At 34.4% G+C, this 72,089-nt stretch overlaps 5 protein-coding genes across 8 annotated transcripts; 3 read left to right on the forward strand and 2 right to left on the reverse strand.

The window, feature by feature from the left end:
• The first annotated feature begins 19,582 nt into the window (after window positions 1-19,582).
• LOC132036572 (malate dehydrogenase, glyoxysomal-like) lies at window positions 19,583-24,976 on the forward strand. Of its 2 annotated transcripts, none has more exons than XM_059426942.1 (9): window positions 19,583-19,825; window positions 20,379-20,588; window positions 22,518-22,832; window positions 23,644-23,733; window positions 23,825-23,908; window positions 24,127-24,162; window positions 24,270-24,359; window positions 24,478-24,572; window positions 24,677-24,976. In XM_059426942.1, exons 1-9 carry the CDS (start codon window positions 19,757-19,759, stop codon window positions 24,747-24,749), a joined length of 1,062 nt encoding a protein of 353 aa, XP_059282925.1. In that variant the 5' UTR covers window positions 19,583-19,756; the 3' UTR covers window positions 24,750-24,976. The 2 variants fall into 2 exon arrangements, with proteins under 2 accessions (XP_059282925.1, XP_059282916.1); XM_059426933.1 differs by having other exon boundaries at window positions 19,585-19,825; window positions 20,373-20,588.
• Window positions 24,848-26,014, reverse strand: LOC132036585 (probable aspartic proteinase GIP2). The gene has a single exon (XM_059426954.1). It carries the CDS (start codon window positions 25,748-25,750, stop codon window positions 25,295-25,297), a length of 456 nt encoding a protein of 151 aa, XP_059282937.1. The 5' UTR covers window positions 25,751-26,014; the 3' UTR covers window positions 24,848-25,294.
• A 12,121-nt stretch (window positions 26,015-38,135) lies between these two features.
• On the forward strand, window positions 38,136-40,924 carry LOC132048024 (uncharacterized protein At5g65660-like). Its single transcript, XM_059438974.1, has 2 exons — window positions 38,136-38,504; window positions 40,632-40,924. Exons 1-2 carry the CDS (start codon window positions 38,268-38,270, stop codon window positions 40,818-40,820), a joined length of 426 nt encoding a protein of 141 aa, XP_059294957.1. The 5' UTR covers window positions 38,136-38,267; the 3' UTR covers window positions 40,821-40,924.
• Window positions 40,925-45,225: 4,301 nt separating this feature from the next.
• Window positions 45,226-46,580, forward strand: LOC132048025 (uncharacterized protein At5g65660-like). 2 transcript variants are annotated; one of them, XM_059438976.1, is made up of 2 exons: window positions 45,226-45,641; window positions 46,335-46,580. In XM_059438976.1, exons 1-2 carry the CDS (start codon window positions 45,411-45,413, stop codon window positions 46,512-46,514), a joined length of 411 nt encoding a protein of 136 aa, XP_059294959.1. In that variant the 5' UTR covers window positions 45,226-45,410; the 3' UTR covers window positions 46,515-46,580. The 2 variants fall into 2 exon arrangements, with proteins under 2 accessions (XP_059294959.1, XP_059294958.1); XM_059438975.1 differs by having other exon boundaries at window positions 45,229-45,641; window positions 46,323-46,578.
• A 17,083-nt stretch (window positions 46,581-63,663) lies between these two features.
• Window positions 63,664-66,260, reverse strand: LOC132036594 (transcription factor bHLH93-like). Of its 2 annotated transcripts, none has more exons than XM_059426973.1 (4): window positions 65,395-66,260; window positions 64,759-64,932; window positions 64,452-64,641; window positions 63,664-63,944 (listed from the first exon to the last, which is right to left on the reverse strand). In XM_059426973.1, the coding sequence occupies exons 1-4, from the start codon at window positions 65,977-65,979 to the stop codon at window positions 63,913-63,915; spliced, it is 981 nt and encodes a 326-aa protein (XP_059282956.1). In that variant the 5' UTR covers window positions 65,980-66,260; the 3' UTR covers window positions 63,664-63,912. The 2 variants fall into 2 exon arrangements, with proteins under 2 accessions (XP_059282956.1, XP_059282948.1); XM_059426965.1 differs by having other exon boundaries at window positions 64,474-64,641; window positions 65,395-66,254.
• Window positions 66,261-72,089: the final 5,829 nt, after the last annotated feature.

Genomic DNA, 72,089 nt, shown 5'->3' on the forward strand with positions numbered 1-72,089 from the left:
ACATTCATATTCACATCTAGGTGAGCCACATGGCCTACTCATGATTTCTATGCATCAATGGTGCTAATCTCATCGGGCACCGACACATTTATATCATCATCAACAACTATGCCCATATCCATATACACAAGCCGACGAGGCTAACAAAATAATATACAATATGTAAGCCGACAAGGCTAAGAGACATCTAACCATACACAACTGTTTACGAGCCTTTAAAGAGAGTATGTAACATCATATAGACGGAACAGGACCCCGCCATGCCCATATGTATGTACACAAAAGAATAATACCAACAGCTGCAGCTCCGGATCAAATGGAGCTCCTCTATGCAGTCTCTGAACAAGCAATCTATGGGTCAAGTCTATCTCTCTGTCCACCTGTGGGCATGACGCAGCGTCTACAAACAAAAGGATGTCAGTACCAATAACGTACTAAGTATGTAAAGCATAATCAACATCATAGTAGAAGCATAAGAAATAACATAAGATAGGAGAGTCATGAGATAATAGAGCCATTTGTACCTCTAGTGGCAACCGTCCTGTTTTCTTACCCATTTTCTAATAGGAACCTTCCAGTTCTAATGCTTACTTATATATTAGTAGCATACCCGACCATGAAGGTTTGGTGTTTCACATAGCCGTCCATGACAAGGCTCGGTGTTATACATACCTGGCCCTACCAAGGCTCAATGTTATCCGTACCCAACTGCAGTGGTGTGCGCGCGATAGATATCATACCCGGCCATAAAAGCTCGGTGTTACATAATAGCCATACATACTTATACCCGTATACATAAGAGTCCATAAGTATCATCATCATCATTTTCGTTACATCTCTCCTTAGAGGATCAACTATCCTATAAAGGAGGTAATAGCATTGTAAAAATATGGAGAATCATGAGCTTTAGTATTTCTAGGGATGGAGTCGTTTGGAAGACATTTTCGAACCCATGAGATGGTATATAACAAAGGAATCATGCCTTAATGAAAGAAGGGTTAGCCTTACATACCTCATCATCTTCTTAACTACTTAAAGTTTACCGTCGAAGCTTGAGAAATCTACATTTAGAAGGATTCATACCATGGTTAAGCCTTAATGATACTCTTAAACCCAAACTAGAACAATTCATGATCCAACGAAAATTGGGCAGCATTTTTCCTATTTCATCAGCTTTCACTACATTACAAAATAACTCCCAAACATCCATAATAACATCGACAATATCATAATCAAGTAATCACATTCCATTAAGTCGTCAATATTCATTCTCATATTCAACTCATACTAGCAACTTCATACCAACTTTTGCACATTTTCATACAACGCTTCCTCATCACCATTATTACCTTTTATAACAAGAACATATCTACATCATACTAAGAATCATGACTCAAATTAGTTTACTACTCATAAACATCATGAAATCCATATTTAGAACTCATCCTCTACATTTCTCCTTTCACCCAAGTTTTATTACAACCAAGCATTCTTAATAACATGAAATAAGCATGAAAACTAACCTTTTTATCTCATAGGAACAAGCTTTAGAGCAAGATATCAACTTGTGCAAAACCCTAGCTACAATACCCAAGTAAATCTTGAAATCTATCAACCCTAGGGAGCCTTCTAACACATGAACACTTCAATTCTTGCTATTTGATCTTTGTAATCTCTTGGGTTTGAGTGTAATATGCTTAGAGAAGGGTTTTAGAGCTTTGGAGAGTTTGGAGGAAGTGGGAAATGAAAAAGAAAGTAAGGGTCGTCCATGTATATAAAAAGAAAAATCTGACCCGACCCGATTATATGGCCAATTATACGGGCCGTATAATTTATACGGTCCGTATAATTGGACTGTATAATCTCACCAGGGATCACTCTTCTCTGGAAGTAATCTACGGACCATAATACAGGCCGTATATCTTATACGGTCCATACAAATGACCGTACAACTGGAAATTCCCGAATTTTGTTCTCGTCGACTCGTTTGACTTCCAATCCTCACGGAACCTTCTTGGCACTTATATAACACTTAATTAACCATACAATAGGCCCTATAGCAGCCCCTCAAGATATTTATAGATAAATATTAGCTCAATTATAGCGAAAACCTTTCCGAACACGACTTACATTTCACTTCCTTCAACAAACTAAATTTCACATATTCATATGACTTCAAAATCTTATAGTATGCACCTTAAGCTATCTAATACTCTCCTTAATCTCGTAAGGACTTCATGTTCATCTTAATCTCACATTAGTCTACTCTCAAAGCAACAAATCCAAAAATTCCGAGGTGTAACATTCTCCCCCCCTAGGAACATTCGTCCTCGAATGTTAGGTTCTTGGGGATTCTATAAAAATTTCGCCAGAGTTTCCCCTATAATATGGCACTGCCATCCTGTCACAACAACCTAAAATACATCGCCTCACAGGGCTATAACAACTACATCAATAACCATGGCTATACACGACCAGGAAAGTATCAAGGAAAGCACTACATACCTGAGGACAATGGCCTCTCTGCCTGAGTCTTCTCTGGAGGTGGAAATAAATGCAGCTACCTGAACTTCATGTCTTCTTATGCTTCCCAAGTCATTTTCTCTCTATTATTATTCCTCCATAAAACTTTAATTGAAGCTACATCTTTGGTTCTGAGTCTCCGTACTTGCCTATCTAGAATGGCAATGGGAATTTCTTCGTAGGGTAATTGCTCAGTGACTTGGACATCATCTACTGATACAACTCTAGAAGAATCCCCAATGCACTTACGAAGCATCAATACATGAAAAACCAGATGGACTGACTCCAAATCCGAAGGTAGATCTAATTCATAGGCCACTTGACCTACCTTGCGTACAATCTCATAAGGTCCAATATACCGAGGACTAAGCTTGTCCTTTTTACCAAATCTCATGACACCCTTCATTGGCGACACCTTCAAGAATACCCAATCTTTCACTTAAAACTCTAAGTCTCTTCGACGATTATCTGTATAGGATTTCTGACGACTATGAGCTGTTAATAATCGATCCTGTATAAGCTTGACTTTCTCTATAGATTACTGGACCAAGTCTGGCCCTATCACTTTAGTCTCTCCTACTTCAAACCACCCAATTGGGGATCTACACTTTCGCCCATATAAAGCCTCATACGGTGCCATTTGAATGCTAGAACGATAACTATTGTTATAAGCAAATTCAATGAGTGGTAAGTGATCATCCCAACTACTTTCAAAATTCAATAGACATGCCCGTAGCATATCCTCAAGGGTCTGAATGGTACGTTCAGCTTGTCCATCGGTCTGTGGGTGAAATGTTGTACTAAGACTCACCTGAGTCCCCAAACCTTCTTGGAAAGTTTTCCAGAAATTGGTTGTAAATTGAGTCCCTCTATCAGAGATAATAGATATTGGAACACGGTGAAGTCGCACTATCTCTTTAACATAAAGCTTTGTATAATCTTCTGCTATATATGTAGTTCGGACCAGTAAGAAATGAGCTGACTTCGTGAGTCTATCTACAATCACCCATATAGAATCATACTTACGTCAAGAACGGTGTAAGCCTGCAATGAAATCTATGTTTATTACTTCCCATTTCCAAGTTGGAATTTCTATAGCTTGCAACAATCTGCCGGGCTTTTGGTGCTCGATTTTCACCTGCTGACAGTTAGGGCATTGAGCTACAAATTTCGCTATGTCCTTCTTCATTCCATTCCACTAATATATAGATTTAAGATCATGATACATTTTCGTTGCTCTGGGGTGAACGGAATAACGGGAACAATGAGCTTCTTTCAAAATCCGACATTGTACGTAACCTGCAATATCGGAACACACGACTGCGTCGACATCGGAGAACTCTATCTCCCGAAATCTCGAAGGATGACTTCTTCTTCTGAGGGAGTGCAGTTCTGTAATGAACTAGCATGGGATCCTCGTATTGACGCTCTTTCACTTCAACCACTAGTGATGAGACCGCTGAATTCTGAATGGTAGCTCTCATTTACCTGAGTCCACTACCCGAACTCCTAGGCTAGCTAACTACTGGAGCTCACGAGCTATCTCTCTTTTCTCTAGCTGAACATTGCATAAACTTCCTATGGATCTATGGCTAAGAGCATCAGCCATAATATTGCTTTCCCGGGATGATATAGGATGTTAACATTATAATCTTTCAACAACTCCAACCATCGCTTTTGCCGCAAATTCAATTCCTTCTGCTTGAAAATATACTGAAGGCTCTTATGATCCATGTAGATATCCACATGGACACCGTACAAATAATGTCTCCACATCTTCAATGCATGAATCACCGCAGCTAACTTAAGATCATGGGTCGGGTAATTTTTCTTATTTTTGCGCAACTGCCTTAAGGCGTAAGAAATCACCTTACCATGCTGCATCAATACACATCCTAATCCCATGCCCGAAGCATCACAATAGACAACATAACCTTCTAGTCCTTCTGATAGCGTCAGGACTGGGGCAGAAGTTAATCTGTTCTTTAGCTCTTGGAAACTACGTTCACAAGTATCCGTCCATTGAAATTTGACTAATTTCTGGGTCAACTTCGTGAGTGATACAGAGACAGAAGTCCATCCCTTAATCTATAGGATGCTAACTCCACCGATTCGGTGTCCGAAGCATGTATCAACCGAAGTGTCCTCAACATTCCATCAATAAAATTCTGAGGGTCCTCGTCGGCTTTGATCCAAAGAATTTTGGAGGGTTCAAGTTAATAAAATCACGGAAAAGCCTTGCACCAATCGCCAAATCGCATTTGTTCCTTTTCGCCGCCGAGTCCGGGCGGCAACCAATTGAGTAAGCAAATGAATGGCCTCTTTTACATCTTGTCCCGAAGCATCCGCGGGAGGAACCGGAGAGGCGTCTTGGAGTGGGGCAGGCTCCCTCACGCTCCTCAGAAATAGGCACTGAATGGGAGGACTGAGATTGAGCCGCATCAGGACTCACTTTCCTCTTCAACATTGGCGGTGGTCTTTCGGCCGTTTTCGCCTTGCTTGCCCTTTTGAGATACCCGTAGCCTTTCTCTTTACAGGCATCTCTGAAATACATAACACACGGTTAAGAAAAAAGAAGTTCTTACGTCATAGCTCTATCGCACGATCTTATGAAGAAAGAAGGTCATTCATTCCTAAAATGCCCGCAACCTCTTGTTTATAAGTGTGGCGCGTAACACACCCATAACCAAGACTCTACGGACACGGCTCGTAGACACGCTGGGACGAACGCTCGATACAACTTTTGTCACGACCCAACCGGAGGGCCGCGACGGGCACCCGGTGCTAACCCACCCGGGCACCTCTTAACGTACTTTCACATTTACATCTAGGTGAGCCACATAGCTAAATCATACTTTCCATCCATTATTCATACTAATTCCATTGGGCAACAATACATATATATCAATATCAATAATAATGCCCATATAGGTATACATAAGCCGACGAGGCTAACAAAATGATATCTAAAATATAGGCCGACAAGGCCAAACACATCTAACCACATACACATGTCTACGAGCTTCTAAGGAGAGTATGTCATATCATATAGGCGGGACAGGATCCCGCCATGCCCATAAATATGCACACAAAAGAATAGATACCAAAAGTTGTAACTCCGAATGAAATGGAGCTCCGCTATGTAGTCCCTGAGTAATAAAGCTATGGATCAAGTCTCGTCTCCCCGGCCACTGCGGGCATGACGCAGCGTCCACAAATAAAAGGACGTCAGTACGAAGAATGTACTGAGTATGTAAAGCATGATCAACATCATTATAGAAGCATAATAAGCAATATAAGAAATAGCATAAGATGGGAGGTAGTAGAACCATCGTCATAAATACTTACTTGCTTTTCATAGGAACTTTCCATTTCTAATGCGTGATTGTGTACATACATCCATATCCGTACTTATTTACATTTTGTATCCATTTTCGTATTCATAGCATATTCGTATTTATATTCATATTCATATCGTATACATATCCATATCATGTACCTAGCATACCCAGCCACATGAAGCATGTTCGGTGTTTCACATACCCGGCACTGGCAAGGCTTGAGTATACATACCCGGCCCTACCAAGGCTCGTGGTTATCCGTACCCAATGCCGGTGGTGCGCGCGCAATATATATATATATATATATATATATATATATATATATATACTACTATATTCTACCCGCCATATAAGCTCGGGGTTTCATAATAGTCATACATGACACACGTACATAAAAGCTCATAAAGCATCTTTAGAGATCATTACTATCGTCGTTTATTACATCTATCCCTAGAGGATTACTCATCATAGGAGGAATTTAGTACAATCGTAACATATCGAGAATCATGAGCTTAATAACTCTTAAAGATAGAATCATTTGGAGGACATCATAGGCTCATAGAAGAATAGATATTTGGCCAAAGAACCATGCCTTATGAAAGAAGGGTTAGCCTTACATACCTTTCCGTTCAACTATTCTATCACTTGCACGTTCTCCTTCAATGCTCACGTTTCTACCTTCATTAGAGTACATACTAACATTAGAAAATCGATAGCTTAGCATATTTGACTAAAGCTAGAGAAAATTGGGCAGCATCTCTTTTATTTATACGACTTCCGCCATATCATATATCAACTCCCAAACATCTATAATACCATTCACAACATCACAACAATAGTCTTTATTCACCTACATTATCCATATTCCTCAATTCACTTTGAGTCACCCATATCCATGGTCATAGCACACTATTACATTCACTCATATACAATGTTTATCCCATGTTCTCAATATCATTTATAACATGATTATAATCATAACATATCAAGAATCATTACTCAACCCAAACTATTACTCAAAAATGACACTATTCCCACATTCATGACCCATTTTCTATATTCTTCTACAATCCAAGTGTTTCAACCTCTCAATACCTTAAATAACATGGAAAGACCATAAAACTTACCTTAGATGGTGTAGGAATAAGCCTTGGGTGGAAATACTTCACTTGAGCCAAAACCCTAGTTTCACCTTCACTTGGATTCCTTGTCTTGGATGAACTTTAATGAGTTTCTTACACTTGATTCACTTGGTTTGATGAAGTTGATCACTAATATCTCTTGAGTTCTTATGGATGAAGAGTGGAGAGGGTTCTAGAGAGTTCTTAAAGTGTTGGGTGAAAAATAAAATGAAATAATGAACTTGGTCCCCTTTTTAATAACTTAAAAATCTGATCCGTCGGGAAAATATACGGACACTTATACGGTCCGTATAAAATTATACGATCCGTATAAACTTATACGGTCCGCATAAATTTATACGATCCGTATAAGTGACTGTGAAATCGCCCCTTCAACATCTCGCTTCTATGACCATTATACGGTCCGTATAATTTTATATGGTCCGTATAAGTGACCGTATAATCCCATCAATGAGGGACCTTCACTCCCATCAATGAGGGACCTTCACTGTGACAATTCTGTGAACCATTATACGGACCGTATAATCGGCCGTATAACCCGTCTTTTCTCTGATCTTGTTCTCGTCACTTCGTTTGATCTCCAATCCTTATGGAACCTTCTTGATACTTGTTTAACACCTCATTAACAATCTAAGGGACGTTATAACTCTTCTCCAAGACACTATTAAATCATCATTAACTTGTTACTCGTAAATCTCTTCCGATACTTAACGTATACCTTGCCTTCCTTGGCAGACTTTCTTCTCTTACCTCGAATGTCTTTGAAATCTCAATTAGGGTCATCAAATGCTATCTCTTACTTATTGAAATATCGAATAGTTCGTGTCCTTCGTTATTCTATTCACTGTGTATCAACGGGAAATTTTTCCGAGGTGTAACAGGCTTTCCCGAAAACTGGAAGCGAACCATTTTCATTCTACAATCAACATTGGCATAGCAAGAAGCCAACCAATCCATGCCCATGATAATATCAAAGTCCACCATTTCTAACTCATGTAAATCGGGCATAGTATGATGGTCACAAATCACAACTACACAATTTCTATATACGCGACTAGCTATTACCGATTCACCAACGGGTGTCGATAGCTCGAAAGGTTTGATTGACTTCGGTTTGACCCCAAATCGACCCGCAATATATGGATTAACGTAGGACAGTGTGGAGCCCGGATCTATCAATGCATATACATCAAGAGAAATACTGACAATATACCTGTGACGACATTAGGAGAAGACTCGAATCTGTCGCCTGACCAATGCATAAATACGATCTTTGAGGACCCATAGAACCTGTGGGAGCTCTTCCTCTACCTCCTACCATGGCTGATTGGCGCACCGTGAACCTTGCTCCCGAAGGCGTATCGATGATGAAGACACGTCGATCCGAAGGCCGGACCCCTGCTTCCACCAATCGAGGGGCGATCACGCATGATGTGGCACAGCCGACCATATGTATAGCAAACCTGCGAGCCTAAACCGACAACTGCCCTAGTGTAACTTCTCTGCCCAGAACATCGTGGCACGGGTGTCCTTGCACGACCCGAATCGCCTGCGAAATGAGAACACAAAGCCACCAAAACTCTGACTCGACCCGGAGTGAGTAGATCTATCAAATCTCTGGCCCGTAAATTGTGGAGGTGCACTATTCATCGAATGGCCTGAATGCCTAGAAAACAGCTGTCTTTGCCCTCCTCTGAACTCACTAATCGGACCCGAAGATCTAGCCCTCTCACGCTCACTTCTTTGTTGTTGTTCGCTTTCCTCCAAATTCTGGGCATGGGCTTGAATGCGTGAAATATCCATGTTGTCCTGAAGGGACGCAGTCAAGTATTTATCCATCAAATGTGGCCCTAAGCCACTCACAAATTGGTGCACTCAATCACCTATATCCGCTACCATAGCCGGAGCATACCTAGCCAAAGAATTGAAGCAGAGACTATACTCTAAAGCTCTCATGCTTCCTTGCCTAAGATTCAAGAACTTATCGGCTCTAGCCCGTCGAACCTCTGGAGGCAAGTAATGTCGGAGGAAGGCATCTATAAATTCTTGCCATACCGGGAGAGGTGCATTAACTCCCCTTGAAGCCATCCAAACTGTATACCAATGAACCGCGACATCTCGCAATTTATAGGATGCTAACTCTACTAATTCAATGTCTGAAGCATGCATTAACCAAAGTGTCCTCAATATCCCATCAATAAAGCTCTGCGTCCTCATCGCTTTGACCAAGAATTCCGGTGGGTTTAAGCAAATAAAATCACGGGCTCTTGCACTAAATGCCCCTATCACCTTCACCGTGCCTTGCCGGCGGGTACGAGCAGCAACCAACTGAGTGAGTAAATGAATGGCCTCTTTCATATCTTGGCCCGAAGCATCTGGTGACGGAACCTCATTCCGGGATTCATCCCTCTCTATAACTGGGGGCGGTATTCTTTCAGCCCGCTTTTCCATCACTGTCTTGCCCTTTTGGGCTGCCGTAGCTTTCCTCTTCACAGGCATTTCTGAAATACATAATACACGGTTAAGGAAAGAGAAATCCTTATATCATGGCTCTATCGCACGATCTATGAAGAAAGAAGGTCATTCATTCCTAAAAATGCCCGCAGCCTCCTGTTTATAAGTGTGGCGCGCAACACACCCATAAATAAGACTCTACTGGACACGGCTAGTAGACACACCCTAAGACAGAACTGCTCCGATACCACTTTTGTCACGACCCAACTGGAGGGCCATGAGGGGCACCCGATGCTAACCCAACCGGGCACCTCGTATCGTACATTCATATTCACATCTAGGTGAGCCACATGGCCTACTCATGATTTCTATACATCAATGGTACTAATCTCAGTAGGCAATGACACATTTATATCATTATTAACAACTATGCCCATATCCATATACACAAGCCGACGAGACTAACAAAATAATATACAAAATGTAAGCCGACAAGGCTAAGAGACATCTAACCATACACAACTGTCTACGAGCCTCTAAAGAGAGTATGTAACATCATATAGACAGGACAGGACCCCGCCATGCCCATATGTATGTACACAAAAGAATAATACCAACAGCTGCAGCTCCGGATCAAATGGAGCTCCTCTATGTTGTCTCTGAACAAGCAGTCTATGGGTTGAGTCGTTCTCTTGTCCACCGCGGGCATGACGCCGGCGATCCACAAACAAAAAGGACGTCGATTTAATAATGTGCGAGTATGTAAAGCATAATCAACATCATAGTAGAAGCGTAAGAAATAACGTAAGATAAGAGAGTCATGAGATAATAGAGCCATTTGTACCTCTAGTGGCAGCCGTCCTGTTTTCTTACCCATTTTCTAATAGGAACCTTCCAGTTCTAATGCTTACTTATATAATAGTACCATACCCGACCATGAAGGTTCGGTGTTTCACATACCCGACCATGACAAGGCTCAGAGTTATCCGTACCCAACTGCAGTGGTGTGCGTGCGATAGGTATCATACCCGGCCATAAAAGCTCGGTGTTACATAATAGTCATACATACTTATACCCGTATACATAAGAGTCCATAAGTATCATCATCATCATTTTTGTTACATCTTTCCTTAGAGGATCAACTATCATATAAAGGAGCTAATAGCATTGTAAAAAAAAAAAATCGAGAATCATGAGCTTTAGTATTTCTAGGGATGGAATCGTTTGGAAGACATTTTGGAACCCATCAGATGGTATATAGCAAAGGAATCATGTCTTAATGAAAGAAAGGTTAGCCTTACATACCTCGGCGTCTTCTTAACTACTTAACGTTCGCCGTCGAGAAGCTTCAGAAATCTACATTTAGAAGGATTCATACCATAGTTAAGCCTTAATGATACTCTTAAATCCAAACTAGAACAATTCATGATCCAACGAAAATTGGGCAGCATTTCCCCTATTTCATCGGCTTCAGTAGTTAGCTAGCCTAAGAGTTCGGCACTTATATAACACTTATATAACACTTCAAAATCTTATAGTATGCACCTTAAGCTATCTAATACTCTCCTTAATCTCGTAAGGACTTCATGTTCATCTTAAGCTCACGTTAGTCTACTCTCAAGGCAACAAATGCGGAAATTCCGGGTGTAACATTCTCCCCAGGAACATTCGTCCTCGAATGTTAGGTTCTTAGGGATTATAAAAATTTTGCCGAGTTTCCTATATAATATAACGCACCATCTGTCACAACAACCTAAAATACATCGCCTCACAGGGCTACAACAACAACATCAATAACCATGGGCACACACGACCAGGAAAGCATTACATACCCAAGGACAATGGCCTCTCTGCTTGAGTCTCCTCTGAAGGTGGAAATAAATGCGGCTACCTGAACTTCATGTATTCTTATGCTTCCCAAGTCATTTTCTCTCTATTATTATTCCTCCATAAAACTTTAACTGAAGCTATATCTTTGGTTCTGAGTCTCCGTACTTGCTTATCTAGAATGGCAATGGGAACTTCTTCGTAGGATAATTGCTCAATGACTTGGACATCATCTAAAGATTGGTGGAGCGAGCTTGATAGGCACCAATCCTCAGAAACTCCTTCCACTCCTGAATGATCTGCGACCCCACATTTACTAGTATGTCCGCAAGGATGTAAGCAACAACAAGAGCACGGGGGAAGGTCACATCATAGGTGTTCGAAAAAGGACGGATCCGGCGGGAGACAATATTTAACTATCTCTTCTCCTCTGCAGTAAAATGGTCACTATATATTGCCACCTTACCATAAACCCAATGAGCTTTCCCTATATCATCTTGCACCAGTTTAGAGTCCAGCCAAATGGAATCCTACTTAGCCGCCTTAACCGCTAAAGGCTCCTCTGGGTGATCATCTAGCCTATAAACCCGATTAATATCCCTCGACCCTACTTTTACCGGAGTACCTCTTATTATGATCTCCCGGTTAGGAGAATCCCAATCAACTGTGGACATAGCATAAAACTCCCTCACCTATGATTCATTGCAGTCACCCGGATCCCTGACCAAGCGAGTCCCCTTTGCCTTTATCAATCCATTCCAGAAGTCCGGAGCACGCGTTTCTACGTTGGTCATATCAAAGCCCCACTCCAACAGTATGGGAAGAGACCTCTGGCTTAGGTGTAAGCTTTTTCTTTGGCGAGTGGGAAGTTTTTCGTACGTGGGAACCTCTTCGTCCTATGGTACCTATTCTTGGTTTTGAGCCATCTTACCTGCAAAAGAGATTGAAAACACGTTAAATTTTGCATTACCCAAGTTCTGTACCAATTCTAGTGCGTTATAATGGAAACAACTCATCAAAACGACAAGCGTATCAGATTGCTTAGGTTACAGTTTTCTGGCGCTTGATGTAGCGAGCGTCGGCCCCCGCGGTCATTCGGACGGTACGCTGTAACGATGCCGCGGCGGCGATCGCTCGGTTCGTTGCGGCGTTCGTGTCCCGATATCCCTCGCACGACACACGTGCCCTTCACCGTCATCCACAGTAACGACTGCCCCGGCGGTACGAGCGCCAGCTGCAGCGCCAGCCAGCTGTGTGATCTCGTTATCTTTCTCAGAACTGAAATTTTTTTAGAAATCCAACCTCGATTTTTGACTCAAAAACTTGTTATTATGAATGGATCGGGCAGACATCAAGCATGCGTGATGTATACAACCTATGGGAAACAATTTTTAGCAACAAAACAACCCTAAATTAATGGAAGCAAAAACCCTTTTTCCCAACTAAAGATTCTTTACTATGTTCAAGTTTTCCAACCCAAATTTGTGCTCTAACTACGCAATATTCAATGTATGGGTTATGCTAATGCTAGAAAAGTGTGTCTTCCAGTTCATCTACACCCATGAATTTCATCAACCCAAAACCCAAAAATTCGAAACCTTTGAGTTACAAAATCCAGTATTACAAGTTTAATTATTCGAAATTCTAGTTCTAACATCTATCTACCAGTTACAGGTAACGATTTCTTACCTTTTTGGTGGAGATTTGAATGAGAATAGTGTTGTTGAGTGGTTGCCCTTTGAAATCCCTTTCTTTCTTTTGAGAGAAATTTATGGGTGTAGTGTTGTGGTATGTGGTGTGGTGTGGGAGTAATAGGGAGGTTCTAGTTGCTTTGTAGTAGGAAGTGGGAAGTTTAATTAGAGAGAATTTGAAGGAATTTCGGATGAAGTAATGGAGGGTAAGAGTAAGAAGTGAAGGAGTCAACTACCTTTTATATTTCTCCTGACCCAGCGGTAACCGCTGTAGCGGTCCCTCATCGTTGGTGCGAGACCGCCATAGCGGGTCCTCGGACCATTAGAGCGGTTTCTCCCTGAAAACTCAATCCACCGTAGCGACCCTTTTGCCGTCCCAGTGATACTGCTCCAGCGCCCCCTGACCGCCGTAGTGGCTCTGACCAGGATATCGTTTTCATTTTTCGTTATTCATCTTAAGGTATATTGAACCTTATACTCCGCCCATGTGGCCCTGGTGGGATAAGCGCAGTGAACTACTTGAGGTTTCGCTTATTGCCTTGATTAGTCTTAAAATTTCTTCGTGAGACCCATTCGATTCAACGGTTCCTATTCGTTCGCAACGAGAATTTGTCGTGCGTCTTTGTTATATCCGCAATTGGTCGACGCAATACCTTTTACAAAATCCTATCCCTTGAGTTATTACCTTTCAACTCTCCTCGGGAAATATTAGTCGAGCTATCTCAATTATAAGCTGCCAAGAGTCAACTTCACGTAGGATGATCCTCATTGCTAAGACTAGACGGAAACGATAATGATCTTTGAAAAATTGTTAAGCTGAGTTTTACTTTTTTCGCGCCTCCCCTAATTCGAGCTGATTTAAATAAATGCTCCTCATATTATGCTAGCACGAATTTCCGTAATAAGTTATTCCATATCAACCAAGGATTTCTCACCTATTTTTCTGACCTTATTTTGTACGTGGTAGAACATATTTCTTGTTACTGATAAAACTGATGAATACCTTGACCCTTGCAAGTTCGACTGTCAAGTCCGTTCCTCGTGCCTTTGCCAGCCTTGTCGTTCAAGGAAGAACGATTGTTTAATTGGTATCTGATGTAACCAATTTCATCGTTACCGTGACTTTCGAGAAATTCGCAACCTTGAACCCCTTTAGAACACCTTCGGATCTCCATGCTCTTAAATCGCTAACTTGATCGGACCAATCGTGCGAGTCGCATGTAAAATGTCGAATTTGGGCCAGTTATGCCGCCATACCGGTAGAGCTTCCACCCCAGCGCAGGAGCCATAGCTGTCTGGAACCCCGCCGAAGCGGTTATGCAATAGGTCTGATGGACCGTCCCAGCGATGGGATATCGCTGAAATGGTGCAGCCACAACAGCCTTGGGACCGCCACAACAATTGACGGGCAGTTATTTGCTTATTTAAAGCCTCATTTCTTGACTTAACCTAGCTTTTATTTCCCAAATCACAGCCGCCACCTAGAGACATTTTCAGTCCCTTGAGACCCAAAATGTGGGGGAGGTAATTTCCTTAAATCCTCTATTCCTCTCCTTTAATTTCCCCTTTTCTTCTTACACCAATTGTGATTATGGCAAAGCTTATATGAGGTTCTTTCCTAAACCATCTAATTTTCTTAATGGGATAAGTTGTTAGAGGCTAATAATGGCTTATGGGTATTAATTGGGTAAGTTTGACCTAGATTAACCTTGTGTTCCACAAAGAGGTGAGATTTGCATAATCAAGAACCTAGGTTAACTATTTTAAGAATGTCAGTTTTGCCCCTGTGGCTCGAATTCTTCAAGCTTTGCTTACTTGAATATGTCTATCATTCCTAGACCTCTCGAATCTACGGGTTCCCTACGAAGATGGAAGATGGAATCCAAGTGGATGTTTGCGCTCCTGTTCGGCCTCGAGGTAGGTTACGGCTTTCTTTTCGGTAGACTCCGGTTAGACTTACATATTCGTGAATTAGATGAAACGGATAATGCATGTATAGGATTTTGGAGTTTCGGATAGATCCTTAGGATGGTACTGTTATGCGATTTGTGTGTTCAGGCTTCTGGCCTGCAGATTCCCTAGGTTCATGTGTTGGTTTTCAGCGAGTATTGGTGGACTTTACATGACTTGGAAGATTAGTTGTTCGGTATATGTCCCTTTGATGAGGAGTTCCCGTATGCTATTTAATATTGAATCTTATTTGGTATTGAATGGATAAAATGTGCCAAGAACGTGAGATGATTTTAGACTAGATGTTAGTGATGCCTTTGTAAGTAGAAAGCGCAATTGTCATGTATTGATGTTGTTAGGCAGTAAAGAAATGAGGTGATATTGTTATGTGACTTTGTCTGTGTTGGTTATCAGAGACTATTGATATATCCTGGTTATGATTTGGTAGTATCTTACGCGTTGTCGTTTGATACGAAGATACTATTCTATTATGGATACTGTTCTATTATGGCTTATTATGTAGCCTCTTCATGATATTATTGGTGTGCCCATACGTGGTACTTGTGATATTGATTGATTATTGACATTGAACTCATACATTGCACGCATTCTCATCATTCATGATATAGTGTTGATACATTGATGATATTTGAGGAAACACTGTGATGAGCTGGGCTCAGTTGGATGAGAGTGCGTGAGGACCGATATCCGATGGTTGTCCCGAAATTGAGGTTGTGTGTAGCGATTGCCGAGGTCTTTGCCAGAATTGTGAGGTAGCGATATCCGAGGTTGTTACCGGAACTGTGAGGTACATGGACGTCGCGGGTCCCCCAAGGGTTGTGCTACCGAGACGTGGAGATTTCCGTCCGGAGTACATGTATACACAGCATTACATTGCATATACATATCATACATTGTTGCATTGAATTTCACTATGACTTCTATTGTGATATACAGAATCAGATTGAGTATTTGAGACTTGACACAGTTGGGCTTAGTTGCTATAACCATAGGCCATGATCTTGGATTATCTTTGTTGATTGTTCGTTGGTTCAGTTGTATATGTTGGTTTCCTAAAATTAGGTGAATAATGAATATCAGAATGACGGAATGACTTCCGATACTAAGATTGAATAGCGTAATGGTAGTTGACTTGTGATACTTGTGTGAAATTGTCTATTGTATGCTAAAGAGATAAAAGCGAGTATAATGTAAGTTAGGCAACAGATTACTAGGGAAGATTTAGTGAGAATAAGAACCTTTGCTGTGGCGACGAGTGAGAGGTAACGTACGCTGTTGACTTAGTTTACTTACCATACTTATTTGTGAACTCTTTTACTAATATGTTCTTCTAATCAGTGTCGGCCTATGATGCTTACCGGTACTAGTGTTGTACTGCTCCTACGCTTGCTACATCCCTTTTTGGGGTGTATGTACACATGTATGTTTTGTATATATCTCCGTATGTTGTGCGTATGTACACATGTATGTCTTGTATGCTCTGTGTATGGCAATGTATATATATTTGACATATAATGACATGCATTGACATATATATATATATATATATATATAACATGTAATGATGTAGGAGGAGATACGAAATTTCGAAAGAAAACTTCGGCTAACAAGAAAGCTCTTGTGAAGAGAAAAGCAATAGATAAAGTCATTTGATTTTTCAGCGGATCTTTGACAATTTTCCGGTCTAGCAATGGTGTCGAACGATGGGATGGTGACAAGGATGGCTAGGATTTGTGTGAAAGAGCAAATAAAATCCCTAATTTAGTGAGATTTGGAGGTTATATATTTTTTATAAAATTATTATTGCTAATTTTAAAAAATAAATATTATTAATTATAATAAATATGAGTTTATTTTTTCATATTTCAATGTGAAAATATTATAACTATATAGAAGCATGGGTTAAAACCCATGCTTCGTCGTCCGTTAAGCACCAAAAAAAAAAAAAAGTGTGGTCCCCATATTAACACCAACCAATATTAAAAAAAAAAAACACCAACCAATATTAAAAAAAAAGAAGTAAAAAAGTAAAAAAAAAAGTGTAAACTTTGTATTCGTAGCAAACACTAATATAATAAAGTTTTAGATACGGGCCATGGCTACAATGTTATATTAATCGTGTTTTGAATATATATAACTATATAGAAGCATGGGTTAAAACCAATGCTTCGTCGTCCGTTAAGCAAAAAAAAAAAAAAAAAAGTGTGGTCCCCATATTAACACCAACCAATATTAAAAAAAAAAAGAAGTAAAAAAAAAAAAAAAAAAAAAAAAAGTGTAAACTTTGTATTCATAGCAAACACTAATATAATAAAGTTTTAGATACGGAGCACAAACTACAATGTTATATTAATCGTGTTTTGAATATATATATATATATATATATATATATATGTGTATATATATATATTATATGCATAAAAATAGTGCAAACTAATAATGTCCAAAAGGGTGGGCCCCATACTAAACAACACCAAGCAATATAAAAAAAAAAAAAAATCATATAAAACATCGGTTTAGACCCATGCTTCGTCGTCCGTTGTCCCTTAAAAAAAAAAGGGGTGTGGGCCCCATACTAAATAACACCGAGCAATACAAAAAAAAAAAAAAAAAAAAGTGGAACTCACCATCTCCGAACTCATGGGAAAAAAAAAGTGGACCCTATATTAAAAAAATCAAGCAATATCAAAAAAAAAAAAAAGTGAACCCCCATATTAAAAAAAATATAATGTTAAAAAAAAAAAAAGTGCGACTTTGTATTCATAGCAAACACTAATATAATAAAGTTTTAGATACGGAGCACAAACTACAATGTTATATTAATCGCGTTTTGAATATAATATATATATATATATATATATATATATATATATATATATATATATATATATATATTATATGCATAAAAATAGTGCAAACTAATAATGTCCAAAAGGGTAGGCCCCATACTTAACAACACCAAGCAATATAAAAAAAAAAAAAAAACCATATAAAGCATGGGTTTAGACCCATGCTTCGTCGTCCGTTGTCTCTTTAAAAAAAAAAAGTGTGGGTCCCATACTAAATAACACCGAGCAATACAAAAAAAAAACAAAAAAAAGGAAGAAAAAAAAGTGGAACTCACCATCTCCGAACTCATGGGAAAAAAAAAAATGGACCCGTATTAACAAAATCAAGCAATATAAAAAAAAAAAAAAAGTGAACCCCATATTAAAAAAAATATAATGTTAAAAAAAAAGTGCAGACTTTGTATTCGTAGCAAACACTAATATAATAAACTTTTAGATACGGAACACAAACTACAATGTTATATTGATCGTGTTTTGAACATAGTATATATATATATATATATATATATATATATAAATAGTGCAAATTAATAATGTCAAAAAAAAAGGTGCACCCTATATTAAAAAATCAAACAATATTCATATAATTTCTAAAGTATCTCATTAAGTCAATAATGATGGATTCGTGCTTGCGTGCGTATCAATCCTTTAGTGGAAGCAAATGAAATTAGCTTTTCTTCAAAAGGTTAAGTAGTCCAAACCATACAATTTTTTTTTTTTTTTTTTTTTTTGCTATTCCGCCATGTGATTTATTTGTTATGTTTACTAAAATAAATATACTTAAAATATTTATATTTTAAAATAAGATAGAATTTAATTACTTTTTTATTTTTATTCTTACTCTAATAAATGTGAAAAGAGATTAATGTCGTAAAAAAAAATATACCAAATGAAGATCAAATAATGAATAAGGTAAATGTCAAATTATAATTCTAATCAACGTTTTCTTAAAAAACCATGCAAAAGACAACATGACAAGTAATGAAATTTCGGCTCAACTGGAATATTTACCAAAAATAAAAAATAGTATTTATCTTCATTTAAATAGAAAATCAATTTCTACTTTGTTTCGTTTTAAACAAGTAAAATTAATTTAATAATTTGAATTAGAATTATCCAAATTAAAATTTGATAAAAAATAATAAGTATTTTACACCTTTAAATTAATAGAATTAAAATTGAAAGTATCAATGATCTTAAATATTCTTGTTCTTTATCTCAAAGAGAAAAATAGTTTTTTTTAAACAAGTCTTCTCTTTTAAAAAATATTAATAAATTTGCCGATTTTTGTATTTGTAGCAAACATTAATATAATAAAGTTTTAGATACGGAAAGACAAACTGATGTTATATTAGAGCCGTTTGGATTGGCTTATAGCTTAAAGTTTGTTTTAAACATAAAGGTTGAAAAAATAAGTTGGGGTAGTCCAACTTATTTTTTTTTTTGGCTTATAAGTTTTTTTCGAACTTTTAAGTTTCTTTTAGATAAACTAAGTTAAATGGGTCAATTATTTTTTTGAGCTTATTTTAAGCACAAAATATTTCGTTTAACACTAAACAGCTCGAAAAAAAACCCCGAAAAGCAAATTTATAAGCCAATCAAACGACTCTTAATCGTGTTTTGAATATATATATATATATATATATATTAGTTATCCAAACACTATATATATATAGATCTATTATAATGCTGTTGGTAAAGATGCGGCCGTCTAGTCTTCTTTATAAAAAGACCTCGAAGGATAAGTCTTGTAGTCCTTGGGCTTAAAAAAATATAAATCCAATTTCACACATACCAATAAACGATGTCGTCATCAGTCGATCTCTTCCATTTTCTTCTTTGTCGATCGCTCTACTTATAAATAAATCATTTCACCTCTGCTGTTCATCATCTCTACTATTTGTCTTTGTCTTTATAATTTCACACACCCAAATTGTCAAACCAAATCCAATTCGAATATGGAGCGCAGTGCAGAACGAATCGCCACAATCTCAGCCCACCTTAACCCTTCTCCTTCTTCTTACCAGGTACGATATTACTAAAATCTTTTTGCCTTCTTTAATAATTTGATCAATTAGTACTTGAGATGCTCCCTCCGTTTCATGTTGTGTGATTCTCTTTTACACGCCCCTTAAAAACATTAATTACAAAGAGTTTTTATCTATTTTACCCCTTTATTGGTATTTGAACAATCATAACGTCACATTTGAACAACATTGAGGCGCTTGTAGTCTTCAAGAACAATACTCCCTCCGGTTCAAAAAGAGTGTCTAATAAAACAGCCACCTACGCAAAAATAGTTAATTTGACTAAACTACAACGAATTAAATACGTGTTGAGATTTGATCACTTCACACTTAATAAGGGCAACTTTGGAAGAATAAGGTTAATTGTTTCTTGATTGGTCAGTGGACACTCTTTTTGAACCCAAAAAATGAGGGCGATCCGGAGGAAGTAACTACCAAGGGTGAAATAAGCAAAAATCATTAATTTTGCTTTGAACTTCTGAAAACAAATACTAATTTAGACTACAATTGATCATACATATACTAAATTTATCATTTGGGGCTCAAGATGGAGGGAGGTGTGGGTTTGAGCCGAGCTAATTGCAGGGCGAAAGGAGGTTCTCCGGGATTCAATGTGGCGATTTTGGGTGCTGCAGGAGGTATTGGTCAGCCACTTGCTATGCTTATGAAGATCAATCCACTGGTTTCGGTTTTGCATCTTTATGATGTTGCTAATACTCCTGGTGTTACTGCTGATATTAGCCACATGGATACTGGTGCTGTGGTAATTTCTCTTCCTACTTTGCCTGTTTTTGTAAGGAATTACTGCATGTTTTAAGCATAGAGTAGATATAATGGGATCTTTACACATAGCTGACCGGATTCACTCTTTATTTTATCTAGCCGATATACACTGACTATACATACACTAATTGTACAATGGATTATACATAAATTATACATCCGCCAGCTATTTTTAGTTTAAGCTGTTTTGTGGGCGGCTATTTAAGCAAAAAAATATGTGCTTTACTTTGAATGGAACCATGGGACTGCGAAATTGGAGCAGTTAAGAAAAAACAGAGTTGTCAAGGAAAAGAACAGCAAAATTGATGAGAAAGATTGAGTAAATACTGTGCTGACATAATACATGTTTTGCTCAGAAAAAAGCCTATCCATTATGAGATACAAGTGAAGCTGCTTGAATATAATTCAAGTTGAAGGGAATGAAGTAGTTCAATGAAATTGGAGAAACAAAATGAATCAAGGGAAGATTAGACGAAATCGTGATGCCTAAATTCGGAAAATTCAAATATTTAGGTTCAATATTTCAATGAATGACAAGGTAGATGAAAATATGACATATAAATTGGACATGAATGAAATGAAGATTGCTATTGGAGCGTAATGTGATAGGAAGATACCTATAAAAATAAAGTAAAAGGCAAGTTTTATAGAGTAGTTTTGTGGCAAACTATGTATAGAGAGTGAATGTGTGGCGTCTAAGGCCCAACATATCCACGAGAAGAATTTGCAGATATGAAATTATTAAGATGGATGTATGACTATACAAGATTGACAGGATTAGAGATGATCACATCCAACATAAAATGGAATTTAGCACACGTAGATGTCAAAATGATAGATGGTCTCTTATGATGCTTAGCATGCTCTATATAGATTTCTAGATGTATCGGTTTGTAGAGGTTGACAATATGATTATGGGAGAGGGTAAAAAGATATGAGGTAGGCCGAAAATCATGTAGAACGAAATTATCTCAAAAGACATGTAATATTTCGAAACAAATTGCACTTATTTAAGAATAGAACTCATCAAAGGTAAATGATACATATAGGCGGTAAGGACTAGTTTGGATACAGGTTAGTGGTAAGGCTTACACTTAAGTTAGATCCTTTATCTCCGAGAATTTTTTCGTTCTGGCTTGAGATGAATTTAAATAGGGAACAGTTGAGATTAATAACCTGTCCTAACTTGTTCGGGACTGAGGCGTACTAGTAGTTGTTGTTTTAAAGACTTGTATGTCTCTGTAGGAAAATAGTTTTGAACCTTTAATTTTAGAGATCCCCTCCTTTGCCTTGAACGGCAAACTATATAGTATCGCTGTGCAATGTACCTGAATAAAGCGAAAGAACAAGAGACTCGTAAACCTGATCCCCACTATTTGGGGAAGAGGCATAGTTGATTGACTGGGTGTGCATCTACTAGAACTGTCCCTTCAAAGTCATAGAGGGAGGATTAATATGAAATTTTGCTAAAAGGTCTGATATATACCACAACAACAACATACCTAGTGTTAAAAGGCCTGATATGTAGGACTCATAAATTCATTGCTGAATATATGGTGAAAATTGAATAATCTGTTGAGATGCTAGAAAAAATAAGGGAATATAGCACAACAAACAGGAAGTTGATTGCAATTCACAACATCTAAATGGTTAAATTAATGCTAATATGCCAATAAGAGGGCCGTTCACTTGTGAAATTTCCTGTCCCCCGTCATTCTGTCAGGGACATTTATACCATACCTCAAACTTAGGCGAGACTGAACTTTGCCTCTTTCAACACTGCTCTACATAAGTTGATTCTTGCTTAGTTCTGAGATATAGCCCATACTATTAATGTTGTGTTGTTTGACATTGATCATGCCATTCTTATATGTCTTTAAATAATTAACTTGAGTTTCTCGACTTCCAGGTTCGTGGTTTTCTAGGGCCTCAACAATTGGAAGATGCTCTCACTGGCATGGACCTTGTAATAATCCCTGCTGGTGTTCCTAGAAAACCAGGCATGACAAGAGATGATCTTTTCAACATAAATGCAGGAATTGTTAAGACTTTATGCGAAGGAATTGCCAAGTGCTGTCCTAAGGCCATTGTAAACATAATTAGTAATCCTGTAAACTCTACAGTGCCAATTGCTGCAGAGGTTTTCAAGATGGCTGGCACCTTCGATCCCAGGAGACTTTTGGGTGTCACTATGCTTGATATTGTCAGGGCCAATACCTTTGTGGTATGCAGAACTTTCTGAGTTGATTATTTTGTGATTTCCCTACTTCCACTTCCCTTTGAACAGAACAGCTACGCAATGTTTAAAAAGCTAGAAGCTGATAAACAAGTGCTTTTCTTGACTGCCTATTTGGGACAAAGATTGATTGGACCATGTTACTAGCTCCAGCCAGAAAATCGGTTTTGGTCTATCCCAAAATTAGGTCCACAAATTTCTGAATGAAAAATTCATCCACTATTCATTTTCTCTTGAATATCATACTAGCTCAGATGTTAATGGTCACCCTTTTTATCCTTTCAAATTAGACTTGGAGAAAAGTCTACTTAACATCAGAAGTAGACAATTTTTTCTTGTAGAGACATTTTAATTTCATCTTTACTCTCTATATCCATGTTAGCCCAAACCTATAGAATTTGTTGGAGTACTGTTGTTTTACAGTTTGTAGTTCAACTTATTTGAACCTAGTTCATTTTAAATAGCATGTACCATTGCTGTAATGTTACTTTTTATGCTTCACAGACCTGTTGCATTATTGACCTTGTTTACAAGTATAAACTGATTACAAGGACCCTGAGGTGAATGTTGTATATTCCTGATTAGTTTGTGGAATTGAGACCAGCTATAAGGCATCTAATCCTGGTTTAATTTGAAAGATATACACCTGAAATTTGCTGAATATTATATAGCATATCATCAAGAACATTAAATATTTTATGGATTATTTTGTGTTTACCAACAGAACGCTCTTTGAGTTGTACTTTGGCATTTAATGTTGAGCTTCCGCCTGTGATCTAATCTCTTTCATGTCATGAAGGCTGAAGTTTTGGGGCTTGATCCCAGGGAAGTGGATGTTCCAGTTGTCGGGGGTCATGCTGGTGTTACAATTCTACCTCTTCTTTCCCAGGTTTGGTAAACTTATTTCAAGCTGAGTATAGCTTGCTCACAGTATCTTATTTGACCTATAATTTCTTTTTCACTTGCCTAATGGAATTCAGGTTAAGCCTCCTTGTTCTTTTACTCCAGCGGAAACTGAATATTTAACATCTCGTATACAAAATGGTGGGACTGAGGTTGTCGAGGTAAGATAAAATTGAAGACTTATGAAATGAGTCTTTTGGTTGTTATGTTGAAATAATTGTTGTGCGTGGCTGGTGTTGCTTTCCCTTATTTTTTTGGTCTTCCTAGACCTTATTGCATAATGTTTTTGTTGTTTATATTCGACTTACCATAGTCAGCAGTCTAACTCCATTGGTGGAATTCATCTGTTATTGAATGAACATGGTGCTCTTTTTTGCAGGCAAAAGCTGGTGCCGGTTCGGCAACCCTCTCTATGGTTAGAGTATTTTTGTACTCTTTTATTTCAATTTTCTCTTGTATTGCAGTTGAGAGATCATATCATCCACAGAGATACTGAACGACAAGTCTGTCCTATCTTTTCAGGCATATGCTGCGGTTAAATTTGCTGACGCATGTTTGCATGGATTGAGAGGAGATGCTGGCATTGTTGAATGTGCATTTGTGTCTTCCCAGGCATATTTTAAAACTTTGTCATGCTAAAGTTCCTCTGCTGCTTGTATTTGTTACATCGCACTTTATTCTGGAATATAGAAAACTTGGATGTTCATGACAGTTACATCGCACTTTGTAGGTGACTGAGCTTCCATATTTTGCATCAAGAGTACGGCTTGGGCGTAACGGAGTTGAAGAAATATACCCCCTTGGTCCCCTAAATGAATACGAGAGGTCAGTGTTCTGATCAATTTACCCCTTGATATCACTACCATGTTCATTGTGATGTTATTCTTTGAAAATACTTGGCAGATTTTTCTCAATATATCATTTTGTAGGACTGGGCTTGAGAAGGCAAAGACGGAGCTAGCAACAAGTATTCAGAAGGGTGTTACCTTTGTAAAGAAATGAGCACACAACTAAATGACTTCCAAAATATGTTTTTTTTTTGTGGCCATATATCTCAAAGCCAGAAAAATAAGAGTAGTTTCTTTGTTGTATTGAAGGCCAATCATGTTCTACTTTCTACGGATTGATGCCTTAGTGCAGAAAATAAGTGTTGTATCTGGTCATGTAAAATAATTACAATGTCCCTAGTGAATGTTAGACTTGCAAAGTATTACATCCCTTTGATACTACATTTTGGTGTGGACTTTTTCACATATATAGCCATTAAAATGAAGAGTTCGAGCTTAGCTATCAGCTGCCCGTTTTATTAATCCAGAATTGTAAGCGGTTAAATAGAGGCCTACAAGCAGAATAAAACAAAAAATCTGAATTAACATTAGATATTGTTATTACAAATTTCAGACTTCATGATTAGTTGGAAAACGAAATTACAAAGAAAACAACATTTTCCGGTAAAGCAAGCAACAAAGACCAAGTCTAATTTCAGCAATTTAATGAATTCTACATCCTAGTTCATATTGTTGCACAATTTCATCAATCAGAAGCAGTTATCGATCGAGCTGTGCTACGTATAGTTCTGTCTGACGGAAAAAGAGCAAGTTACTGAAACCTATTCTAGTTCTCGAAAGATCAAATTCCACAAGGTTGTCCTGCACTTGATAAGATCCAATAACAATTGCTTGTCCCCAATCTCGAGTATGTCGCTCAAAAAAGGCTAAACACACAACATCCTCGTTAACTTTTGCCGATGAGTTCGCTCCAGTAATTCTCCAATGCACATTTTTCTTGTGGAGACCGATGTTAATTTCAGGAGCATTATAGCCAAGTCGCGATAAACCAATATCTCTCGAGTTGAAGCAAGTTGTAAAGGGTTCAACTGGAGTCACAGATCTAACTTCTTTTGGCATCTCATTGACAAAAGCTTTTGTCAGGGCATTGTAAATAGAAGTGGCCAATATAGTATCAGGTGCACCCCTGCTAATACTTCTCTTCATTACTCTCATTGTTTTTTCAATGAGAGTAATGTTTTATGAAGTGGCACATTTTTCCCATTGATGCTAATGGATGAAACTTTTATATGGTACTCAGAGCCCTTACATAACCAATCTTCCTTAGTTTAGTGTTCTCTTCATTTCCTTTGATAAGACGGCGTTTCACTGTATAAGAAAAATGGAATTTCTTTTATAGCAAACATAATATTCAAACTTGTAACTTTGAACATGATATGATTTTTTTTCTGTAAAAGTATGTTATTAAGGTTAAATAAAAGTTTTACAGTTAAAAAATTCTTAAATATAAGATGTTGATGGCGTTTTAGAGCATTTTTATATTAAAATATATTGTATGAAAGCTCATTGATCAAATGCAACATTCTATTGCTGCATTCATTTTCCGTTGTGTCCAGTGGCCATAAAGAGGCAGAGAAAGGTTTCATTTTCTCTCACGTTTTGGAGCCTTAATTGGCCTTTACTTTTTATTCTTCCACTATCTCATTACTCACCCATATTCATCCTCATTCAAACTTGTAACTTTGAACATGATATGATTTTTTTTCTGTAAAAGTATGTTATTAAGGTTAAATAAAAGTTTTACAGTTAAAAAATTTTTAAATATAAGATGTTGATGGCGTTTTAGAGCATTTTTATATTAAAATATATTGTAAGGAAAGTCATTGATCAAATGCAACATTCTATTGCTGCATTCATTTTCCATTGTGGCCAGTGGCCATAAAGATAGAGAAAGGTTTCGTTTTCTCTCACGTTTGGAGCCTTAATTGGCCTTTACTTTTATTCTTCCAATTATCCTGGCTTTCCACCCATATTCATCCTCTTTAGAACTCATTTAACTCCAACTAATAATTCTTCCATTATCTACCTACTTTACTATCCCATTCATTTCCTATTCAATTCAAGGATGATTTTCCTACCTATAAATAGTTATTCATCCTTAACTTGTGGGGTGTAGAGAAAAATATATATATTTTGGAGAGTTCTTGAAAAGCTAGAGGAAATAAAAGAGCTTTTATTAGTTGAAGAAGCTTCTTCTTTTGCTTAGGTGACCAACATCTTCATTCGTTGTCATTAGCTATACGTGATCTATTGTTATATCGACGTTTTAGGATTATCGCTCGGACCGTAGAGATTTACCCATAAATAATTTTAAAGAAATGCTAGATATCCTGTTCAAGATATTTTTATTTCTTCATTTTATTTTTTCAATTGTAATCGTAATTTCATTGTTTTATCACCAACAGATGTCATTTCTAACACTACAAGTAAAGGGCCTTTTGTGGCAATACAAGTCGCCAGAACAAAGTCACCACAGATGACCTTTAGTGGCGATCACGGGTCGTTGGCCATACTAAGTATCTGATACTTATTCGAGATTCAAACAATTGAAATTTTGACTGATAATTTAAAATGTAATATTTTATCAAATTGAAATGAGAATAATTGCAACTTATAGTACTTCTTGTATAATTTTTGAATATCTAAATTTTATTTTTAAAATATTAAGTTGATCGTCTAATCTAATTTAAATTCAAAAATTATTCAAATTGACTTTTGGTAAAGAAAAATGTCACACAATTAAGGAGGAAGGGTGTAGAGATTTACCACCAAATTTGTATGTCCGCTCAAAATTAGCATGAGATTTGGCTTGGAATTGCCAACGCAACATTTTAGCTAGAGCGATTCCTGTGTGACTCAATTTTCAGATGGAAAACATTGGCTAGGAGATCGGAATTTCCTACTTAAACTCGTATTTAATGTAGCATAGTAGCTGAGACTTAGTATCGCTAAAATTTGTAGCTAATTTTTTTTAAAAAAATAAAATAAAATAAAAATGTAGCTAATTACATATTCTCTTGTAGTGTTTAATAGTGAAAACCACTAAAAAGTCAGCCACCAAAAGCTACCCCTTTCGTTGCTGGGTTGTATCAGCAGAAGCGGCGACCTAAGTGCAGTTGCCACTAAAACATTCACTTTTTGTGGTGATAATTTTGAGTTACAGAAAACTCACAATTTGTGGCGATCTAAAGGTGCTCACTAAACCTCTACTTTTGTGGCAACTACAAGGTTGTCACCACTCGTCGCCCCAAAAAACCTCAATATTGTAGTGCTAGTATTCACTAAGAAAGAAACTAAACGAAAAGGAGTGTCATATCAAATGAAACACAAAAAGCACTGCTATAAGACTTAGTTTTCTCATTTCTTTTTTTCGGCCTTCACAGTTAAGAAAAAACAAATTGCGTGCACTAAGAAAAAAAAAATGAAAGATGTGTATATGGTGGACATAAAAGAAGACTTTTGTCAAGACTTTCAAGTTTGATATCCTTCGCCATCATCTTCTAATTTATTTATTGTTTTGAATTTGTTTTTAACTGGTTGAACTTCCACTGTCTCCGTCAATGGCATTTATAGATAGAGCAGACTAGTTTAATTAATCACCTCATAATTGATCAGTGGACAAATGGACTTGTTAAAATATACTAGATACCGGAGCTCGTGCCAGCACGGCCCAACATATGTTAATTATTTTATTTTTATGCAACAATAAGACTCGCTCGAACATATTTTATGATGTTTTTATTCGCATCTTGTTGATATGTTTTCATAATTATTGAAGTTCCTTCGTTATTTAATTGGATAATTTTTTTTAAAAAAAATTATTTATGAGAAAGCAAGGTTAGTAGGAAAATTCCCAAATACCAAAGGAACGCAAGTGATTCAATATCTATAAAATAACATGATAAAATGTGATAATTACAACTCAAAGGAAGATCGTAAATGAATAATATTTTTTGTATTTTTATGAATGTGTGAGTATGTGATTTTCTTATAGATAGAAATAGATTTCTTTTGATATCTATTAATTTTTCACTCATTATTTTATGTGTCAAGTCTTTATGTTAGTTAAAAGTGATTTTTAATCTTAGTATTAGACGAAATTCAAGAAATAACCTAAATTCATCAAAATGAAGCTCAAGAATCAATTTATATATATATTATGCTTAAAAAAATTAATTTTTAGTTAACCACACAAGAGATTTTAAAGACAACCCGATTTTAATCGATAGCGCTATCTTCATTTTCAACCCTATATGACACCATGTAACAATTTTTACTCTCTATATTTGTAAGCAGATATGAACTTACTATAGAAGCAAAATTTTGGAAGTTCAAAACAAATAGAGAGAAGAATACGGAGAGGAACATATGATGTGTGATATGTTTAAATGTAAAATAAGATCTAGACCTAATAAATGTTTCGGTAATAATGGATAATTTTGCCCAAAATTACGTAAATTAATGTATACGGACAAATAATGTAAAAGGTACTCCTCCGGTCCACATTGTAGGCATTTTTAGTTTGAAAGACACCTCCTTAAGAAATCACCACCTTAAAAGACTAAGAAGCGTTTTTACTAAATTATTCTTAATTAAATAGAGCACCAATTTAATTTGAGTTCTTGGTTATGTAAAACTTTACTTATCTACATAAGGATAAATTTTAGAAATAATTAATACCTTTTCAATTATGTAAAAAGTTATTTATTATGGATTATATATAAACGTTAAAAACTCCACATACTCCCAAGTAAACTTATACTTGAGTAGATGAAAAATAAAACTTCAGCAAATTTATAAAAGATTGAAATTATTTTTAAGCTTTTAAATGTGATTCTAACAATTGTAATAAAAAATGCTTTAGGAATAGAAATTTAGGCTTGCTATATTACTTCTACAGTTGAACAATTTTAAAGGTGGCCTCAAAAGGAGAAGTTCCCAAATGTCATATATACTGTGGCTCTTTTGCATGTCATCTGTTACAATGAAATTGTCATTTAAGCCTTATAAAAAGGCATTAAAGATGGTCTTATTTACAAAAATATACAAGGCTATGGAAATAATAACAAGATGAAAAAGCAAAGGCAATAATAGCCTGCAAAAGTAGAAATGGACGTGAGACCCACTACATAGAAGAGATCATTAAAAGATTACACAACACAACAATAATAAATAGGGAAAAGGGTCAAAAATACCATTTCTACTAAAAAAGTGCTAAAATATCCTCCGAACTTATTTTGGGTCAAAATACCCTCTCATCCTTAAAGTTTTCAAATATACCCCTATCTCGACGGAAATTATCCCGTCAATTTCTAAATCATTTTTTTAAACTCGCACCCATCATTTAAAACTCCGACCCAACTAAATAATTATAAGATCCCTTATTCCCCCAATATGTAGGTTTGAAGTTTGAGGGAATTGGGGGAATAAGGGGATCTTGTGGGTTATTATTTAGTTGAGTCAATGTTTAAATGATGGAGCAGTTTAAAAAATGATTTCGGGTTATTTTTGATAATTTCCATTAAGACAAGGGTATATTTGAAAACTTTAAGGATGAGAGGGGGTATTTTTGACTCAAAATAAGTTCGAGGATATTTTTAAATTTTTTTTCCAAAAGTTTATTTTTTGACCCTTTTCCCTAATAAATATCCACCGGGAGTACTCTTCAAAAAATGAATTGAGGAAAATGCAACCAATAGCCAATTTACAACATCCACGTGTAAGCATAAAACATTGAAATTCTCATTGAGCCCCTGTGAGGACGACGATCCTTAGTAGAAAACCCATGCTTCTATTATAGTAAAGTAATAATAATAACAATAATATGTTCCGGAAACTTCATATGTTTGTATTGGAAACTGTATGTATGGTCAAAATTTCACATTAATTGTCATTACCCTCACATTACCCTCTGCCTGGTCCCTAGCTGCTTTACGTAGATTTTGTTGAATATTTGTTCCACGGTCTCATTTTTCTTCTAGGCATAGGCATCTATGTTAGGCCAAACTAGGTTGACAAATCATCCCGTTACTGCTTGCAGGACCACTGAGCTTGTTATAATATGTTACCGAATCTTCAAGTTTTTGTACTGAAAACTGGATGGTCCGCTCATTGTCGACGTCTGTTTTTGAGTTTGCAAACTTTTAAGTTTATTAAAAGAGATAATTTCTTGGATGATCACCCAAGTTTAAATTTTTTTTTATAAAAGTCATTTTTATTTCATTTAGGACAATAAAGTCATTCAAATATACTATTTTCCTCAAAAAATACTAAACACCTCAAAAGTCTCCTTCTCTCCTTGTTGGCATGCCACGTCATTAGAATTTCCGATTTGTTTTAATATATTCTCTAGGTTTCACTTTGTTTGAGCTTATTCTGTTCTAAAAATAATAACACATACTTATATTTCTTAATGAGATACAAATGCTATGACTTGTGTATATCTACAAGTCAGAAAATTTTATAATCACACAAATATTATGAGATGATTATTAATATCATAAATTTCGGAAGTCTTTATTTCTTTATAGACTATGAATAACAAAGTGAAATGAATGAGAAATATTTGTCGAAGAAAAGTTTCTTAAAGGTTTCCAAATTTAGTTTTTTGAAACTCCAAAAATATTGAGTCTTAAAATCTTTTTTCAAAAAAATACTGTAAAAATAGCTCAAACCAACAATTTTTGTGTAAACTCAAACTCAGTTTTTGCAAACTAAAACGCTACTAAACAACACAAGATTTCACTGGCTTTTGCTGATACACTCTGCAGGGTCCCTACCTACTTGCTTTAGCTAATAATCTCTTTAATTTTTTGTCGTTAACCACAATGCCATCGTCCATAATTCCTAAATCCAACTGAAGCGAAGCAAAGAAGTCAAAGAAAAGACATGCTCCATGCCCCACTTATTTAATATTTTCATTGTAGTCATGAAGAGGAATACAAGTAGATCCAAATTAATGTAAGCAAATTCTGTTGTGGCCTTTAAGAACCCAAAGGGTCACAACTCTAGAAGCTAGAGACCACAAGCAATAAACTGTCCTCCTCTCTCTACTTTTATTCTAGAATGTCCAGTGTTATAACAAGAAGCAGTGACGAATTCAAGAATTTCGTTATGAGTATTCAAGATTTAATATTTATAGATAAAAAATAATTTTTGATCTATTTATCATATAATTTTTTGATGAACCACTCTTCACTATATGTAGCTCTACCCCTGACAAGAAGCCAGAGTACTCTTTCAAGTTTCAACTACAAGTTAATCATATATGTACAAGTAAAACAAAATTTGCAATGGTAATTAATTACATCGGATGATGTACATCAAGACTTATGTATGCAACTTTGCTTCTTGTTCGAATCGCTATAATATTTATATATAAAAAGTAATTTTTGATCTATTTATCATATAATTTCTGATGAACCACTCTTCACTATATGTAGCTCTACCCCTGACAAGGAGCCAGAGTACTCTTTCAAGTTTCAACTACAAGTTAATCATATATGTACAAGTAAAACAAAATTTGCAATGGTAATTAATTACATCGGATGATGTACATCAAGACTTATGTATGCAACTTTGCTTCTTGTTCGATTCGCTGTATGTTTAACATTAATAATTTGCCATTAATTATAAAGATGTAAAACACAGTGCGTATGTGTGTGAGAGAGTGAGTGCATCCTTTGTCGGTGTGACAAGAGGGAAATTTAAGGTCCTTTCTTTCAAAGAAGTCATATGGTAGGACAAGAACATAACTAAATTGTACTGCATGCTACATTATATTGAATTCCCCACCACTTTAATGGCATTTTTCCCTCTACGTGATAACTCAAAGCAATTAGAAATTTTGTTCCCTAATCTCAACTTATATACCCCCTTCTCTTAATTTTATGTGGTAATATTTAATTGGAAATGAATTTAATAAAGAAAGCAAGACTTTTACCCTGACATTACTGTAGTAATAAAACCAACTCCTTAAGAGTAAATAAATATTTTTTAATTAAATATTTTTCGAATATAAAAATGTGCCTTTCAACCACAAACTAATCGTTGCTACAAGCAAAACCAATTTGCCATGGTAATTACATCAGATGATTTTACATTAATCAAGAATTTGTATGCAGTTGTACATGCTTCTTGTTCGACTTGCTATATGTGGAACACATATAATTTGCCATTAAAAAAGAGGGAAACACTATATCCTCTGTCGGTGAGACATCACAAAATGATTTTGAGGTCCTTTCTCGAACTGCCGTTTGGACAACGAAACAAAAACTCAAACATAAGGCATACTCCCTCCATTTGAATTTAAGTGACATGTTTGAATTGTTACAGAGTTTACGATATAATAGAGATTTTTTAAACTTGTGGTCTTTAACATAAGATAAAGATTTATGTGGTTATAAAGTTTTCAAATCATGTGACATTAAAATGTCATAATATTCATGTGGTTATAAAATCTTTTCATTTATAGTAAATGAAAAATGTAAACTTAATTGTTTTCAGAAAAAAAATCATATTTTAGAATGAACTAAAAAGAAAAGCGTGTCACATCAATCGGAACGAAATAAATACTATTATGGCATATATCTTTTGTTTGTGCGGAAGTTCTATTTTTAAAATAAAGCGGAACAAATCAAAAGATGAGTAGATTAGTTCTATCACACTCGGGGGGCCCGGATCGTTCTATGACTTTCTTTGCAACATCTCCGTAGCTCTCCTAAGTTGGCCTTGGTCATACCGTGGTCTGTGGATTCCTGCATCGCCCCTTGGAGGGGGGCGGGCTGAGTATGGCTCATACCAATCTCTCGGGTTCCTTTGCCTAGCAGGGAGGACATTCCCAGGTCTACCCTACGACTTACCTTTTATTTCAATCCGGGCGCCGGTTTCGAGGTCATCCTCTATCCTCATTTTGGCGGTGTACCTTTGTTCAATTCGTTCTAGCACTTGGCCAGGAACTCCCTCGGGCTCTCCTTTAATTTTCTCGACGCGTCCAAACCGTTAGCGTTCAAACGATCTGCAAATGCCGAAACGGCCCAGTCCTCAAGTATAGCAGGCAGCATCATTCTCTCCCGCTGGAACCATTCCACATACTTGTGGAGCGACTCTTCATTCCTCTATTTTATAGCAAAGATATCCTCCTTGTGCATCTCGACTCTTTGAGCTTCGATATGAGCTTTCACAAACGTATCTGCAAAAGCAGCAAAATAGTCAATAGAATTTTTAGACAAAACAGTATACCAAGAAAGAGCTTCCTCGATGAGCGTGTATTGGAAGCATGACAGATTTGAGCTCGTGTTGTTTGAGGTCGTGCCCGGTGACGACCTCTTCAAAGGTCGTTATGTGTTCTTCCGGGTTCATAGTTTCGCCATATTTAGGTATGTCCGGCATTTTAAACATCTTTGGGATAGGCGCGGGAGCTACTTGTATGGGATCTTTCTGTACTTTCTTGCTCCTGCCCCCTTCAAGTTAAGGGAAGCCCCAGGTATTTGACTCATTCGGTCATGGAGCTCCTTTCTAGTTTAGTGATCCTTGCTAAGCTTGCGCTCTGCTCAACTGGCTCCGACTCCATCTGTCCTGCGTTTACTCCTGGAGTCCGAAGCGCCTCGATAACCTCTGGGTTATTTGAAGGGTGACTGACCGGTATTTTCTCGGTCAGAGAATTTAAAAGCTTCTTCATGCGTTCCATCATCTCTTTGTTCGATGTTAGAACCGCCGCTAAGGTCACTTCCGATGGGGGGTCCTTCGCTTTGTACATCGCCTCCACCCTAGAGTGAGGGCGCCTTTTCCTTTTTCCAAAATAACGTCCTATGGGAAGCACTTCCCTACTTTCCGCCTACCGGTTAGGATAGTTCTCCCCAGTTGGAATCTTGTCATGAACCTCCTCCGGGGGTGGTGTTATCTCCTCCCTCTCTTCTCATTCAATGGTGTGTACAGGTAAAGCACAATAAGGAACAAGAATATAAGACAATGATTCAAGAAGCTAAATAAGTAATGAGTAAACTCGTGTATATTGCTTTTTGAGAGAAAAAGGGTACGGTTACAAGAGCATGAACAAGATGGGTCCCTTTCCTTCTCTCCTAAGCTATCCTTATATAAGTCAAAGTTCGACTTTTCAAACCCTAAAGTACGGGTGATGTAACGTCTCTGCAGCTCCAACGTGCATACAAGCTACGGCACTCTGGTCGAGGTCTGCAGACATGACCCAAGTTGGTAGGAGTGGAGGCCAGCTGGACAAGTCCCCCGGTCCTACCGAGCATCCGGTCATGTAAACTTACCTCGGCTGCATTTTTCACCCAAGACAAACTCAAAGCAATTAGAAAATTTTGTTCCCTAATCTCAACTTTTATAGCCCTTCTCTTTATTTTATGTGGTAATATTTAATTGAACATGCATTTAATAAAGAAAGAATGACATTTATCCTGATATTTCTGTAGTAATAAAAGCATCTCCTTAAGAGTAAATAAATATTTTTCAAATATAAAATGTGTCTTTCAACCACAAATTAATCGTTGCTACAAGCAAAACCAATTTGCCATGGTAATTACATCAGATGATACATTAATCAAGAAAATGTAAACACATATAATCTGCCATTAAAAAAGAGGGAAACACTATATCGGTATATCCTATGTCGGTGAGACATCACAAAATGATTTTGAGGTCCTTTCTCTAACTGCCGTTTGGACAACGAAACAAAACCCAAACATAAGACATGCTCTGTCCATTTGACTTTACGTGACATGTTTGAATTGTTGCTGAGTTTACGATATAAATATAGATTTTTTAAACTTGTGGTCTTTAACATAAGATAGCATTTATGTGGTTATAAAGTTTGTAAATCATATAACATTAAACATGTCATAATATTATGTGGTTGTAAAATCTTTTCATTTAGAGTAAATGAAAAGTGTAAACTTAATTGTTTTTTAATGTAGAAACAAAGTCACATTTTAAAATGAATTAAAAAAAAAAAAAGTGTGTCACATCAATATTATTCTGGCATATATCGTTTTGTTGTGCAGAAGTTCTATTTATAAAATAAAACGGAACAAATCAAAAAATGAGTAGATTAGTTCTATCACATAAAAAAACAATTCCCACAATCCGAATAATTTGAAGTAGTCAGAATAGAATGAAATAAAACAAATTGTAAAAGCAAAACAGGATAGAACAGGACACAATGAAGTTTCAAAAAGATAAACAGGACAATGAAATTTAGAGGAGGCCAACATGTGCCAAAGTCAAACGGTTGTTCTTCCTTCTCCGTTCCTTCAAACGTAAAGCAGCGCTCTCTTGGCAGAGTTTTAGGCGGCAAGAGACTTTAGGGCTTGTTGGAGTCTGAATTGTGTACTGTACTCAACAGGAAGCGTCATAGCCACCCCCTCAGAGATTGAATTGAAAGTCGACTGATTTGTATGGATGTAACTCATTTCATAAAGTTAAATTGTTTCTAAATATAGAATTGTGTCAATTTCTCACACCCCGAACCATGGCCTAGGCGTAACACGGCACTCGGTGCCTTACTACATGTGACGGAGCGAACCACATGGCTTGCTGAATCATCATGAGCATAAACATGAGCAGAATATAACATGAAATATGATGAGCCTTAATAAAACATGAGAAATCATAATATTTAATAAAATACTTGTATAAAACGTGAATGCGAAAATATCATAAACTGAGCCAAAGATGGCTACACAACTCCGAGTATCTGACGTAACTGACTGTCTAGTCTATGAAACCTCTATCATGAATCTGAACTGTAAAACATACTTGCTAGGACAAGGCCCCCAAAGATACCTTAACTTGCTAAACATGACATGAAAATAAATAAGGATAACACCCCAAATAAGATGGGGCTCATCAAAAGCTGATATGTGGAGGATCCTATTGCCTGTAAATCTGTACCTGTATCGTGAAATGCAAGCCCCCTGGGAAATAGAAAGGGGACATCAGCACATTGAATGTACTAGCATGTAAAGCAACTGAATGAGATAAGCATGACACATAAAATAATAGAACTGAAACTGAAACCTGATCATGAGCATGAACTTAAATACATATATATAACATGAGAAAGTATCTGCGGGATAGCATTAATGTAACCGACATGAAACCACCACGTTAGTACGTGGCGTCTGATCTCTGCCCGATCAGCTAAGCCATCTTATACCTTGCCGGGGTACAAGACATGAACATGACATGAATAGATCGATATCCCTCAATGGGAAATATATGAAAGAATCATCCTACTAGGCGGAGAGATCCTTATCCTACGTTGGCATACGTAGTTTCAAGGGTAAAACCTTCTCGGTAATCTGTGCAACTCCCAAAAACATGAACATGATATAATTGGCTGAGAAGCCCATGAATTTTATAAAAACATGACTTGTATTATAACATGGATAAAGATTTTATAATTTATTTGCATGAAAACGTGTAGATATGTAGGATATTCATGCAAGTAAGCATAATTTATCTTGCATGTAGGAACCCATGAAATGCAATATATGGGTTTTCATGGATTACGGACGGATTTTCAGTAACCAAAATGGAAGATTAGGAATACAATAACGAACTAGTAATCTAACATAGTATATCATGGTACATGGACTTAGGGTTTATCATGAACTTGTCTAAAAACCCTAGTTTTGGTGAACTCTTGTATAATCATGGAAGAACGTGGCGTGGGGAAGAATAAAGATGTTCCCACATGTAGATAGAAGCCCTACATGCCTGGTAACCCTTCAAACTTGTGATAAAAATCTGAACTTTGAAGAAGAATCCCAAAGCTTAATCTTGAATCCCTTAAATTGGGTTTTCCTGAAAATCCTAGGTTAAGAACAATGAATTCTTGCTTCATGTTCATAGATATATGTTAGAATCCATTTGGAATGGGTTAGGGTTGCTTACCTTAGTGTATCTTGAAGGTTGGGAGAGAAGAACTTCGTGCTAGGGCTTGGGAATGTGAAAAGTGAGAAATAAAACTGAAGTCTCGAATTTATACTGTTCACTAAAGCGGAAGATGTACGGGCGCAAAGTACGACTCGTACTTTGAAGTACGGCCCGTACCTGGAATGCAAATTCCATTAGCTGGGTTAAAATCACTGCGAAGTACGGGATGGAAGTGCGTCCTGCACTTCAAAGTGAGGCCCGCACATTGTGCCCGTACTTTGATGGCAATTTCCAGAAACTCCATTTTTCCCCATGCCAAGTGCGGCTTAAAAGTACGGCCCGTACTTGGAAGTACGGCCCGCACCTTGACCGTGAAAATCAAATTTCAATTTGTCACACTTTCGTTTTGGTTTCTAAGTCCTGAATCATGAACGTAACTTAGTTTAAAGATACGAGGTGTTACACAATTTTTTTAGGACAAACTAAAACGGAAAGTAAGACAATCTTTTTAGTACAAAGGGTCTACTAAACAAGTGGGCCCCCATCTTAAATGTCTTCCGTACATTAGCCCGGACAGCAACCGTACTTTTACACCTAACACACTACATATCAAATTTATAAATTCTTACCCCCTATCCCCCTTCTTTCTCACACTGCCTCACAACCAAAAAAAAAAAAAATCCAATCCACTTCCCCATTTTTCTCCTAAACCAGTGCTCCAACACTATTATTTAAGCTAAATTCTGTTCATCATAACCAAATTAGATTATTGATGGAGCATCCTCAGTACTATGCACCGCACCGCATTGGGGACTCATCATCTCGACCGTCTCTAGGATTTCCTCTTGGAACAGCATTTCTGTTGCTTGTCATATTCAGTTTGAGTGGTCTCTTTTCTTGCTGCTATCATTGGAACAAAATCCGGTCACTCCTTAGAGCTTTCACCAATGGTATAGACCTCGAATCCGGCGATGATCCTGCCTCCTTCAAATCTAAACTCACTTATATGGTACAGAATTTATCTTCCCCTCTTTCGTTTGCTCAATCAACATTTCATTCAAAAAGTTTAAATTATTAGAGACGCAATATTTTTTTACTTATAGTTGGTTTTAATTTATATACAACAACCCACCGTGCAATTGATTTTTTCCTTATTAGTACATTTTAACTTATTTTTTTAACTAATGAAGAGTTACATGTTATAAGTCAGGTTAATCGGATGGCGTAAAAAAGTTATGCATTGGACATAACATAATTGAACTTAATTATTCACATGATCAGATAGATAAATCTCATTGATAAACGCTAATTGATTATCTGGTAAAATGGTACTCTCTCGTTCACTTTTACTTGTCTAGTTTAGACATTCCACATCCTTTAAAAAACAATAGGAGTAATTGTTATTGGTATTTTACCACAATACTCATATTAATTGATGTTTAGTCTTACGTTTTGGGAAATGATTTGAAGAATAAGTAATTAATGTTAAGGGCAAAACGTGAAAAAAAAAATGTTTTTATCTTGGAGTTAATTCCTTGAATGGTCATTCAAGTTTAGGGAATTTCCTATAAAAATCACTTTTGTTTCATTTAGGACAATAAGATCACTCATGTATCACCACTTTCCCTAAAAAATACCTAAACACCTCAAAAGCCTCCTTCTCTCCTAGTTAGCATGCCATATCATTAAAGCCCAAGTTTTTTTTATTTTAATAATAGACATATTTAACTTATCAAACTCATTTAATCAAATTCATATTTTATACCCAATTAAATATGACCTGATTAAAAATCGAAAAAAGAATCAAACCATACTTTCTATTAAGCCACTTTTTCAAATCTAAATTTTCTTTAATCCCGATACAAATATATTTCAATTTAAATTAAAATTCAAGAAATTTAATTTTTCTAGATCAAATTCAAGTTTTTTTAAATAACATATTTTTTCCACATTAAACAACATATTCTTTCCACATTAAAATAGAATTACACAGATTACACAAAGATTACACTCGTATCGGTTTAACTTTTAAAAAATCTAATAAAATCGTATATTTTAAAAAATAAAGCCAGTGCAAATTTTTCCTCTTTATTTTTATGTATGTAGTGTATAATTTTTGGCATCTCCATTCCATACCATTGAGATCTTTTTTTTTGTCAGAATTTTCATTACTATAATACTTGCTGAAAATATTATATTATTATTCTTATTTTTTATTTTAAAATTTTATATTATTAGTCTTATATGAAATATACTATATTCTTAATTTATTTCATGTAATGACATAGATATTCTGACTTGTCATGTTAATGTCTAGCAATATAAAAACTAAAGCTCTAAAGTAACTCAAATTCAATTTTTTTATTTTAATATTTATAGATTTAAAGAATTCATCTTTTAATTCTAATTCATTTAGATTACATGCTAGTTTGTTCCTTTGCCGTTTTTAAACCTGTTCATAGTTGATTGGATATAAAATATGAATTTAATTAAATGAGTTTGATGAGTTAAACAAGTCTATTATTTAAAAAATATGAGGGGCTGAATGACGTGCATGCCAACTGTAGGAGAGGACTTTGAGGTGTTTAAAGACTTTTAGAGAAAAGTAGTGATACTTGAGTGACTTTATTGTCATCAATGAAACAAAAGTGACTTTTGTAAGAAATTCTCTAAACTTGAGTGACCATCTAGGGAATTAACTCTTTTTATCTTGATATACTAAAAATAACAAGTAAAGTGAAAATATATTTTTAGTATAATAGACAAGTAAAAAGTACACGGAGGGAGTGACTAACTTACTCTAATAGGTTAAACTGTACCAATATTGTAACCAAAAATCTGTACAAACTGTTACTATATACGTTCATTTTAAGTCTTAAATACGTTCCATAATTTCTTTTTCTTAAACTAATTGCGTGAACAATTTTGTTCATTTTATTGGTGACATTGGAATTGAACTTTTACACTAGTTTATACCATTTCGAATTGTATACATCAATCACCTAGGTTTTTAGGCTAAAATTTACTCATGTTATGTGACACGTCTATCCAACAGACGCAGTCACGTCTAATTAATTGTTCTGTCTATATGGGCTTATGGCTACAATTAACTTTGTTCTTATCCTCTGTTTTACAGAATGAGAAGCAGAACCAAAGCCACAGCATGCCGGCAGTGTTGATGCCAGGTGATCAAGTTCCTAAATTCATAGCATTGCCATGTCCATGTCAACCTCCCCGACAGGAAAATGTGATTGCAGAGGTGCAGAAACCGCCTTCGCCTTCGCCTCCTAAGCCGTTTCGTATGGTGGTGGGATTACCTTTGTAGTACTCGTAAAAGGGAGTACTATTGATTTTAGAAGTGGCCTAGCTCATTGGTATATATATATTGAATTGTGGTTCAACCATATTCCCAATCTTTTGATTTGTAAATACCAATCGAATTCAGCTGGGCAAAGTGATTCATTCGCTGCAAACTTCCCAATATCTTAACTAGAACTTCCCATGTGAGATGCACATGAGTGGAGTTGCTTTAGTTTAACATACTTGACTTGGTACTGTTAATTTTATGATTTAGACCCTTATCAAAAAAAATAAAAATATTATGATTTAGACCAAACGTGCACGCTTTTTGTATACATTACGAAGTACTATTTCCATTAACCAGTATATGATCCAACCTCCATACTTTAAGGAGCATTTTAATCATAAAATTCCAAAAGTTCAAGTTCGAAATCCTTCAGAAAAAAAGTTACTGAGTGTTTCCTCTGTCTCAATTTATGTGACACACTCTTTCTTTTTAGTTATGTCACATTTCTGTAATTATAAACAACTTAACTTTAAAATTCACTTTCTATTCTTAATGAAATTATTTATATATAATCACACAAATATTTAAGATTTGTTTTAAAATATAAATTTTAAAAATCGTTATTTCTTTTTTAAATTTATATCAAATCAAACAGTGTCACATAAATCGGGAGGGAGAGATTACTGTATTACACAGTAAAAGCAACTCAAACAAAGATTCTTTTTTGAAATGTCTAAAACAAAGGCGGCCCTAATGTCATATAGTCCTAAATCAAACTGAGATGAAGCAATGTAGTCTACGAAAAGACGTGTTCCATGCCCCAGTTATTCCATCTTTTCACATGTAGCTAGAGGAACAGAAAAAGATCAAATTAATGTCACCAATTTCTGTTATTGCGTCCTTTGAGAACCCGAAGGGTCACACCTCCTGAAGGACTACACGCAATAAAATATCGTCTATACTTTTTACTTCCTTCATTTCAATTTATATGGCAATGTTTTCTTATTAGTTACGTTCTAAGAAAATGACACATTTTATATTTAAAAATATTTAATTATATACTCTCCATTTTACTTTTAAGGAAAAGATTTTATAGTTACACAAATATTATGTCATGTTTAAATCACAAGCTTCAACAGTTTTATAAACACACAAATATTATGACATATTTAAAATCATAAATTTCAAAAGCCTCTATTATTTTACTTAAATACATGCAAAATCAAATTGTGTTACATAAATTAACAAGGAGGGATTATGCCCTAACGAGAAGCCTGGGTTTTTCAACTACAATTTAAAGCAGTCATTGTTGTTTATACAATTGACTCTTATAGATGCTGTATTTATGAAAGTTTTCCTTTTCTTTAATTCTACTGCTGATAAATAAAAAATAAAAATAAAATGAACCTAGTCATTGAAGAGGTTCAGTTCATATAATTAGGTTCACTATAAGACTTCAGATGCAACTAACGTATGTTTTATTTCATTTGCTATATATTCAACAGATGCCATTCGCAACTTAAAAAAAAAAAAATTGTACCATTTGTTAGTGAGACAGCACATTCTGAGTACTTCTTCAACGTACTGCGTTTGGACAACTATACACGGAAAATACACGGAAAACAAATTATCTTAGTATAATGGAGTACAATCATTTTTCTTTTAATATTGTCCGTACATATCTCAAAAGATTTGTACAATAACTGAATTAAAAAAAAAAAAGAAAAAAAAAAGACACTTGTCAAATCTCTCACAACAAAACGATTCTCGTATAATCGAATCCTGATACTCAAACAATAATAGAATATAACAAAAGCAGAACACGAATCAAAGTAGAACAGATGACTATTTTGTTTTACGGGGACAAAGAAGTGTTAGTGATTCAGTGATTGTTATAGCGATTGAGCAGAGTAGAAAAAAAGGCAAGCTGTCCCTTAAATAAAATACTTGATGGAAATTTTAGGACTTTCAAATTTAAGTTAGGACATTTGAGTAACCTAAAAGCTAGCTCGATGTTGATTAGCGATTCGAAATCAGATTGACTTGAAGATGAAGTTTGCTTGAACATGAAATTTGAATTTCTTAAGTTGTATTTTTTTCTCATAAATATGAAAATTCCACAAATTGTGAAAATAACATTAATGTCCTGAATCTGATGTAATTAGGCTGAAGAATGAACTGAAATAAAGAAGATTTAGTTTAAAAAGATTTCCAAACATGAAATCATTTCCATCTCTAAATCACAATAACGTAGAACCTAAGAGTTTAATCGCAAAAGATTACACCATAATATCTGTTGTTGTTTGATCAAATATGCATGGTCGATATAAATATATCCACCAAGTTATGGATCTTTTTTTACAAAATATAAATTTATGGGTCAAGTTGTAAATTTTTAAAAAATTGAAATCACGATTTAGAATTTCAACTCCTATTTTTGGAGAATTTAATATTTGAAATCATGATTTGAAGTTGAAATTTTGTGCAGATTTCATAAATAAATGTTAGATATGAAATCAAGCTTTCAAATCTTAAGAAAGTGCACTACGCAAGTTGAAACAGATCCTAAAAAGAGCAGAAAGGATGGAGATTGCTTTCCAGACTCCAGTGTTTGCCAGCTGAATAGCATTTTCCCATTTTCACACCAGCCAACTTTAAAGTCAGTTCAACCCAATTTGGAAAATTCTTCTCGTAGTATCATAATTACTTAAGTAGCATAGTGTTTTACTTTTTTATTGCCTGGTATATTTTCTTTTGTGCTATGACATTATCATATCATCATTGTTATCATTATTGTTTTAGTAAGTATTATACTCGATTATTTTGTTGTCGCTGCGTTGCCATTACAACTTACACTTTTCCTTATTAAGGGTGTTAAATTTAACCCACAAAAGTGTGAGTCGCTCAGTCCATTCTAATCTGGGTGTATTGTGCAAGAAATTAAATATATTCATGATTCAAAAGTTTGGATCAATATGAATGAACTTAATATATAGTAGCTCGACTTTTCAACTTGTAAATAAAAGGAAAAAAGATCAGAGAGAAGAAGTTTATAAGGGAGAGGATAGGGAGAGTTGGGTGGAGTAAGTAGAAGGTTTTAGAATATACATATATGTAGCAACTCAATTACATAGTTATAATTTTTTTTTACAATATAAAACAAAGCAAAATTAATTTTGAAGGGTACTGAGTGCACTATAATTCTAACGACTAGAAATGTTTCAAAAAAAGTAGGCATACGACGTACAAAAGGTTCACGTCGTTCTTTGCTTAAAATATATTTATCGAAGCTGCAAACTTTGATTGAGTTGAATCATCATTTATTTAAATTCAATCCATTTGAACGTTTATAAATTTGAGCTAAATCATCAAATTTACATGCCTAACTCGTACCAACTTTTTTCCTCAAGTACCCCAAGATCAAATACCTAAACCAGGTGTTCGATTCCATGACCACATAGTTTCAACAAAGAGAAGTACACTATTAATTACTGGTAAATTATGTTTCACCATATTTTCTCATGTGCTGGATTAATTTTTTCATGGATTAAATATGTACAAATTAAACTATCAGAAAGAGGATATATATGAGCTAATTAGCCAAAAAGATAGTTGCAGACCAGTAGCGGGCTGGAATAGTTCATTTTATGCTACAACATTACTATTACAGATAAATGTTTTCCTTTCAAAAATAGTTCCTAGAATGTCTGTTAGATAATTTGTAATATATAGAGGTCTTAAATTGAACAGACACAGCTGTTCGTGAAAGGACATGACTATTACGAAAAGTCATCTCTCAAATTCCATAAATATAAGGACATTCTCAAGAAAGAAAAATGCATGTATAACATGCGCTATTGTATCACCGAAGGAATCGTTTATATTTTTACCAATCTGTATATAGGAAATATCTCTTTAAGGAAAGTCGAATTATTAACGCCTCAAAGTCATTTCTTGTTCTATTATGTTTTCCTATTTCTCTAACAATGTCTGCCGAAAAAAATTCGTTAGCAAACACCAGAGGAACTACTAACGACTTTGATCTTCCAGGATATTTATTTGATCTGTTAGTATGTTGAATTTTGTATACTACATAACCGGAGTTTGATTATTCAAATTGTGTGATTTATTCCTAACCACACAATCAAACGAATGCATAGTATTATAGCTAGAGAATTTTTTATTTTATTTTTTGCATCAGAGATTATAGCTAGAGATTTGATACACTTTTAGATTGGTTAGTACTCCACCAGTCCGCCCCAAAAAGAGAAGTAGGCCATATGAGGCATCATGCTATGCACCTAAGCAAGTAGGGCCCCAAACAACTTTTTCTTCCGTACCTCGGCCCGGACAGCAATTGTACCTTTACACGTACACACTTTTACGTCCCCACCTCTCTACCAATTCTATAAATGAATTCTTACCCCCAAGTCACATTTCAACCAAATCCACCTTCACTTTCAAAGCTGCTTTTGCTCTTAAACCACTACTATTCCTATAGTTATTGCAATATCTTTTTCTCTACTCTATTCTTTCTTGTGCATTGGATGTGGAGAGGAGTGAATACTACTTCATCAAGTTGTTATTGTTGTTGCTCTAGAACAAGTGATGGAGAGTCCTCAATATTATGCACCACCCCAAATGATGGAATCATCATCTCGGCCATCTCTAGGATTTCCTCTTGGAACTGCTCTTCTTTTGCTTGTCATTTTCAGTTTGAGTGGTGTTTTTTCTTGCTGCTATCACTGGGACAAAATTCGTTCCATACGTCGTCGATCTTTGTCTGATCTTGAAGCTGGTGATGATCCAGCCTCTTTGAAATCCAAACACACCCACATGGTAAGATCTCCTGCATTTTGGATGGAAAATAGGGGAAAAATTAGAGTGAAATTTCAACATTTTGAATTATCAGATAGAACTTCAGTACTCCCTCCATTCCAATTTATGTGATTATGTTTGTGGCTACAGAGTTTACTTAAAGAAAGAAAAACTTTTGAAACTTGAAAGTTAAATTCTTACTAAACCTCTAAAATGAGGGGCTAAAAAAAAATTCCTACTAAATATAGAAATGTCTAATGTCACATAAATTCAGAGGGAGGGTGTATTTGGATTGATAGATAAACTATTTTGGTGTTTGAAGAATATTTTAAATAAATACTTTTTTCCAAATTAGAAAAAAGTTTAAGTTATATATATATTATTAGTATAAGTAAATTTTATATCATGAGACTTTTACCTATTATAACAGATAATAATCTGTTTTATTTTTAAAATTACAAATTCAAAATTCTAAAATATTTAATGGTAGGTATACAGGCTGATGGTGTAAAAACTTGGTTACACCGACAATGTACAAACGTTACACTCTAAAGAGATAATTTACCGCACGTCTCAAATTCATGAAACATTTTTATTGAAGTACTTGTTTTATGTTATCCAACTAGACAAAGTCACGAATAATTAATTGTGCTGTCATAAGCTTATGGCTAAAATTAACTTTGTTCATTCTCTGTTTTACAGATTGAGAAGCAGAATGAAAGCCAAAGCATGCCAGCAGTGTTGATGCCAGGTGACCAAGTTCCCAAATTCATAGCAATGCCATGTCCATGTCAGCCTCCCCGACCGGAAAAGGTAGTTGCAGAGGAGCAGAAGCCGCCGCAACCACGGCCTCCTAAGCCAATTCGTATGATAGTTGGATTACCTTTGTATTAGTAAAAGGGAACTACTACCCATTTCAGAACTGGGCTCGGGCAAGAGGGGGTTGCTCAAATGGTAGATACCCTTCCCCTCCAACTCGAAAGTTGTGGGTTCGAGTCATCCAGGGAGCAAAGAGGGTAGCTGCTCGGGGAGGGGTTAAGAAAAAAAAATGGGCTTGTTGCTGTATGTATATACTAGCTTAGTATATATATTTTATTTTATTTCAACCATTCCCAATCTTTTGATTTGTAAATACCAATGAAAAACTTTCAGTTCCCGGATCGTATATACTTCATCTATCTCATTTTTTGCGCGACATTAATTTGATAGAGCATGAAGTTTAATATATTTTTAAAAAAAAAAAAAAAAGACAGAGTTTTCACATAACGTAAGTGTCCTTAAAACTTATGGATTGAAACATGTTACTGGCGATTCTATTATTATACAATATGCTATTAAGGGAAAAATAAGATTTAAAAATATCAACTATATGAAGGTGTCATTTTTTTCACATAGACTAAAAAGAAAAGATATCAGTATAAATAAGTATTTAACATCAGCCGAATAAAGTTCGTGTGATGCAAATCTTAACTAAAAATTTCTCAAAATGAAAGAAAAAAGGGCAAAAGAAGTTGATGTGGCATTTTTTGCTGTATTATAAAGAATCATGTAACCAAAATGAACTTGATGCTACTAATAGGAACTTTGGCAAATCAGTTTAAGGGTTCGTTTATTTTCCACAACTTCTAAGTTAGGGAGATTAGTGGTTCTAAGAGAAAATCAAATCTTTCCAAACTTATCTTACTGGATTAGAAGCTCATTTAGACGTATGTTCAACTCGGCTTCTCCTTTATTAGTGTCACAAAATAAGTGTGAATTCAACTTTCATCGTTCTCCTTCCTCGATTCCCTAATGCAGCTAGAAGAAAGTTCTCGAACTAAATTGTGAAGCCATAATAAATCACATGTAAGCAAGCAATTACACACTCAAACCAGTTTTCAATCTACAACTGTTTTGAGTTAAATTGTGAAACCATTGTAACAAACTAAGAAAAAATGACGGAGCGCATTACATGATATAACAACATATCCAGTGAAATCTCATAAAGTGGGATTTGAGAGAGTAGACTATACGCAGATCTTACTCCTATTTTGGGAGATAAAGAGGTTATTTCCGATAGACTCTCGGCACAAGAACAAGTAACTCAAAGCAGTTTAATAGTTACATGTTGATAATGTTAATATTGTAAAATCCACTGTGACACACCTATTATTTTTTTTTTCTTCTAAGTAAAAAAAAAAAGGTAAAGGGTGTGCTCGTGAATAATAAAAAGAGAGAAGGTAAACCAAGTTAAGAATCTTTGGTAAGATTTTATTCTTTGATTTGATCTTTGCTTAATAGGTGTCGAGAGTTGCTTTTGCCGTTGGCATTGGAAAGTGACCAAATTGTCCTATATGGAATCGGACTCGAGGACCAAGAAGAAAAGATAACTTCTTTAAAGGTGTGTAGCTGGAAAATATTTTTTAATTTTTTCATATTTAGTTGGTCTAAATTCTTTGGAAAACACTTTCTTTAGGAAAATAAGTTTCTTAAAATTATAAAAAAACGTCTTTCCTAATGGAAGTAAGGAAAACAAATTTCATAAGTGACACTTCAAGTTCATTATCTCCTCCACACCAACCCAACGCCTCCAAACCCGCACCCCCTGCCATCTCTAACCCCACTCCTCACCCCATCCCACCCCTGTAGCGTTGTGCTAGATTACATACAAATTCTGTTAAGATAATAATTTTTTGCTTACTTACTAAACACTAAAAAATAAGAAACTTCTGGAATAACATTTTCTTCGTACCAAAAACACCTGCGTGCTTGTTCGAGTAGGAGACTATGAGAGCTGCGTGTTTTAAGGCAACGATTGAAAACCACGGCTCTACAAGACAGATTATAATCTGAGGGAAAGGGACTAGAAACCAACATATAATGTTGATAGTATATACATTTTTGACATAATTAATTATTTTAATATGTTATACTAACAGGTAATTACATTTGTTTTAGGTTGTTGATACATTTCTTTTTATGAATATCTACATAAATGCCCTTAGACTTTTGAGATCATTCAACCTAGACCGGTCAATCTTCTGTTATTGCTATTTTATGCATAAGGATCGCTTTTTTTTACGAAAATTTCTGACGAAACTCGTTGGGATTTCGCTCATCTTCTGATGAATTTTTCGTTAAAATACCTTTATCAATGAGCCAAATTCTAACAAAACATAAATAAAAAATTAACAATTTTTCGGTAGTGATTTATTATACACCACGCAATTTTTAGGTCATTAGTCAATCGTGAATAATTATTTTTGTGTCAGAGAAATTGTATATTTTAATTTCAAAACTTTTAGTTAAGTGAACTAAGTAGTACTATAAAGAACTGAGAGAGAAAAGAGAGAAAAAAAAAAAAAAAAAAAAAAAAAGAGAAGTAGACACATGAAGAGTTTCTTCACCAATAATTTCAACCCCTGACCTAATTTCTCTTTAGAATGAAATATTCTATTTTCTTCAGTTCCACGAAACACCACTTCCCCACCACTTACCATGTTCCATCGTCCGTAATGATTTGTTTCTTTTTGTCCTTTTTCTTTTTTTTCTCCTTTAAGTACAGTTTCACTTTTAATTTCTTTTTCACCTTTCTCCATGATCATCAGCTTAGCACTTGACTCCTCATTCGCATTGAGGGTGTTTGAATTTGTTTATTTTAAGTATTTTTTGGCTTTTAAGTTATTTTCTACTTTTTGTCGTGTTTGAAAAAGATATAAAGTGCTTTTAAGCACTTATTTTTAGGCTAAAAGAGTTCAAAAATAAATTAAAAGCCAAAAGTTATGACTTTTAACTTATAAGTTATTTTTAAAAAGTCAATCCAAACACCTTCATAGTTTAGTTCTCTTTCGAACTGACCCTTCAATTTATGGAAAAACAATGCCTTTCTCTTTCTCTTCTTATTTTTCCTTTTCCTCTCTTTTAGTTTTCACTATGTCAAGAAAAATAAAGGAAACTGAACGAGAGATATTCGCCAATTAGGTGCAGTGTTTTTTTTTCCCACCAAAATGTTACGTACAGTTCGAATCATAATCTCCTTAATTATCAGATTGTTCCTCGCAAGTAAGTAATCCATCTGTTTCTCGCAAGTAGGTAATCCATCACTATATATGGCCAGTGGCATATTTAAGGGGATTCTTGTGTTCATTTGACTTATGTTTCCATTCCTAGATTGGAAATTGGATTATGTATAGTAATGTTATACTCCCTCCATTTTAATTTGTATGAACTTATTTGATTGGGCATGGAGTTTAAGAAAAAAAAAAATTAAACTTGTGGTGTAAAATGAGGCACATTTTAGTATCTTGTGTGTCTATAAATCATTGTATAAAGATAAATTATTTCCAAATATGAAAATGGATCATTCTCTTTTACACGAAAAAAAAATGAGTTCACATAAACTAAAACGGAAAGAGTATTTTTTAAAAATATATATAATTATATGTATGCATTCAAATTCAAAGTATCATACAAAGTATAGTTGTTGAGTGCACCTTTCTAAGTGAGGTTAGGAGTTCAAATCTTATATCTATCTTCATGTTTTTTTTTTTACCAGAAATGGGTGCACCAGTGGTTATTGGTATCAGTTCTTGCATTTTAGTTACTTTTTTTTTAATTTGATTTATTCTTTCAAAATTTTCAAGTCTGACATATTGAAATTCCTATTTACTTTTTGTCACTGTAAAATTTTATTTAATTAAACCAATTTTTTTAATTAAAACTAGAAACAGTGGATGATGTAGTATACAGTCATTGGGATCAACTGACCCCAGTATCTTCGCACGGAGTGTACCTATATATGTAAACGAGTTGAGTACTATTATTTTTAAGTTAATTAACTTTAAGCCTATAATTTCAAAAGCGTAATAGGTCCAAAAGTAAGAACCTAAAGATTGAATAGATAGAATTTAGGGAAAAGGGTCAAAAATATCCCTCTACTTTGGAAAAAGGGCTAAAAATATCTTGATTTTTTGGGTCAAAAATACACTTAAAGTTTTCAAATATACCCTGTCTTGACGGAAATTATCCTCCAAAATAACCCGAAATCATTTTTTAAACCACATCATTTAAATTAACCCAACTAAATAATTACCCATAAGATCCCCTTATTCCCCTAATACGTAGGTTTGAAGTTTGAGGGAATCGGGGAATAAGGATCTTGTGGGTTATTATTTAGTTGGGTTGGTTTAAATGATGAATAATTTTAAAATGATTTCTAGTTATTTTCGGATAATTTCCATCAAGACAAAGGGTATATTTGAAAACTTTAAGGATGAGAGGGGTATTTTTGACCCAAAATAAGTTCGGAGGATATTTTTAGCCCTTTTTCCAAAGTAGAGGGGTATTTTTGACCCTTTTCCCTAGAATTTATATAGTGGACCCACATTAGTATATGGCATAATTTAACTACACATTAAGTAATAGAAGAAATAAAACTTCTAAAACTTATGGATTTAACGTACTAAGAAGAAACTGTCTCTTTAATTCCTGTATTATCGAAGAAGAAGAGAGATTAAGTTGGGCATTTGTTGGAGAAACGTCATAATTTTGGACTAGCAAAGGGAAACTTTTGTGCGTATCTTAAACTATTGCTAATGCTGCCAGAGCTTTATATGACCACTCAACCAAATATGTCAAGGATTTTTAAATCCAAATTATTCGATAGTTTGAAGCAAAGATAAACAGTGAGATTCCAACTGCCCAAATTGATTCCTTTTTAATGCTGAAGCATATCAGTTTGACTGTTTATGCACTAAACGTACATTATAAGATATGCTACCCAATTAAGTATTTAATTAGTTTTTTAGTATTAAATTATTTTATTGTTTTAAAATGTAGGGTAAAATTTCAAAATGTACGGATGATAAGCAAGCAGTTAGGGCCCGTTTTGGAGCAAGAATCACATGGAAGAGGGACTTTTTTAAGGGACAACTGCTAGTGGGGTGACTAGTGATGATCTTATCTTAATAATTAGCTTTGGTTGATGATGTAACCTTTGCTATCTTTTTGTTTCATTCTAATTTCCTTGTAATCACAAAGGATTAAGCGTCTAATCACATTTTACATTCCATCTGTAAACTAATTGTAAAGGTGCACTGATCTTCTAGATGAAAAATAAACTATGAAGTAGTACTAATTTGTGGTGGAGTATTAAGCTCAATTTCTCAATATCTTGTTTATTGGATAATGTTATTACTTGTTGAAACCTTGTGTATATTAAAGGGAATAAATGAAGAGCATTACTGTTACTTATGGATCATTAAGAAACCTTCAGTGCAGTAAATTTGAATCTCCTTTTTATTATATTACAAATGTCTGATGATCTAGCTTTCACCAACAGTAAGTACTAAAAAGCTCATTTTGAAAAATATTTAAATTAGCTTTTATCTATTTTATACAAAATCCTATGATATATAAATAGCTAAGATTTTGGGTCCATGGAACATGGGATAAAACACATGTTGCTTCTGGAAAATAAAGTACCGTGGGCGTCTATAGAGGCAAGGCTAATGGACTATTAACAGGATAAAGTGAAATTGACGGATTTTTCAACTTTAGTACTGATAAACGTACAGGGGAAAAAAAGAAATTTTGTATCTTACTTTAATTTGTTCCTCCCATAAACGCAACTACTACTCGTGTACTACATGTGTTGCATGCATAAATCTAAATGCAATGTGCTGTTGATTTCATTTTATTTACTTTCTTCAGTTTTGGGTTTTTAATGGTTGAGGTCTTATAAGTAACTTTGTCATCGATCTGCCTATTCTCCGCAACAGTAGAGTAACTGAGTTTGTTTAAATTTTCTCCAAATATTTAACTAATACATAGACATATTTTTTTTTAAATGAAATTATCTAGTTTAGGGAAAGTAGTACAAAATTTCATTTGGAAAATAAAGTCAAATATTTCATTTGATTAAAAATAGAACAAAATTTTGCCCAAGGTGGATTAAATAATAAGTGAAAAGGAAAGTTAAAATGTTGCAAGTTCACGTAATCTCATATGTATATGCCTAACTTCTTGCCAAAAGTGGCACTTCTCAGCCACATATTTGAAAACTAAGATTATTGGAGCGTATAGAGAACACAAGAGATTGGTGCTGATTGTATATTATTTTGTACGTAAGCAAGCTAAGTGTTAGGGATAAAAAAGGATAAAAATACACTCTCCATGAATACAACTTAGTGGAAGTCCTTGCATATAAAATTTGGTTCATAATGTGTTGTATCCTTTTGTACTTGTACTCCCTCTTATCCATTACACAATAGTTGTTTTACAATATATATATATATATATATATAATTAGTTAAAAGCGTATAATTAGCCTACACAAAACATACAATTATATGGTTATATGGTTATATGTATTTTGTATGTCATGTATATGTCATTATGTTCACTGATACATTGAACAAACAAATAATTAAAATTTTAAGAATCTACTGATTAAAGCTGCTTGGGTAATCAAAGAGTTAATTAATACTATCAGAATAGATTACGATTTCAGTCAGTGGGGCACATCAATGATGGAATTAGGCAGACGAGTGTAACGCACATTACTCTAAATTATCTGTAATTTATTTCTTATTGAGAAACCCTAGGCCCTATGGACTGTGAAAGTACTGTGATTAGGATTTCCAATACATCACGCTCCTTATTATATACTCCTTATAATAATGTGAACTCCGATATATTATGCTAATTAATGGCCGTTCAGACATTGTTGTTTTGCTTCAGATTCTGAAAAGTTTTAAAATTGAAAAGCTGCATGACTCAAATCCAATTTTGTATGTCGAAGATGATTAGTGGTTACTTGAAGTAACAAGAAAGACAACTCGAAAAGAAAAAAATATATGATTTGTTTATTTATGGTGCTCCAAAAGTTTCTAGGCGTAATAATTTCTTTATAAACAATATTATCCTGTATCAGTAAAGAATGCAGATCATAAATCAACTTAACTCGTGATCAATTTTAGACATCTATTTATCCTCTATGAACAAACAAATAAAAACGAAAAAGGAGAATGCATTGCAAACAAGCACTGCAGGGAAGTAGCATGTGTAAATTCTTAGCCAATTGACTAACTTTTGCTTTTCCAAATTGACTAACCCATACTAACATAATCATTTTGAGAGGTTAACGGTGTTGTATCCGTTTTAATCATCTCACTATATTTATTCGTAGTGTATTAACTCCACCAAAAAAAATCAGACGAGTTGAACAAGTTATAGAATAGTTTCCTAATTACGGATCAAATATGTTTGGGTCTATTTTGATGTTTTCAGAGTGGTCTGGGTCAAATAATTTCTTTTTTTTGCGCGGATTGCCCTTCTTTTGGGGTGGTCTTTTTAAATTTCATTTCCTCATATATTTGTGGTGTTTAAATTATGCCCCTCATATTGCTGGTCTTTAATTTTTGCCCTTCGCGTTGCAATCCTGAGCGTTCACGCATAAATCATGAGGTTCTGGGTTCGACCCCCGCTCAAGCATAAATTAAAAAAAAAATATTGCAAGGCAAGGTTTGGGTCGCGTGTATGCCGGACCCGGCATACACTTGTTAAGGAATTACCAAAGTTATGCCGGACTCGGCATACTCATGCCTTATGGGCAGACTTGGCATAAGTATGCTTGGGTCCCCATAACTTTGGTAATTCCTTAACAAGTTTATGCGATCCGCATACTTATAGGCAAACTTTTAATGGGCAAACTTTTAGTTAATCCTTAACTAAAAGTCTTTTTTCCTAGTTATGCCTTATAAAATACTTTTAGTTAAGGCACAACTAAAAGTATGCCCAATAAGACATAACTATAAGTATGCCTCATAAGGCGGAACTTTTCCTTAAGGCATAACTAAAAATTTGCCTTATAAGATAAAGTCTATGTCTTAAAGAAAAGTTATGCCTTATGGGGCATACTTTTAGTTATGCCTTAACTAAAAGTTTGCCCCATAAGGCATAACTAGGAAAAGATATTTATTTAAGGCTTAATTAAAAGTTTGGCCATTAAAAGTTTGCCCATAAGTATGCCGGACCTGGCATAAACTTGTGAAGGAATTACCAAAGTTATGCCGGACCTGGCATACTTATGTCAAGTTTGCCCATAAGGCATAATTATGCCGGGTCCGGTATAACTTTGGCAATTCCTTAACAAGTGTATGGGGGCATAGCGGAATTTAAACTCTGTCTTGCGAATTTTTTTTAAATTTTTGACTGAGTGGGGGTTCGAACCTGGAACCTATGGATTTTTGCCGAAGGGCAAAATTTAAATATTTCAAATATGAGGGGCAAAATTTAAAGACCACCCCAAAAGAAGGGCAATTCTGCGAATTTGGGTCGATATCGATCTTTCGTAAAGGTGATCTGGATCTAGCATGTTTTGGATCGATAAAGATTTTCAAAAATATACAGCCCAACATAAAATATTACACCAGGTAGCCATATTTTCAATTTATACAATATTATACACAACGTTTTACCTAGGGGGGGCATTACACATAATGTATTAACCTTGTATAATAGTGTATAAAAGGTGTTCATACACAAATATGAGTTAAAAAGGATAACAAATTTAAAATATGGGCTAAAGCAGATAAATATTATATCTCCCAGTAGACATGGAGCGTAATTTTCCCTTTTCGTAAAGAGATCTGGATCTAGCACGTTTGGGTCGATTGTGATGTTTCGTAAAGTGATCTAGTGCTGATGGCCTGATCCATTGCACTACATGCATTTGCATCTATGAGCTTATAGAGGCCCAAATATAAAGTACGGGAGAAGCAACAATGTCGATCAAAAGGCCCTTGGGCTATAGGCTATAAAACTTGTCCGATTTTAATAAAGGAAATGACAAATATGATTCCTTATGTCGGGGCCTTATGAGTAGGTCTTAAATAGTCATTTAAATTGTTTGGGGAAAGAATGTGTGTGCACTCTCAAATCAAAATAATTACGCCTATATCTCTAGTACTTTCATACTTTCAGAAAAAATCAAAACTATTTATCCGAGATACCCTCAAAATTATGATACCAACATGATATATAAACATACTGAGACGATACCGTAGAAGACTACTTCAGTCCTTTTCTTAGTCCACCATGATATCATCATGGTATATAAATATACTGAGATGGTATTATGTATGATCATGTTCATTTATTACTAAAATATTTTTCTCGAAAAAGACCTCTATGATACCATCATCTTATATACATAAATTGTGATGGTATCATGGAGGCCTGCTTCAGTCCTTCAGTGAGACACTCCTGAGGACCATGGTACCATCGTGGATTCGTGGTATATAAATATAAAGAGATGATATCACGAAGGACTGCTTCAGTCCTTCTCTTAGTCTTCTATGATACCATCATGATATATAAATATACTGCGATGATATCATGGAGGAAGGGTTTTAGGCGAGGGGGTACGTCGGGTAAATAGTTTTGGCCAGTTGGGTAAGAAGCGAATTAGTTTATGAGGGGCATGGAGCTGGTAATTATTTTGTATTTTGGGGTTTTTAGTGTTGTTTTCCCAAATAATTTTGGTATTTTAAGTTTATCAAGTAAACATTTTGTCTTTGTCAAATTAGATTTAATTGTACCGTGAAAAAAAACTAGCAAAATTGTCATTTTGGAGGTCTAATTTCGCAATTTCTGCAATTTTCACCTATTTTTTGTATGTGGTACAAGTTTTGAAAAGAAATTTATGCTATTTTGGTCTATTGATAGTGTTTTGGTGCAGTTTTTAGTATTGCAATTTCAAAGATTTGACTTAATCACTTCCTGATGTTTTTGGTTATTTAATCTTTTCCTTATATTTCCTGTCAAATCTAACAAGTTTGTTGTATATATGACGAAATCCAGCTAACTAAAACACTAAAATTACAGCTATATTTTAATGACTATTTTAAATCTACCCAAAACATAAGACACCACTTCTTTCATTATCTCGTTTTCATCCTTGCAAATATTTTTCTTGCGATTTACTTTTTGTGCGAAGAATGGCTCAAAGAACAAGGTTTTGTCGTTAGAAGGGTGTTTGACATGTGCAAGCTATTGTCAAAAGAATGGCACAAAGTACAAGGTCTCATCGTAATTGTGCAGGGGAAATTTCCAAAATTGAATTTATGAAACTTCATTGAATCCTTGTGAATGTATAAGAGAGTTGTCCCTTTCAATTGTCCAATCTCCAATAAGGAGCTACCCAGTTTTGTTCTTTCCTTAATTCACATGTCGGGTCTAATTGTTGATAAGTTCATCTCATACTAAGACATCATCAGACTTAACAGTGAAATTTCAGTACACTACTAGAAATAGAGATTTTTTTCGCGACATACAGTGGAAATTTGTGTTGAACAACATGATTTTTCCATCGAATTTCCACCACACTACAAAAAAAAGGGTAATTTGTGGAGGTTGAAAATTGCAATTCGCAGAGGTTTTAGCCTCTTCTAGCAACTAGTGAAGGCTAAAACCTCCGCGAATTGTAACTTTTAACCTCTGCAAATTATCCTCTTTTTTTTGTAGTGACCGAACCAATTCATTGAGAAAACACATGGTGGGAACAGGTTTCCATTGAAACGCTGAAAAACTTTCTAATTTTTCGCTTGAAAATACTATTAATTAGGTTTTTCCCGCCGACATTCTGTGAAAATAGCTACTGAACATTTGTCTACGGTAAATTTCAATGGAAAATAGTGAATTCTTAGTAGTGGTAGCTGGCTACTTGCACTGCCTCAGCTATGTGAATAGCAGCGGATTCAATAATAGATTGGCGAATTTAGGCAGAGTACAATAATTCAATGTAGAACATTATACACGTGAACGAGTATTGATACAATACGACATATTTAGAATCCACGCTCTCAATTCAATTTGTATATCGTCAAAATTCTGAATCGGCCGTGGGATGTGAATTCCTAGTATGGTCATAGGTTTTGTCTTTTTGCACATTAAGTTGACAAATGTTTGTTGTTATTGCTCTTTAGAGGTGAATTTTGGATTTAAAATTTATCTGTTCCTATAACATCTCAATTTAATATATATTAATAACGAAATTTATAGTTAAATTTTTATAGATATGCAGCAAATTTATTAATCTATACTATATTAAAAGCACGAATGACTTTAGAAACGGTGATTAAACTTTTTGCCTTTCATTAAAAGACTCTATAATAGACAAAATTATCATTTACTATTTTCCTCAAATTATCTATACATTATATAAAATAATTATTTAATTATTCTCCTCATATATTTGAATACACATTTAATTAACTCCCTAAAATTTAGGAGCCTTTTTCTCGCCCACTTTCAATTCTTCCTACATTTAGGAGTCCTTTTCCTTTTCATACGATCTACTAGTGAATTTATCCGCGCTTTGCGCGGTCGTCGAAAATCTCATTATTGAATTTATGATTTAACTTATTTGATACCGAATATATAAAATCACAAAAGATATTCTGATAATCTAAATTTTTCTTCAGTTCTTCTTTCAAAAGATGAACTAAACATATGGTTTATAAATTCAGCCATATGTATTTTACTAAATTAAATTTTTAATTTTCAAAAAGCTAAACTAAAAGTCGATCGAAACAAATCAAAACAACTCATAGACTAATTTATATTAGAAATACACATAAACAGATCGTACAACAGTAAGTCAGTAACATGAAGCACCTGTAAATATTTAAAACACATCCATTACGCAAAGGATAGCAATGAATAAATCACTTGTGTAAGTTCATATATATGCTCATAGTGAAAACTTAAATATACATCAAAAGGTTCATATCAAAAGTACTTGGCTTAAGTCTTCATTCCTGTTTACTCGTACTCTTTTAAATGGCCTCCTCCCAAACACCAAAAAGGAACAGTTGACTTGACTATCCAAATACAGAGAAGTTATTAAGATTTTCTCGTTCACGTGTATCCATGATTGCATCTACTCTAAATTCAAAAAGAACATTATTTTGAAAAATAAAATGTTATTTAAATGTAACAATCTATATATTTGAACGGACATACCTAACTTCACATTCACAAAAAACTTCATTAGTCTCGTACCCCGCGGTAAATCAAGTTGAAGGACATTTGATTAATTTGAAAATTCTTTCTTATGTAGTAAGTGATGGAAACAAAACATTAAAATCATTGGAATGATGACAAGTTGACAATAATTAGTAAACACGAAAGGGACATAAGACACAACTATATCAACTAAATACATAGGAACTCCTGTCTTACCTCGGCAGTGAATTATTCAACAATATAAGTAGCAAACACTAAGCAGAAACCCTTAGTTATTTTAGCCCGATTTGAGTAAAACCATGTAACGTACAGGAGTAAGAATAGAAAGAGGAACATGGAATCTCAACAAAAAGAATAATAAGCTTGAGCAACTAACTTTATAGGAATGTTGATATTTCTTTGTCTCCTTGTTTGACTTTTTCTAGCAAATTAAAGCATAAAACGCAAATTGACTATGAGCCCTTACTAACTATCGATCTCATGTTTCGAAGAGCCAATCAATTCAAATATATGTAATACTTTCATGTGACCTTCAACCTCATTGTAGGTGATAGAGTCCGGTTCAAACTAAAATTACGGGTTGAAATAAGTAACTCCGGAAGTATCAAGTTGAAATTTGCTCTTCATTTCTTTTATCGACCAAATGACATCTACTTCCTGAGTCCAAAAAATAAAATATCAAAGAGAAGAATCTAATGAGGTAAAATATAAGAAATGAAATCCGTGGCTGATCAATTCGATTAGATGAATCACATATCTTCCTACCGTGACATGAATTTGATATATAATTAAAATCCACTTTCTTGGGATAAAAAAATCAAGAAAAAGAAATTTCATGTGTATAAGCTCTGCAAATGCATGTTCCTGGATGGACGAACTCAAATTATGTCTATATAGTCTGCCAGTACTTTAATCTTGTTGCTGCCTATATAGTGTGCCAGTACTTGAACTTATTCCACTTGAATCCGGAATTATAAGAGAAGAATCTGCATATATGTTCTTTAACCTATTTAGTTAGAAAATCACAAAAAGCAGTGCGATAAAATTAATCACCTTCCAAGTAGACGAAACATATTCCCTACTATTAATCTATCAGTAAAAGTACAAAAAACTATATATAATCACTTGCCTTGAGAGAAAACTGACCAAATCATTATTAAAATGCCAGAAAACCCTTCTGTAAGAGGCTCCATATTTGACCATTCATTTCTTCCTGACTGCCTTTGTAACTCAAGGGGAAATGAACGAATTCTACCACCATACTAAATTATACTACCTTCCCATCATAAAGAGAAAAGAAACGGAAGAAATGAAGCGGAGCAAAGTAACGGGTTCTTTCACTAAATACTTAAATTATAGTCTTCTCAAATAGTCAAATTCCATCTCTAAATTATAGAAGAGCCGGCAATTGGGAAAATGAATAAAGGAAAGGGGGAAAAAGTTATAGGAAACTCAAGAGACTCAAGTCATTATGTATGTAGAATTTAGTGTCATTTAAAACTTATAATGAAGCATTAGTAACTGAAAATTTAATAAAAAATTATGTGAAGGCTTGAAAACTAACGTCTTTAGTTTTCTTCTTTCATTCTTTGAGTAACTATCATCCCCTAATTAATTGAGTAATTATTTAGGCACTTTAGATTTTTTAAATTAAGATAAACCAAAAAATAATGAGAAATAGGCCAAAAAAGGAGAAAAACGATAAATGTGTTTCTAGGTCATAGAGAGGTGCCACATCACCTTGTCTATGTCTAGCTTTATATTATATATAGATTTTAGCATGTATAGGTTTCGAGCGTTTTCAAATTTATTAGGACATGGAAACTTTTTTTTTTTTTTTTTAAATATATATTTTATTACATAGGGCGTATGGGAAGGAAACTTATCGATAATAAACTATATATTCCAGCAAGTAGTATTGCTTTAGTTGTATTCTTTCCCTTCTTGCTGTTTGTTTTTTTCTTTCTATTCGTATAGAGGTCAATGATAATTTGTTGATTTTGATTAGAGTGTTTCTGTCAATGATAAATGGGACTTTGGGGGAATAAGGGCACACATTAATATTTTCAGAAAGTTATATTGCTTTTGTTGGAGTTCAGCTACGAATTTTTCTTCTTTTTCTTTTTAATCTTTGAGCTATGATATTGTGATTTTTCAAAATATAAATTTACTTGAATTGTGGACTAATTTAACTATCTTATCTTTCTTTAATATTTATATATTATTGTTGATTTGTTTGAATCCGTCATGATGAAGCAATCAAAGGGAGTATAACGTTATAGTTGGCGTTATTGTTGTAATATGCATAAATCCTATGGTTAATTGAAAAGCTGACAAGTTAAATAACATATAAATAATCATTTTTTGATATTACAAAAAAAAAATGCAATTAACTACACAGAGATAATGGGCAAACTTAGAGAATAATAGTATGTGTGTTGTATTGTGGTGTCCAACGTTACGATAAAATTTTGTTTTAATTATGTTTCTTATTATGGGTTCAAATATTACTTTCAAAAATTCAAATATTTTGATTGATTTCTATGACCTAATTACTGCTCTGTCTATATTAGAACAGTTGTTCCCACTTAATTTTCATATACACTTACAATGACAATTGAAATAAACTTAGCAAACGAATGTTTAAGAAAAGCCCACTACAAATTAAATTTGTTTATTTTGGAAAAACAAAATTGTGGAAATAGTGCAAAAAGATCGGATTCTTTAATAGTATCGCTTTAAATTTGGATTTCTTTTACCGAATGGCCGTAGCATAAGAAGGATAACAAAATACACGGCAATTAATGTCATTTAGGTTTAGATTTTTTGTTTTACCAAAATTACTTTAGGATACAGAGGAGAAAAAAAAAAAAAAAGGCCCAGTTATTAATGTAACTTTAGGAGTCTTTAAGTAACCGTAGTTACTATATCAATTTTTTATTTCTAGAATATTAGAGTTATTTTTAATAATACCTTTTTTAGAACAATTTTCTTCAAATTTAAAACTAATTATTGTTGTTCTTGAAATCGAAACTCAGCGAAATTAAAATTTTAACGTAACTAAATAATATTAAGACATCTTATCCTCGTATATTATGACGCCACTTAGTGAAATGTTGTTTTTTTATCCTTTTAAAACAGATTTCATGTTGGACAAAATTGTCACTTAATTATTTCCTAATGTATTAAGTTTTTATTACTAAATGAACATAAATTATCGACGAAGAGTTAGATAGTAAAATTCATCATTAATCCTGTTTAGCGACAGATTAGTAACGAATTATAAGAAAAAAAAATCTTTGCTGCGAGCAATTTAGCAACTTGATTAATGACGAAGTCCAACTTTTTTTTTTTTTATGTAGTGTTTGTGTCAATTGACGTACGCTCTTTGGTCACGCGCAAAGCGCGTAAGCTGAAACTAGTGCACATAAAAAGTCTGAAAAGGTTACAGTGTTAGATTTATGTGAAATTCATATATACGTGACACTCTAGACCCGACCCTGTTGCTCTGGTAGTTTAGAGAGCAACCTGTTATCTTGTGAACACAATCTCAATATGGATATATATGCTGGAAAATTGTTGTCGCAGAATTATTAATGGCAAAATACATCAAATCACCCTTAAACTATACCCAAAATGTTGATATCACACCTAAACTATACGGGCGGTCTATTACACACCTGAACATCTAAAAACTGAATTTATTTGCACCTTATAAGCTGACGTGGCAAAAAAAAAATGATAATTAATAAATAGACGAGTGAAGTAGTAAAAATAATTTTTAATTTAATAAAAACTGATTTTTTTTTCAACTCTTCTTCTCCATTTTCACCACTACCACCCCCACAACCCAAACCCGCCTCTCCTCCGTTTCATCACCACCACCACCATATCCCCCTCTTTCTCTTCACGCCCCACCCTCTATTCTTTCTACTTCATTTTTTGTTTAATCACAATTCTCTACAACAACTTCATCAATTCATAATGATCTTCACAATTCTTCATCAATCCATAGAGAAGAAATTCACCATGTTACAACAACTTCACCAACTTAATCTTTTTCACTATCCACAATCAAATCCGTACACACCCACCATGGATTTCACTACCCCTATGAACCCACCCTTCCAAAATCATACCAATTTCACCACTACCAAACCTTCCATTACCAAAAGTCACAATACCACCATTGCCTATTTCAACACCCATCACCAAATACCATAGCAGCACCACCGCCACCAACGAAATTGTCGACCACCATCATCAATTTCATCACCTTCCACCAAAACCACCGCCAAAGAATAATTTGGTGCAAAATCAAGAGAGAATTTACAGAGAGAGAGAGAGAGAGAGAGAGAGAGAGAGGAGCGGTCCAAGAAATAGGAAAGATAAATAGGAAAGATTGAATTTTTTGCAAAACTTAGAGAGAATTGTCCGGCATCTTGGCCGGATTTTTGTGGCAAATCAGTTTCTGGTTTTTTTTTTTTTTAATGGTGGGCCCTAAATTGGTGGTGATGGCATCTTTGTTTATAACTAGTAAATTTGATGGTGATGATGGAATTGATGATTGGGTTTGGAGATGGTGATATGTCAACAGTGACAATGGAGTTTTTGTGATGAGTATAGAAATTAAGGAAAAAGAAAATAGTGTAAATTAAAAAAAAATAGAAAAAAGAAAAAAGAAAAAGTACTGGAAGTAATAAAATTTATTTTATTTCCACGTGGGGCTGAAGTGGATGCGCGTGTGGAACACCACACACTGCAAAAGTGGTATAATGCCTTGCAGGGTGCGAATAATTTCAGTTTTTAGATGTTCAGGTGTGTAATAGGTCGCCCGTATAGTTTAGGTGTGATATCGATATTTTGGGTATAGTTTAAGGGTGATTTGATGTATTTGCCTAATTATTAATCCTATCTTTTACGACATCGACATCGACATCGACATCGACATTGACAATAAACATTCCCACTATTGACTCGTAATTCGAATGTTGCAAATATCAATGGTACTCCAATCCATTGTTTAGATGATGGAGACAATTGAAAGCCGGATTATATTAACCCCATCGAATAATTACTATAGCAGAGCAGAACTAATCAATGAATCAAGAAAACTACATTGGAGAAAGATCACTGACATTATTAAAAGTTGCAATATTCTTTTGAACAACAGACAGAATGTCTTGGACCTTGGGTGGGGCTTATTGTCCATATCTCTATTATCATCTTCTAAAGACATCTTCCTCCATAACCTGCTGTTTTGAACAAGGTTTGCTTTACGTCTTCACAGCTCAAAATTGTTCGATGCTCCCTTGCCTAATAAAATCCGGAATAAAAAGAAAACCATTAATTAACATGCTCAAATATCATGGCTCATGTTAAAACAATTGTTAGAGTCAGCCCTCAATCAAGTTATCAACTATGTCACAATGTCAATTATTTAAGGTCGGTTATATGAATCTACTGTATCCGTTCTGCTTCATTTATTTGTTGAGCATCATTGTTAACCTATCACAACTTTCCTTCTTTATCCAGATCTGAAGTTGGCAATACTTTGCTAAACTACTACTGTATAACAGTTATAAGAGTTAAAGGCCAATTCGGCGTGCTAAGCTGAGGAAGGGGCATCAGACTACACTGGACCTAATATACAGAGTCTTATCTTGCATTTTCGCAACAGACTAACACATGACTTCTAAACACAGTATGTCAAATTTTTACTTCTAAACACAGTATGTCAAATTTTTACCGTTGCACCAAGGCTCCCTGTCATAAGAAACGTACGGCATAATAAAATTGGTTGCTACTTAGAAATAGACCGACCAGAGGTCAAAGATAGTAGTACCTCAGAACAAGAAGCTTGCAATGAGAAGTCACTAAAACAGCTGATAACACATTGTTGTACATCAAGCCCAACTGCTTCTAACGTGCTCACTGTCGATAACAACAATCCTGGTTTTGCAGCACAACAGATCTCGATTCTCGTGTCCATATTTCTCCTTTCTACCTCAAACTGAAATATTATATGTCAACAAAGCTCATTAATTACACATAATCACAATTAAGTCTGTTACAATTATTAACAAAAAGTTAACTACGGGGCTGGGGTGGCTAATGTAAAATATTGTACCTTAGGAGGGTTTTTAACAAGTGCTTCATTTGGCTTTAGCTCCTTGAAGTTGCCCATGAATTTGATATCCTTAAGTTCGTCTTTTACATTATCATCTTCACGCAATGTGTGGATTTTTTCTAACAGCTCCTTCATGTAATCAATTGCGTCCCCAAGTATAGATGTTCTGTCCATCTGCTCAATTATTCAATGTATCGATTAGAAGAAGCCGAACCACAATCTTGATTAAACAGAAAATTAGATAGTCAATTTTAATTAGATTGAACTTATATACACTAACACGATACAACAAAAAAAAAATCATTATATTTTGAACGGTTGTAGCAAATTACAGCAACAATAACCACACTTCAGCCCCAAAAAGTAATATAAAAATTCTTCATGAAATTGAATAGTTTTTAGCTTGCTATCAGTCTATAGCAAGCCTCATCCTTTATCTGGGCATGAGACCATCAACGTATGCAAGCTCACACAGTCTGAGTTCTATTATAACTGTCTTATTTTTCAAGTCACTTATTTCACTTATTATGGTTACATGTAGTTCTTTTTTATGTGAATTGATTATGTAAAAAATGTATAAAGGTATAATGCATCAAATTAATTTGAATGTTTGAAAGAACAAATAAGGGAATTTACCTTACTAATCTTAGGAACAATGGATCTAAGCATAGAGAGTCGATCATTGAGTCGCTTTCTTCTCCTCCTCTCTGCCATTAAATTCTTTGAAGGCTGCCCTTCAACCTTCCTAACTTTATTCTTCTTTTCTCCCACATTAGAACAAACATCCATTAATCTTGAATTTGCTTCTTCAGCTTTAACATCACTATTAGTACCAAAACTATTCAAGTCTTCTTGCAAACCGTTAAAATCACTAGCAATAATCCCATCAAATTCTTCTTGATTGTACTCATCTTGAATTTCAAGTACTGGCAACACTGTATCATTAATTTTGGTGAAAGAAGAATCAAGAAATGGATAGGATTCTGGTGAAGTGAAATCAGGACACTGATGAAAATTATCTGATTCTGTAGTAGTAGGGGGTGAAATGAGGCCTAAAAGTGATGAATTTAAGGCTACAAATTCAGGATTTTGGTAAAAAGGTGATGATTCAAAAGTCCATCCATTTGGGAAAAAATCATTTACTCCACTTGGAAAAGTGCTCCAACTTTCTCTCCTTGGAGCTAGTAATTCCTCCAAAAGATCCTGTTGAGTAAGCTCCATTTTTTTCTCTCTAAAACATCAAAAAGTGCTAGTAGTAAGAAAGTGGACTGGTTTACAACTAATATAATGTTGCATCTAGATGAAGGAAGGAATATATATATATATATATAAACCATATTTAATAGTGCCTTTTTTGTAATACGGAATGAGTTAGTCTTGTTTTAGGATACTTTATTGAGTTAATAATATCACCTGGAGCATAAGATTAGAAAGTAGACGTGCCTATTTATTTTTTCCTCTGATACTCTGTTTTCCGCTTAAGATATTTCCTGTCAAGTGGGTATTTTAATAGTATCGAATTTAGCTTCTGTTGTAAAAGATTGGAATATGTAATGGCACATGATTAGTGAAACGGAGAACCTGACATAATGAATTAAAGCAACATTGATGTATATACAACTTAGACCACTTAATTTTTAATGTCATTTTCACCGAAATCTTCAATTAGACAGAATGAATATATTTAAATCCTTGTATTCTGAGAGGTTTGACCCCATATGTCTGAACGAAAAAGGATGGACATTGGACCTCTATAACAGTGACGGGTTCTATGCATATTCTGTTACCTATTTTTGTATTCATTTGACTAGTTTAATCAGACTAATGTTTTCTCTATTCATTTTATTTTTACTTAGTTTTCCACATTCATTTCCCCATACCCTAATCCTCCTCCAGGTCATGTTCCTATACTTCATGTGGAGATTTTTATAACCATATGGTAAATGAACAGGTAAATCATATGGACAACTTTCCATATGGACCGACAAATTAGCAAAGGTAAAAGCAACAAAGACCCCTGTTTGCAAGTTCATAGGTGTTTGCTGTAAATCACTAACTCCAAAGTCCAAGTAGCTTAACCCAATACATTATTTACCTGCTCCGTTTTTTCCACTGGACATTTGGTTTTAGGGGCGAACTTAAAATTTGAAATTATTGAGTTCTAATTTTTAAAGTTTTTATCAGTGAATTCGCAATATTTTGAAATATTCGGTTTAAAATTTGTGTATTTATTAAAATTTTATGTTTTTCACATATATATCTACGTTCCTTTGACAAACATACGGGATTCGGTAAACCCGTAGCTCAACAGCTACATCAGTCCTTATATGGTTAAAAAAGAAATCAAAATTCTACGTAGTTTAACAATATACTCCACTTTAATGTCTATAGAGTTCTTGCATAATGCACATAGCAATTGTATATTTGAGAACACCAGCATGCCAAGAAAAATTTACTGTAGTAACATACACAAAATTCTACATAAATGGTTTCAGTTTTATAGTCACAAATTCATCTTATGTGTGAGATTTGGCATGAGATAGTAGTAGTTTTATAAGGTTTTACTTTCTATTTCAACTTGGGTATACTTTGTTATTAATTTCATATGGTGTCGGATGACATTTCTTAACATAAGATAAGAGACTATCACAATTTGACTCAATGAGGAAATGGTCTATGACCACTTACAATTTAAATAGAAAAGAATATATTTTTTCCAGAATTCTTGTGTTATTCTGAGATCTGATATATATGTGTAAAAATGAGGATCTATTATAAAATAAAATAAAATATAAAATTAAATATGGATTTCAAAGGACTATAAAATTAATTGACCCAAGGAAACGCAATATCATGATTCATGAGGTTGGCTGAATCAAACAAGTTTCTTGCATGCCATGGATGGCCAATGGCCACAAGCCTCCACTAATCCACTTCCACTTTGGTTGGGGGTTTTGAGGGCTTTTCAATCACCCAATTCGAGACATTAACATTGCTAATGTCAATAACGACGAGGTTACAACTAACAAGAGACACAAAACTTCAGACAAACCTTTCAATAAACTTAGATTTTGTAGTAAAACGTCTAGCAGGAAAGTGTTAAATCGAGGTTTTTCTTAGTTTAGAATTTTCCATTTCGCTTGACAAAATCATAAGAGGGGAGAAAGAGAAGAAGAAATAGTGACCAAGGCTTGCAATATGTAGAAAGCACACTAACCAAGAAGGGTATCAATGGGGACATCACGTGAAGATAGGTCTCAAAGCAAATATTCGACGACACTTTAAGCTGTCCAATCTCCAAATATTAACCAAAACTCCCAATGGAGAAATCAATTAGCAAGTACTCTTGTTTTAATTTAATACTTTCCTTAGATTTCATGTTATGTGACGGAATTTAATTGAAAACATCTTTAAAATGATAGAATATTATTAAAAAGTTATAATCTTAAGAATACTATGATTTTAAATAAGAAATAACAAAATCAGCCACATATAAAATGAATCAAAAAAAAAAGTTTTCGATAAGCAAAGTTCATTGTCAATTAATCTGGATATGCATTAGATAGACATATTAAGAGGGGTAATATACTCTCTAATTGAAGAAAAAAAAGTTTAAGCCTTGAACCCAAAAATTCCTAACTGAGGAATAAGAACCTCAATGATCGCACCCCATCATTTGTCATCTTAATTTTATTTTTTATCTTCAAAGAGGGATAAGAACCTCTAATGTCTATGTTTCTTGCTAAGCGGTTTCGTACGATGTAAGTGTAATGCAGAGGCCAGAGAGTCGGCCATTATTTTAATTGAGGCAGGTTTTGCGTGTTATTTTAATTAATTAATGTAATTATTTTAATCATTTACTATGTGCTACCATGTAGCTTAGGTATTGAGAGGATAGTTTCATTTTACTGCAATAGGCGTAACAATTGTCAACAATATAATGTCATTTAGTCCAAATTAACGGATGCATATCCACGAATGAGTCAAAATATTTGACTATTTTTCTAGAAAATTTGGACTGATAAAAAGTTATAACTTCATAAACAGTCACTTTATATTTATAGAATTTGTGAAGTATCCTCAAGAAATAGAGGAGCATAATCGGCTACTCTATAGAGGTGGTTGGATTTAGTTTTATTGTGTTTCTGAAAATTTGTTACATCGGCCTTTGAATTCATGAACAAGTAAGAATGGAAGTGTTTGTGCATTCCATTTTTAGCTTAGACATGGCATGTTATTCATGGCTTTGATTAGTTTATATGATTAGCAATCACTATGTATTAATGAACAAGTACTATTAGTTTGGTCATGGCTCTAATTGTTAGTTTAGACATGCACATGTGATCATTTTATGTGATTAAAAAATTAAACAGTATCTAGTACGTACACATATTTCTCCAAATTAATTAGTACTAATATTCTAAGCGGCTAAAAGCTTTCCTACTCAAAAAAGTAAGGAGGGTTACTTACTTTCCTTGTTTATGATTTCTAGGAAGCAATAGGGGAAAAACTTACCTTTGTCTGTTCTACACCAATTAATAATGAATGCATAATATGTATTCTCATATTACTAAATGATGGTTAACACATTTTGATCTCAATTTTTATCATTTTGTCATCATAAATTATTGCATAATTTAATTGAAACAGCATATCCAAGTAAACTTTTTATCGAATTAATAACATAGACATGAGAAACATGAGTTAGAGAATATATTTCCATTTGAAGTGATGGCAAATAGTAATTGTAAGGTTATGTATAACTAGTTGAACGTCGCTTCGAGAGTGAGCCGGACACTGGCTTAGATTTGCCGAATATATAAAGCAAGAGGAACTTGAGGACATTTTAATCTAGAGATAATAGTGAAAAACACATGTCAACTATCATTTTTTCGCAAGTTTCACATCCGAATTATCAGTTGTTCCTTGTCCTACTTGAACTATGGTGATAATTCAGGTAGGAAAGGGGAACTCTAATAGTTGGCCTAATCAGCTTCGAAGTGTGTTTTCATACATAGATAATGATGGTTCAGGTTTAAAAAAGAAACAACTAATTGTTGAGATGTAAACTCGTGAAAAAAAGTGATAGTTCATGTGTGTTTTTCACTATTAACTATATATAAGAGAGAATCCATGAGTTTTGTAGTCCTCACAATCTCAAAAAATTTATTTTTGCCCCTATTTTGGCCTTTATTTACATAGTTACCTCTATGTATATTGGTAAATTTTGGAAAGTTTTATAGCAATTATACCACATAAAGCAACAAAGGTGGAGCAACACTTGGCAACTATTAAGAATTTTTTTCCAAAAGTTAAGGGTTCCACATACTACTCTACTCTAGAGCACATATTTTCTCTTTTTGCCCAATCTACATAACATCTACATTTTCACAAAGGCTATTTTTTAAATTTTATTTTTAAAAGTTGCAGCAATGCTCTAAAGAAGGATTCGGGTCTTTTCATTGTATATTTGCCAAGTTGGAAATAAAGCAAGATATAGGATTATATATATAAAATTATATATGTGTTGTATATATGTACTGATATATTCCTATATATTTGCACCCACAATTAAAGACCAAATTTATCTCTATGACCTAAACTATTTTAAAAAATAACTCACAATAGGCTACTATTTGTTATTCAACAAACATGTCATATTTTGCTCAATTTTGGTCTAATCAATTTTTTTAAATGTTAATAATTTGATGAAGTTATCATGTTTTTTACCAGTATTTTCTAAGGTATCATTTTATACAACTTTCTTAATCCAAGTTAAAGAGTATATAAATTAATTAATTTGGTTTTATTTGGGTTTGAAAATTTACTAAAGTGCAAATTTCATGTAAAGATATAGCAGTTTTAAACGAAGGAAAATAAAAAATTAGAATTGTAATTTTCTTATTTATATACTCCTTGTATGGTTGAACTTATCCTCATATTTAGATGAGTTAGTTTTTATATACTATCATGAAACCATATAAATTTGATATTATTTAATTAAGGATGATTTAATGAAAAGACTTCTTAAGTTCTAGGTATGAGTTATTGGTTAGCACCAATTTTTTTTTTCCAACTAAAGCATTTAGTAGGTCTTACTTTACATTTAAACATGTCCTACGTCATATGTTCCTCTCCATATGTTTTTCTCTATTGAACATCCAATATTTTACTTCTTTAGTAATATCATATGTGCTTACAAATACATGAAGTAAAAATTATTGAATGACATTGTTTAATGTTAAAAATGAAGGTAGCCACTACTAAAAAACAGGCAAAAATCGACTGCCAAAAGCGTCGGTTTTTCAGTGAAAACCAACGAAAAATCGACGCAACACGTTTGTCTATTTACGTTACATCGGTTATGTAAAAAAAAAAAATTAAAAAACCGACGGACTCTGTCGATTTTTTTTTAATTTTTTTTTTGAAAATAAAATAATGAAATGTAGCAACTTGGAATCGAACCCGGGTATGTTCCTTGGCATTAAAGGCTCTACCACTAGACCACTCATGTTCTTTGCTCAAATACTTACATTGATTTAATTTATACTGTTTTTTCACTCTAAAAACCGCGGAAGATATTTTTATAAAAAAATAAAAAACCAACGGAGTCCGTCAGTTTATTTTAGACAACAATATAAAAAAAAATTATATTTTTTGCAAATTTTTGCGCAAAAAATTATCGACGCAGTTGGTCGGTTTTCTTAAAAAAAAAAAGATTTAAAAAAATTATCTAAAAACCTACGGAATCGGTCGATTTTTCCGTCTGTTTTTGCCAGTTTTTTTAGTAGTAAGCGTTATTAGTCAAGATTAGATAATCTTTAAAATATCCTGTTTGATTAACTAAAAAATCAATCTTTTTAAGCATAAAGCAGATATGAATAACTAAATTAATTCTTGAGGTTCATTTTATGAATTTAGGTTATTTATTGAATTTCTTCTAAAACTAAGATTAAAAAACACATTTGACAAGCATAAAGCCTTGACACATAAAATAATGAGTGAAAATTAATAAATATCAAAAGAAATCTATTTCTATCTATAATAAAAATCGCATGCTCACAAATTACAAAAATAATTTTCAATGTATGATCTTCGCTGAGTTGTAATTTAATATCATACTTTATCATGTTAGTTTATAGAAATCACGCGCCCTTCTGGTATTTTCTAATTCCTACCAAACTTATTTCCTCATATTTTAAAAAAAAAAAAAAAAAAAAACTACTCCAATTATATGACAAACAAACTTTCAAAATATGATTAACCTGCATTTACATTAAATTAATTATGTATTTAAAAAAGTGAGACAAATTAACTTATTTGATAAAACT

The sequence above is a fragment of the Lycium ferocissimum genome, chromosome 2, assembly GCF_029784015.1.
Source record: "Lycium ferocissimum isolate CSIRO_LF1 chromosome 2, AGI_CSIRO_Lferr_CH_V1, whole genome shotgun sequence".
Classification (NCBI taxonomy): domain Eukaryota; kingdom Viridiplantae; phylum Streptophyta; class Magnoliopsida; order Solanales; family Solanaceae; genus Lycium; species Lycium ferocissimum.

Excerpts from the sequence above, each read along its gene's own strand:
- LOC132048024 (XM_059438974.1), top strand. The coding sequence starts at position 38,268 with ATGGAGCATCCTCAGTACTATGCACCGCACCGCATTGGGGACTCATCA. Across the intron at positions 38,505-40,631 it reads AATCTAAACTCACTTATATG|AATGAGAAGCAGAACCAAAG; the intron begins GTACAGAATTTA and ends TCTGTTTTACAG.
- LOC132048025 (XM_059438975.1), top strand. The coding sequence starts at position 45,411 with ATGGAGAGTCCTCAATATTATGCACCACCCCAAATGATGGAATCATCA. Across the intron at positions 45,642-46,322 it reads AATCCAAACACACCCACATG|ATTGAGAAGCAGAATGAAAG; the intron begins GTAAGATCTCCT and ends TCTGTTTTACAG.
- LOC132036594 (XM_059426965.1), bottom strand. The coding sequence starts at position 65,979 with ATGGAGCTTACTCAACAGGATCTTTTGGAGGAATTACTAGCTCCAAGG. Across the intron at positions 64,642-64,758 it reads TTGTTAAAAACCCTCCTAAG|TTTGAGGTAGAAAGGAGAAA; the intron begins GTACAATATTTT and ends ATAATATTTCAG. Across the intron at positions 63,945-64,473 it reads TGCAAGCTTCTTGTTCTGAG|GCAAGGGAGCATCGAACAAT; the intron begins GTACTACTATCT and ends GGATTTTATTAG.
- LOC132036585 (XM_059426954.1), bottom strand. The coding sequence starts at position 25,750 with ATGAGAGTAATGAAGAGAAGTATTAGCAGGGGTGCACCTGATACTATA.
- LOC132036572 (XM_059426933.1), top strand. The coding sequence starts at position 19,757 with ATGGAGCGCAGTGCAGAACGAATCGCCACAATCTCAGCCCACCTTAAC. Across the intron at positions 19,826-20,372 it reads CTTCTCCTTCTTCTTACCAG|ATGGAGGGAGGTGTGGGTTT; the intron begins GTACGATATTAC and ends TTGGGGCTCAAG. Across the intron at positions 23,909-24,126 it reads GTGGGACTGAGGTTGTCGAG|GCAAAAGCTGGTGCCGGTTC; the intron begins GTAAGATAAAAT and ends TCTTTTTTGCAG.